This window comes from Fringilla coelebs, assembly GCF_963513975.1.
Source record: "Fringilla coelebs genome assembly, chromosome: Z".
Lineage (NCBI taxonomy): Eukaryota > Metazoa > Chordata > Aves > Passeriformes > Fringillidae > Fringilla > Fringilla coelebs.
In genome coordinates, this window is record NC_140031.1 from 77,177,209 (window position 1) to 77,249,297 (window position 72,089).

General features: G+C 43.9%; 1 protein-coding gene across 2 annotated transcripts; it reads left to right on the forward strand.

The window, feature by feature from the left end:
* Positions 1-16,828: 16,828 nt before the first annotated feature.
* Positions 16,829-39,399, forward strand: RHOBTB3 (Rho related BTB domain containing 3; the record flags this gene model as incomplete). 2 transcript variants are annotated; one of them, XM_084225391.1, is made up of 12 exons in its annotated part: positions 16,829-16,872; positions 17,041-17,257; positions 23,575-23,767; positions 25,567-25,718; positions 26,532-26,643; positions 27,445-27,813; positions 30,036-30,148; positions 31,736-31,847; positions 33,941-34,114; positions 35,292-35,458; positions 36,653-36,749; positions 39,284-39,399. In XM_084225391.1, coding segments are annotated over 12 exons (1,824 nt in total). The 2 variants fall into 2 exon arrangements, with proteins under 2 accessions (XP_084081517.1, XP_084081516.1); XM_084225390.1 differs by lacking the exon at positions 16,829-16,872 and adding an exon at positions 16,875-16,945.
* Between the last annotated feature and the right edge of the window lie 32,690 nt (positions 39,400-72,089).

Genomic DNA, 72,089 nt, shown 5'->3' on the forward strand with positions numbered 1-72,089 from the left:
AAGAACCTCAGATACACCTGCATTAACTCATGTGATTGCTGAGATGGTATTTTTATTGACTTTTCTTGAAGCAGTGCATTACCAGAAATTCACTCTTTAAATTAATAAAGATGCAGTTCAGTTTAAGAAAGCACTGACTCCGAGCAATATGCTGTTATCTGTGTGATGTTTAGAAGAATGATGGAATTAGGAAGTTTTATTTGAAAGCTTCATGGGCATGTTCATACTAGTGGAAGAGTGCTCAGGATTCTGCAGAATTTCATTTACTGGCTAAAATTCAGAAAAGTGTTTAATGATAGGCTTACGCTTAATCATATTGAATAAATGCAACTGCATGTCCATGCATGTATTTCCAGGCATAGGTAAATTCTTTTTCTTAAGGACTTCTCATGCATAAGAGCTATCTGCAAGAGTTCGTGGTTATTTTGCCTCTTTTTTTCCTTAACTGTTCTTTCCCAGGAAGTTTGCCCATTAGATTTCCTTCCCCTCGATTTTCCTGTTGATGATCACAGAAGGAGCAGAAAATTATTAACTTAGGCAGCAGTGAACAGAGCAGGGAAGGTTGGTGGGCTGTCAGTTTTTATTTTATTTTACCCTTTCACCTTTTCGCTTTTCTATTTTTTCTATTTTTTTCTTTTTTCTTTTTTCTTATTTTTTCTTACTTTTCTCTCTCTTGTTTAATTTTTGACAGCAAAGAACAAAGCTTCTCTTTCAACATATTGAAGTCGCTGCCTTTAAAAAAAATGCATGCGCTGTTCTGAGCTTTGAAGTGCTAGGCTGTGCACCTAATTTGAAAATAATTTAAATATTTAATGTCCTAGGGTTGAACATTCTGGGTCTCTTATCTTTCCAGCCCTTTCTAGGTTCCTAGTTGTAGTGCTACGAGTGCATGGAGACAGGGGAAGCAGAGGGAGGGAGATGAGGGGTGGTTAAGCTGAGGCAATGATGCTGAGGTGGCATTTAAGGCACAGTGAAGAGGCAGAAGGAATGAGGAGCTGGGGGCAGGAGGTCAGTGAGTCAGTGGCTGGGTAATTACTGCCTCCTGGAGAGGTGTGTTAGTGACAGCAACCAACCATTCCAGAAGAGTGTTTTGTTTGTTTGCAGGAAGGGAAGTTTAGTTTAATTTGACAAATGAACAAATACCATCTGTTTTTCATCACAGATCAGCCAGGCAGGGAGAAGAGAAATATCTTCTGTGCTTTGGAAGGAAAATTCCTGTGATGATTCGGCAAGGTATTCAGTCTATATAACAGGAAAGCAGCTTGAAGACAATAAATAGGTTATGTAATGCTATCATGGAATCATCTTTTCAAAAAAGACAGGTGAAAACTGTGCAGCAGTTTGAAGTGTAGCGTGAGCCTTGACCTGATGTACCTGCACTGCAAACCCTGATTAGGCAGTGTTGACTGTAAGGCTGGGTGCTGCCCTTTTCCTTCTATTTGTAGTGCCTTGTTTTGCAATGCTCCTCTGGCTGCACATTAAATTGAGGACCCCTCCAATGTAAAACGTGCCATTAAGTTGGGACTGGGAAGTTCATTATGGAGCATTCTTGGGGGAGAATGGTTTGCAGGATGGCAGAACACAGAGAGAGAAAAATGTTCATTTTGTAGGAAAGCAATTTTAAAAACAGTCTTTCACCACTGAAGCCCTTTTCAATAGCTTTGTGCAGCTCCTAATTTTATGCTTAATATTGGAATGAAATCAGTTCTGAATTTGCATCTCTGGTTCCTGAAATGATCAGAAGTATCTCATCTGGTTCCCTTGCAGCTGGTACAGACTGCGAGAGCCGGCGTCCACCGACCCCCATCACTCTGCCCCACTGGCTTGGCAACCTCTTTCCGAGGTTACTGGGGGAAGCAGGGGATGGGGAATGGAAATAATATCAGTGGAGAGGACCTCCAGTCTCTGTGTGAGCGTGGGGAGGCTGCCCTTGGCTGGCAGAGCCCTGTGAGAGCTGCTGCCACTGCAGACCCAGCCAGGGCTGTCCCGAGGCGTCGGGGTCATGGTTTTGGCTGGGCCAGCAAATTCAGCTCCATCAGCAGGTGAGCAGGCACCGTGCTGAGAGAGGCAGGAGTCAGTGAGGCTTCAGGGCACGTGGCAAATCGGGTCAGCTCCTCAAACTCTGTTCTGCAAATGCTGTTTGTGATGTGGCATCTATTCATGCAAAGCCATGGATTTCATTAGGTGGATTTTTTTAGCTGAGTGAAGAGTTGAGCACAGTTTTGAGCCTCTGCCATCCAGAAGTACTGAAGTAGACTAAAAATGAAAGTGACAGTTTGGCCTGTCGGTAAGAAAAACTGGAAAATCAGTGCAAATGTCCTAATTTGCCCCTTTGTGACTCTTCCTCCGTGAGATGAAGAGAGCTCCCTGATAAGCAGCACCTGAACAGTGGCACTGTTCTCCTGAAAGATGTCAGAGAAGTATGGTTTATTGTTGCCAACAGTAGTTACAAATCCAAGACTTATGAAGACAACTCCAGAAATAATTATTCTACCTGAAAGTAAAATATGTGTTATCCTTTTAAAACAAACAAACAAGTCAACCAAGAAACAAACATTGATTATTAATTAATTATTAATTAATTTAACTGTTCAAATTACAATCAATTTTTGCATCAGCTGTGGTTGACTAAGGATCCGGATAATGCAAAGATTACCAGTAAAGGTGATCCCTCTTTATTAAGACAGTCACTACAGTGGAAAAAATGGTGAAGTTTTTGCCTCTACTAAGGTAGGTCAGGTGCCCCTGAAGGTTTTCTGATTTTTTAATTTATATATGACAGTTGCTTAATGAGAGGTTTCACCTCTGCACACATATGTCCTTCCATGATTTCAATTGACATCTAAGATTCACATTCAAGGGAAAACAACTTTTTTTAATTACAGTGTGTGCTGAACATGCCACTCCCACGCCTCCCTGCACACCCCCCCAAAAAAAATTACATGTTTATTTGGCACAGATTGCTCCAGGAAAAACCGAACACTTGTGTAGCTTTGTTTTGGCCCAGGAAAGCACAGAAGAGCAGGGAAGTGATGGCCCATCCTACATTCATTATAAGGCCTTGAGTATTCCCGGCATGGCACTGGCTCAGCACCAGGAGACCAGCATGCCATCAGTTGAAAAGCCAAGGATGCTCAGCATCAGCAGCACTTCCCTGGAGGCCGTGTCACCTTGCAGTGCTCATGGTATTTTTCATGAGACTCAGCACTGGAAGAATACCTGAAGCCAAGATTAGGTTTGGAGGCGCAGGTGTTCACACAAATTCTCATTCCCAGTTTTCTTGTGCTAAGCAGAATGGAGTTTTGGATGTTAACTGCATGGATATTCAAGGTCCCGCACCTGGGTCAGGGCAATGCCAGGCACAAATACACACAGGGCAGAGAACAGAAGCTGTGAGGAGAAGGACTTGGGGTGTTGGGAGATGAGAAGCTCAAGATGAGCTGGCAATGAGCTCAGACAGCCAAAAATGTGCTGGAGCAGGAAAAGCAGTGTGGGCAGCAGGTTGAGGGAGGTGATTTCACACCTGCACTCAGGTGAGACCCTACCTGCAGTGCTGCTCCAGCTCTGGGGTCCCACTGCAGAGGGATGTGGACCTGTTGGAGCAAGTGCAGAGGAGGCCACGGAGATGATCTGAGGCTGGAACCCCTCTGCTCTTGAGACAGGCTGGAGTTGGGGGTGTCCAGCCTGGAGAAGAGAAGGTCCTGGGGAGTCCCTTCCAGTCTGTAAAAGTACTCCAGGAGAGCTGGAGAGGGACTTTGGACCAGGGCCTGGAGTGACAGAACAAGGGGGAATTGCTTCAAACTGACAGGGGGCAGGTTTAGATTTGGCATTGGGAAGAAATTCTTCCCTGTGAGGGGACAAGGACCAGACACAGGTTGCCCAGAGAAGCTGTGTCTGCCTCATCTCTGGAAATGTTCAAGGCCAGCATGGATGGGGCTTTGTATGAGCAGGTCGAGTGGGTGACACCCCTGCCCATGGCAGGGGTGCTGGAACCAGACACTCCTGAAGGGTCCCTTAAAACCCAAACCATTCTGTGATTTTATGACTTTCTGTGATGTGATACTTTCTGTGATGTCTTTTATTTAAAAAGTGCAAATACTCTAACTGAAACAACAAAAATACTAAATGTGGTTTTGGCATTTACCCAAACACTCTCCCCGCACCTCCCTACTGCGAAACTGAAACAAGAAGGAACCCAAAATTTCCCTTGGGCTAAAGAAAATAAATCCTGACTTCTTGTCTTTTGAAGTTCAAATGGGACAAAACCAGAGCTGTTCTGAGTTCCCTTCCTGAGATGACAGATAAACGATGAAGCGCATGGGGGCTGCCCCTTGCCCAGGGCAGCAGCTTTGCTCTCCCACAGCGGTGACAAGCTGTCCTGTTTTGACATATTTACCCTCTCCTTAGCTGTGTAAGGCAGCTTGTCAGAGAGCTCCCGAACCCTCCCTGTCCCTGGCTCTGCAGAACTCACCTCGGAGCAGGCGTGGCTTGGTCCCCTGAGATTTGCTTGACAGCCTGTGTCTAAAGGGTTCTTGTGTCAGCAGGTTCAGCTGGAAGCGCAGGTTTACAGTCTTTGGCCTTGTGGAATGCACAATAACAAAGGAACAAAGCACCTACAGGGACACTTTATGGGGTTTTATCTCTGTTCTGTCCAGCAGTGAGTGTTCCCCAGCCTTTCAGCTAATGTACCCTGCAGGCCTTCCTGGGGGGGTTTGTGTGTGTTCCATTCAGAACCTGCCTGCAGCTTCATGAGTCCAGTTGTCCCAGTCTCCAACAGCAGTTTATGCACTTTCCCAGGCAGATGTGCACCAAAACCAAACATTTCTGCTCCCCCATCTCTGGAATGCCTTAATTTTGAGAGTGCACAGGCAGTCCCTGCTGCAATTCCCTCCTGCTGTTCCAGTCTTAGCACAAAGCACATTGCCCATCAGAGATGGTGGGGGAAAGGAGGAAGGAATATCCTTTGTCACCGTCACACTCCTCCAAATCCCTTTCTACAAGAGTTGCAGGTGGGAAGAATATCAGTTTATTTAGACAGAGTTGTTCCAGCTGAAATTAAAAAAAATAAAAAAAAAAAAGCAACTTCACATTGAGAGACTACTGGTGCTTAGTGTTAAACAGCTGGATGGCATGCCCTGCAATGTCATCTCTGTACCTCAGGAGTGATATCAACATTAATTACGGGTGAATGCTGCTAACAAAAATCGCTCTCAAGATCTTTCACATATCACCCATCTACAAGTTTCCTTGCAACCGGGGAAATGGAACAATGTAGGGCAAGCTGCCCAACAACCAGCAGAATTCAGGCCTTTATTTCAAAGGGGAGGAACTGAGTTGCCAAAACAAGTTTCTTTCAGTCCTTGTAATTTCTTTTCTAGCCCAGCAGTGCTTGACATCTTGCACATCTGAGCTGATTGCAGCTGTGTCCCATCCTGCTGAGTGTGGGGCATGTGTGATGCTTACTGCTGAGAAGGAATCTTGGCATGACACCCTGTGGTACCTGGGAATGCACCACAGTCACAGGTTTATTTCATTTAGTTTTAAGGAGAGCTATGGTACACGGCTATGCATATATATGTAAATTAGGCAAGGTTTCTGAGTAAAGAAAGCTCTGTCTGCCAGGAGGCAGCAAATGGTGAATTGTAAATGAGGTATCCTCAAGATCCTGTCTTCCTTCAGATGTTCATCCTTTTCAAGCTTGATAATCCAGATTCCAACAGAAAAATTAGAAGCCTTAGGATGAGGAGTATTGTAGCACCTGTCAATCAGCGATGCAGCAGAGCTGCTGCCTCTTCCCTGTCTCATGCCACTTTCAAATAGGCCCCATGGACAATTTCTGCCTTGTTGGCCTTGCGTTCCTGCTCCCTCTGGGTGGCTTAGGAGTTGCTTATGGCCAATCTCCTCCTCCTGAAGTGGCTGCTTGCCCTTGTCCAGCACACTGGCCACAAGGCAGCCACCAGCAGGGCGACCTCCAGCAACCCAGCCACCTGTGTGGGACCAAGTCCCAGCCAGCAGGATGAGTCCTCCAGTTGAAAACCATGTGGAGTTGATGGAGAAGATGTCTCAGGACCAACCAGCTGCCATCTTCCTGTCCCACCAGAGTTTGGGTGCTCAGAAGTCCCTGGCAGCCTCCTCTCTCCAACAAGCACTGGTGGGGAAGCAGCTGGAAGAGCTGCTCCACATCCACAGCCTTCTGTGCAGGGGGCTGCTGCACAGCTCTTCAGGCTTTTGGGATGAGAAAGGTTTTGATGTGTGCAGGTAAAGGTGCTGGTGGAGTTTGTGGTTGAAAACTGTGTGGGGAGGTGATGGCTGGCTCGTCCTGTCCATCAGCTGAGGAGACCCCACGGCCAGTGACAGGTACGAGGAGGAACTAGAGTGCTGTCACAGCCTGAGGCTTGGCATTCCAGAAACCTCAAAGTCAGGAAGGAAACAGGGGAAGGGCTCTGGGTGGGTTTTGCTTCTGGTCTTGTTGACTTCCGAGAAGACACTGCTGCACACACTTGTGCTTTGTAGACAAGCATTTGGAAGAGTGAAGCAGAACAGCAGGACAGGTGGGGTTACCAGGCAAGACCTGGATGGATGCATCCCCCTCTCTGCCAGACACAGTCAAAGAAGATGGGAAAGACATGGGTGGAATCCAAAAGGCAGGTGTATGCCAGCTCCACAAATACTGGAATAAGGTGTCTTGGGCAGTACGGTACTTTCTGCTGTGCCTCCCAAAAGCAGCCCATCTCCTGGGATTGTTGGATTCCTCGTGCCACTGCAGCAATATGTTGTAACCCCAATTTGGACCTTTTCTCTCAAATGTATTAGGAATGTGTTCAATCAAATTCTAAAACTTTCTCTGGAAAAACAGAGAAAGTGTAGCTGTCAACTTCAGAGGATTTTTGCTAAGCTTGTTCTTCATCACAGCGCCATCCAGTCTATTTTGGGGTGGGTGGACTGTGCAAGATGTGAATGGTAAAAACCAGCATCTTCTCTGCAGAACTGAGGTCGTGATTTGGCAAAGGGTCACTTACACCTCCAGGCTGCCTTCTGCCAAGCATTAACCCCAAACTGCCTGGTTTAGGCACTTCCAGCTTGGCTTCCTAACGCCCCTGAGAAGGTGGCAGAATCCCTGGTAGATGTGGAATGGCAGAAAAGCCTTTCAGAGGAAAGGAGGTAAATTGAGCTCTCTTTGGTTAGAAACAAGAACTGACTCCAGTGAATACTGGCTTTCTCTGCCTGTGGGGTGGACAGGTTTGCAGCGTCCCTCCAGGAAAATGAAAACCAGAGGCAAACAAAAAGATTGGAGGCCAGGGAAAATGAGATGGAATGTTGGCCAGGAAAGGAGTAGGAGAGAAGAAGAAGGGGACAGAAAAAAATGCAAGAGGATCCAGCAAGTCAAGAAGCCCTGGTGTATGCCAGGCTCTGCTGCCCAGCTCTGCCTTTCCCAATTCTAAGCGCTGCTCTAAGTCAGAATGACATGGAGCTGTGTCAGGGGCTCTTAGGTTGGATATCAGGAAACAGTTTTCCATCCAGGGATTGGCTGGGCACCAGAACAAGCTCCCCTTGGTCATTGCACCAAGCCTGACAGGGTTCAAGAGGTGTTGGGACATGGTGAGATTCATGAAGCTGTGTGGTGCAGGGCCAGCAGCTGACTTCAAGATCCTGCTGCGTCCCTTCCAAGTCAGGACATTTTATGATTCTAATTTGGCCCGAATTGCTGGCAAGGGCCGGTGAAGAACAGCTCTGTGCAGAGTGGGGAAGGAACTCCATGGGCCCTGACCCTCCACCCTGAGTCCTGCTGTGTGGCACGGGGGCCCTGTGCTCCTCTGCACATGCACAGGGCTCCATGCACAGGGGGAAGGTGCCAGAGCCATCCCATCATCAAAGCCAGCACTAATTCTCTTCTGGGCTGTAGTGACCCTGCCCTGGGTGAGCTCCTGACCTTGAAGAACACTGGCCTGGTGAGGAGCCGGGTCAGGACCCTAAACTTCAGCAGAAAGAATTTCCAGATGCCAAAGAATTGGTGGGTGAGATCTGCTAGGATGTCCTTAGGAACAGAGGACCTGATCAGAGCTGGCAAACCTTTAAGGAGACTTTTCTTGGAGCAGAAGACCTTTCCAAGCTGATGTGTAAGGAATCAAATAAGGTGGACAGAAAACCACCACAGATTAGCAGGGATCTTCTGAAACTGAGGAGTAAGAGGAAGACACTGCCAGTGGGAGCAGGAACTGCTGACCTGGGGAGCGTGCAGGGATACTGTTTGGATATGTAAGGATGGGATCAGGAAGGCCAAGGCAAAAATGAAACAGGGCTTGGAAACAGGTGTGAAGAGCTACAAGAAGGGATTCTGTAAGGACATCAGTTGGGAAGAAAGGCCAAGGACAGTGTACCCCCCATAAAGGAGAAAAGAGAACTGGTGGCAGCAGGTGGAGAAGGCCAGGGTGCTCAGTGAGTCCTTTGCCTCAGACTCCAGTGTCCATCAGCCCTCCTGTGTCTCTTGATTCCCTGAGGCTGCAGGGAGGGGTTGGTGAACCGGAATCACCCCCGTGTCAGTCAAGAGCAGGTTCAGGAGCACCTGATGGAACTGAATGGGCACAAGCCACGGGACCTGCTGAGCGGCATCCCACTGCCCTGAGGGATGATATTGCTGCCAGGACGCCCTTGTGATGATTGTAAGGTCACAGCAGCCAGGCAAAGTCCCCAGTGACTGCGAAAATGAAAGCGTCATTCCTATTTTTAAACAGGGGATCCTGAGCAATCTGTGGCCTTCTGTGATGTGGTGACGCAAGGACTGACACAGGAAGACTGGCTAGTGTCATCCACCTGAACTTCTGTAAAACCTTTGGTGCCACGGCATCCCCACGTTCAGATCAGGGAGACATGCCACTCACTCAGGGAGACATGCTGGACGGATAAGGAATTGTATTGGAATAATATTCCAATATTACCGGATAGCACGTGTCTGGGCTCGTCCGGCCCTCGCTGCTCGGCCAAAGGCAGCTGCTGTGGTTTTTCACCACAGAGATCCCTCTGGCTAGCTAGGAGTTGCAGCTAGACACTGAGAACAAGTCCAGGCTGGTAGGAACTCAGCTTTACCTCGGGTGAAAGTCCTTAGGCTAGGTGAAGAAGAAAGGAGAGAATTCTACAGCAGGGTTCAGTCCAGAGCTTTATTCCAGGTCTCTGAATCTTGGTAACAGCCACAGCAGAATCCCGGCCGCATGGTCTCCAGGTCCTTTGAAGCTCAGGGGGAGGGGGAAGGGAGAGGATAGGTGAGCTACCAACCAGGTGGGAGAGGGCGAGACTCAGGGGACAATGACACTTAGACAGGCCAATGACCCCAGGGCTGAGAGGCATCTTTTGAACTTCTGCCAATCACACGACGCCCTTGCTGGAATGTTAAGTTTGATGGACGTCACTTAGGAAGAGAAAGGGGGAGGGGAACAGAGAAGCTATACCTGGGAAAGGTTTGGGGAATCTAGAACAGGAAATTGCGACACACTACAACAGAATTGGCTGGGGGGATGCAGAGAGCGTTGTGGTCCATGGCCCAGTGTCCAGGCTGATGACACGGGGGGCTCCTCTTGTGTCTTTGGGCTGGTGCTCTGTACTGTTTTTGTTGATGGCACAGGCAGAGGGATTTAGTGGACCCTCAGCACTTTTGCAAATGACACCAAGCTGGTCGGTGCAGTTGGCACAACAGAAGGATGGGATCCATCCAGAGGCACCTGGACAAACTTGAGTACTGGGCTCATGACAACCTCATGAGGTTCAACAAGGCCAGGTGCTGGTGCTGCGCCTGGGTCAGGGCAATCCCAGGCATGAGCACAGACCTAGGGAAGAAATCCTTGGAAGCAGCCCTGTTGAGAACAATGAACGCTGGTGTATTCTGGTGGATGAAAAGCTGGAAGTGAATAACCCATTTCCAAAGACAGATTTATTTATGTCCTTTTATGAGAAGCTATTTCTCACACCATATAGAGAATAGGATGCAGCAAAGGCTCTAAGCAGCCAAACACCTCTGGGAGAGGCTGCCCCTCTGGAGTAAATAATAGGAGGGTGCAGGATAATTCAAGAGGCTACAAAGCAAAAATAAAGTTAATTTCTCAGAACAGTAAGGACAACATTCAAATCCATGAAGAACATTCAGTTATCACACACTATTCATCCTTTCTTGCTGCCCTGATAATTGCTTCTGTATTTACAGGTATGCAGACAGAAAAGGAGGGTGAAAACTAGAAAAGAGCAGTGACATCATAACAGGAAGGACAATAAGAAAATAGAAATCAGGAAAGTAAGTTTAAAAGGAAACAGCTGATTGAAAGACTAACTCTGAAATGGATCTGTGAATTTTAGTAAATGGAAGGCTTTTCTTAAATATTTTTTAAAATATGAAGTGGTCATCCAATGGCAGATGTTTAACACCTGTATAATGAAAGTTAATTAACAATGCGCTATGCCTTTTGATTCTGGAAAAATGCAGTTGTATCAAAATTAAGATTTATTTATGATTCATTGAGACCTTACAACTTCAAAAAGTGAATAACTGTTTTTATATGCACAGAGGTAATTGCAGATATTTGTATATCTAGGTATAATCTTTGTTCTTTAATTTTCTCTTCTTAAAATGGATATTAACTCATATGTTCGGCTGACATTATTAGATAATTTTCATTTAACATACCTAATGAACATTATTTGCAATTATGTCGAATGTTTTTAGTAAGAAAAAGTGGAAACGATTTTAGTAACAAAAACTAGAAACTTATGCATTACTGAAAAAAAAAATATTGGCAGTCAAAGGTCTGACCTTCTGCAGAAGCATGTTAAAGCAGTTTGAGGCACTTCTCTCTGTAAAATTCACGTGCTGGGTCACTCAGTTCTAAGTGCTTACCCAGGGGATCATAAGGTGGATTAAAATAGCTCAGAACTTTCAAAACATGCTGAGTGTTTGCCATCCCTTCCCTGGCCCCAAATATCAGCAGCATCTCTGCCCAGGGTGGTACTTTTCTGAGTGCCTTGTGGGGGAGGACACCCAGGCAGCAGAGATTTGTTGAAGGGGTTTGGTCAGTATGTGTGGCCAGGCAGTGCCAGAAGGGATCTCTCCCTGCTCTCTGGTGAGGATCATGTGCCACCTCCCCATTCTTTGTGGTGCTTGCTCCATGCCCACCTCTCCCTGCAGCTCAGCCTCAGCTCAAGTCCAAGTCAAGCCTTAGGGAGGGGGAGCAGGGCAGGCTGGGGTGGGGGTGTTGCCCCTCTGCAGGACACCATGGTCTGTGTCCACCTTGTGGCAATGGCCTCCTTTCCTAAAATAGCAGAAACAACACATGAACTACTTTTTTTCTTGATCTTTGACCTCCATTCTAATGCAATTTGTAACACTTATTAAACTATAAGGCGTGCAGCTCTGCATCTGCAGTTGGGGATTTTTACCAGTCTGAGTGGGGTTTCTTCTTCTGCAGCATGCTGTGCTTTCAGCCCTCCACCTCTGAGGCAGGTTGGGGTATTTAGGCACCAGATGGGTCCCCTCCTAGTGGCACCAGACCTTGCTTCTTTCACTGCCAAAATCAACCGTCTCGTTGGGCAATTCTTGTGTTGCACATCTGCAGCAGCAGACCTGGCTCTTGTTTTCCACATCTCACGCTCACAGGGTTAGCAGCTTTCCACAGCTTGTTAATTGCTTGCATAGCTCTGTTCTGCCACAAAATGGATCTAGTTGTAAATTTAAAAACGACATACATTTTTCTTTCTCCTTCTCCTCTCATCAGATAATTTCCCTTTCATATTTTTGTTTCAATATTGCACTGATGCCTTTTCCTTGGTCCTAAAATTAAGAGCCAGACATGGTTAATGGATAAAGGGTTTTTACTTCGGTATTGAATAAGGATTTTTAGGGTGTGACACTTCTCCAAGGTGGAATACTCAGAAATACACACACACACACAGAGTAGATCTCATGTACAATTTTATAGACCTTGTAAATTAGCATATCTAACAAAGATGCTCTAATGAGAGATTTGAATGAATAGCATGACATCTCCTTGTCCTGAAATATTCCCCCTTAAATGGGTCCAATCCTTGTTTACAGGGTGCATTCCAGAGAGATTTCCCAAGATAGTGTAGGATTTCAGGCCTCCAACTGCAAGGCCTTTAGGATGTTTGGTCTTGTGGCCCAACAGAATACCAGGACCATGCTAAGTTATCAGACTTAAGGAATTGCATGTATGCGTGCTAAGGGCACTGAGAATACATAAATGGTATATAAAAGAAAAGGCAAAAAATTGTCATGGCATCAGCACTGGTACTCCTTGATCTGATTCACTAAGACTAGAAAAAAAAAGTAGTAAAAATAGATGTTAATAAATGGGCAGGATTAGATAAAATTTTTGAGAACAGTCATAAGAAACTATAGCTAGGAAAAAAAATAAATGTGTGTGGGGTCTGTGTACCATAGGAGGCCACCAATATATCCAAAAACTCTTTTAGCAAGGCCTGGATAATGCCAAAACAGTGGGAGCAGCTACCACTCCTGGTGAGATAACACAGTCTGTGAGAAAATGAGATCCAGGGATGAACACAGTCTCTTGGGAAGCTGTTGGAGAGGCTCCAGTGAAGTTCAGCATCACTGGTTTCTGGAGGAAGGGTGGTAAGTATGCCAATAAAAGGGGTCGTGTGGGCATAATAATCCTCTTGCACTTTCAAAAAGCCTTTGAGAAGCTTTTTGCAAAGCTCATTAAACTTTGTAAAGAAAATTAGTTGCCACAAGATTGGATGAGAGGCTGGTTTTGGAGTTGAAAGCTGGTATAAGAAGAGGAAGTGAGGGACAGGGCTTAGTGGTCACTCTCCAGGAAGGAGGAGATTTATGCAGTCAGGGGATAATTCAGGTTGGAAGGGACCTCTGAAGGCCATCTAACCCAGCCTCCTCTCCAAGCATGTGTAAAGGGCTAAGGTTATGCAAGGACTTCTTCAGTGAAACTTGTGTATGTCCAAGGACAGCCATTCCCCAATTTGACACAAAAGCCTTAGAACTTGAGCTGTTTTTTCTTGATGCCTCCATCTGTGACCTCTAGAAAGCAGTTAAACCTGTTGAGCTGGAGAGGCACTCACTGGCTGTGGTTGTGGTCACTTGGTGGTCCTTAAGGTCTTTTTCAACTCAAACCATTCTATGGTTTATGTGTGGAAATTGAAAAAAATTGCTTCCAGGCTTGAACAACACTGCATGATTTTTCTGGCATGGTTATTCTGAGAAGTACTACTGATCCTGAACACTGTCCTTCCATGCATTTCTCTCACACACACACAGATGGCTTTTGTTGGTGGGGATGTGGCAGATGGCTACAACAACACAAAACCTCCTTTTTGTTTGCTGGTGCATTGTCTGAGCAGGGGGTCTTGGCTGGCAGATCCTGCAGCAGCTGTGTCTACTCTGGACAAGCACCAGTAACGCCAAGACTATCACAGGATATTTTTTGCAGTATTATCAGGAAACAGGTCTATACAGCAAAGTGTATTAGTGTTGTTTGGAATTATATTCTATCTTTGAAAAAAAAAAATAAACCTCCTGGAAATTTACCTGTCCTAGAGCAACACATTTTCTCTTGCACCTGAAGCTGACTACACTAGCATCAGCAGCAGCAGCAGCTTTGTGCAGTGTGCAGATTCAGCTAATAAGCAGGTTTGGCAACGACTTTGACTTCAAGTACATTAAATCTCCTCACTGTCCTGAAAATACAAGCTGGATAATTCTACATGGATCAATGGACATAAGGCTACAGCTTCCTCTAGGGAAAAATCCTCCTCCTTGACTTGCCTGCACTTATCTCCTTTCACTAGCAAACATCACTCCCCTTTGTCATTAACGACTGTGTGTTTGTTTTCAGTGCTTTATCTGAGGTACTCACCGGAAAGCTACAACGGAAATGGCTTGGAAAAAAAAAAAAAAAGAAAAGTTCCAGCACAAACGACACAAAACCAAATATGCGATTGTTTCCTGGACCTTGTCAAAGACTCCCTTCTCTGCAGTTTAGTCTTTCTTTGTCAGCAGCAATGGCAAATGCTTGGTGGATGAAAGGTTTGCTGATCACAGGAGGGTATTCAGCTTTCCAATTGCCAAACAGAAAACAGTCAAGCAATCCTCTGTAATCTTCTCAGTTAAACAATCTTTAGAGGCTTTCCCTTGCAGTGCCCGTGTAACTTGTAGAATGCATCTAGGGTAGGGGTGCCAAGCAACTTCCCTGTTCATGGCATTTATTATCCGGCCAAAGCGAACTCGTTTCCTTTCCTGTTTTGTTTGTTTGTTTATTTGAAATGCATTGCACAACCCCTGAGCAATGCAAGCAAAAACGGGGTTATGGGCCTACTTTGACAGGAGAACAGACAGCATTCTCCAATTTTAATGCTTGCTTCTTAAACACTGTTTTCAGTCATCTGATTGCTGGAAAACCATTATTAAGACAGTGTATCTCAGTGTATTTTCGTGTGTAAGCTTTAAGTGCTGTTCATCAGCTGAGATGAATCTCACATCCACCATCTGCACACTTTGCCAAAGCTGATACTTCTGTCAGTCCCAAGTTTCCCAGGTGGTTGAAGGAAGAAGTGAGAGGAAAACAAAAATGTTTTCTGTGACCCTCCATCTCAGTTGGTACTCCTACCCTTGTCACCCCTGGCCAGGACTAGGTCTGCAGCAATGAATAAGCTATGTTAATTGGAGGTTGGGTTAATTGGGTCACTCCTCATTAGTACTGCCTTATTTACCAGCCTGTATTATAACTACCTATATGAGTGTCCAGATCTGCATGTATGGGTGTGTTGTATTTATAACATGCATGCATGCATTTTAAACATATGCTTATATAAATCTGTGTATGCGTGTTTGTGTCTATATATGCATGTGCATATTTATTTATGTATATAGCTATTTATGCATTTAGCTATACCAGGTCAGCCTCATTAGCGATGTGAAGAACTTTTCTCCCAAAGGTTTCCTCATTTTCAATGGGTAGATTGCTGCAAGCACAAATTTAAGAATTCCAAGCGATCTTCAGTGACCTTTAAAAAGTACACAAATAGTCATAGGCTGCAAAATGTTGATTGCTCTGTTGACTCACAACATCATGTACCCAGAGTTTGGATACCACTGAAGCTTTGGATGTGGACAGTGATACATCACAGTCAGAGGATCATCTGGGAAAAAAAATAGTGGTTTCTTGTGATACTTTTTAAAACTTACTTATGAAATATGGATTCTAACTTTTTTCTCAGGATGGAAAAACCCCACAACCTCCACTTGTCATTTGTCTTTTAGTTTTCTAGAGTAAAGCTAGATTGAAAAGCAGAAGCTAGGATGGGATAAAATGTGTGGAAACAAACAGGCTGGGAAATTATCTGTTGTTTTGTTCTTTGTGTTTTTTCTTTTTCAGTAGTATGTGTACAATTTATATTAAAAAAATAAATTAGCATTCATTAGCAGATAATAATACTTATGTTTTATTAGAATGGTCTCCCTGTTCAGTACTATATCTGTATAAAACTTTGTTGGTGACATCAAATGGAATCTCCTAAATTTGCAAATAGTGTAATAGTACTTTTCTCAAAGTATGGATTGTTGCAAGCAAAGCTCTATTCATTATTCTGTTGATAATCGTATCAAGTCCTGTTTTGAATGAGTTCTTGCCCATGGGATTAACAGCAGCATGTGTTCACATAACACAGAGTATTGTGTACCATCTAGTATGCCTAAAACGTTTTTACTCTATTTTATTATTTTAGTGTACACAGTGGTATGTGACAGCTAATGGTATTTTTATAATGGATGTGCTATATTTCCTGTGTAACCTCTGCAGGTGACCCTGCACCAGGGGGTTGGGCTCGGTGATCTTCAGAAGTTCCTTGCAACCTAAACCCTTCTGTGATTTCTGTTTGTTTTACTATAATGCGAGAGCATCCTTTTGGAAAATTGTGCATTAAACATCACATGCATCGCATGAACGCTAAAAAGTCCACGTGGCATTCAAGAAATTGTATTACTAATCAGCCTACTATCAAAAAGATAGATATTATTTAAATAGCAAAAAAAAAAAAAAAAAAAGTTCAATTACTTTAAAAGAGGAAGTTTACACTGGTCTCTCCTTTGGCTGTGACAAGTCCCAGGTCCCTCCCCTGGTGAGACAAGCGGTGGCGTGGGGATGTTGGTCCTGTTCCTGCGGGGTAGGACACGGCTCTGCCCCAGCGCCTTTCCCTGCCCCTGCTCACCTGGTACACCTGCCCTCGGGACGTCATCTCGCTCTGCCCATCGCCTCTCGGGGCTGGCTGACGTCAGGATGCGGGGCCCGGGACCGCCCGGCCGGACGCGGCTTCGCCTTCCCCGACAGCGCCGGGGCACCGCGGCCGCCGCAGCCCGGGCTGCTGCTCATCCTGCTGCGGCTGATCCCGATCCTGCTGCAGATCCCCATCCTGCTGCAGATCCCCATTCTGCTGCAGATCCCGATCCTGCTGCTGATCCCGATCCTACTGCAGATCCCGATCCTACTGCTGATCCCGATCCTGCTGCTGATCCCCATCCTACTGCAGATCCCCATCCTGCTGCAGGTCCCCATCCTGCTGCAGGTCCCCATCCTGCTGCTGCCGCTGCTGCTGTTGTTGCGACTGCTGCCGATCCTGCTGCCGCTGCTGCGGCTGCAGCTCCATCGCCCGGAGCAGCCAGCGCCGAGTCACCCAGCCCGGCTCCAGCCGGGGCAATGCGGCAGGAGTCCCCGAGGTCACCGCAGCGAGACTGAGCCTGGACACCGAGGAATAACAAGCCAAACCCGCTGGGGATTTGCAATGCAAGCAGCCTTTCCAGGTTTCTTTTCCGCTTTGCTCCCACCCTGCTGTTGGATTTGAGATCATGTATGTGTTTTGCTGTTGATTACAGGAGGGTGTTAAAATCTAGGGAGGGAAGAGGATTCGGAAGGATTAATATGTTAGTTTTGATTTAAGGGGATTTTATTTTCTTTCCCCTTATCCCTGCCCTTCATCTTTGTTAACACAACTTCGTCTTTATTATTTTTATTTTAGGTCGGTTAATATTGTAGCTTTTGGGAATGAAAGAGATGGTTTTTCTGAGGACAATCAGCAGCCCAGCTTGATCTGGAGCTATCTCGGGAGAAGTGCTCTCATTTCCCAGATAGACAGCAGCTTGTCTGCCAGTCATGTTGGAAACCCAGTTTTTACTGAGTATCAAGCCTGCGTATTTGGAAATGTCAGACTGGTGGTACACGACTGTCCTGTCTGGGTAAGAGGTCCATCTCATTGTTTTTAACTACACTTAACAGTGTGAGCTCTTTTAGTAAAATGAAATAATATCTTAATTTTAAATGGTTTTCATTGTTGTGGGATTTTATTTGTAGTTTTATCACTGTATTTAGTAAAAAACCTTTAAAAATTTAACCAGGCAAATGCTGGGAAATCTCAAAGGTGCTATAAAAAGGTTCTTATCAAAAAGCCTCTTCTCAGCCTTCCCTGTAAGAAGGTGTGTTTTTCAGCTGTGTTGCTTAGTAGAAATTTTGTGAAAGACAACCCAGAGGTAAACAAGAATGCCTTCTTTGTGACACTGCACCGTAAGTTCTCTCTCCAAATATTTGTCAACAATAAAATGAAATTTTATTTTTCTGTAAAAAAAGGCAGTAAGTTTTCCAGCTGTGAAAAATGACAGATTAAAAGATCTGATGGCTTATATATTATATATTATATGAATTATATATTATTCATATAACAATAAAGGGAATCATTTTATTCCTAGTACAAAGAATAATCATGTCTTAACATTATTACCTTAATCTGACAGTAAATAAAAAAGATTTTGACACTGTTGCAAGTTGTCAGCACTTTTGTTAGTAAGTGAGAAAACTTAGTTTGGAGTGTGAGCAGATCAATGATTATCTAAGAAATGATACTGATAATCTAAATTAAAACATATTTAATGACTACTTAGCAGCCTTAAAAAAAACCCCTCAGCTTTCCAGCTTTTAGAAATTAAAACAATAATCAGTTTCAGCTCCATAATTCTATCCTTTGGGTGATTTTTCTACTCCTGTAAGGAAAACCTTTTGTAGAATCTGCAGGAGCTCCATGAAATGATCAGAAGAAAACAGCCTTAAAATGAAACAATCCAGTTTAGCTGTCCTTCTGCTCTTTATTTCTTTTTGCCAGCTGCTTACAGACACCAGTTCAGATGGACTGGGGGATCCTGTTTCTAATCTGTGAAGCTGCATGTGACCTGCATGTGCAGTTTGCTGGAGTCACCGGAGCGCAGCAAAGAGTAAAATCTCCTGAATATAAATGAAGTCTGTAGGCCTTCAAAGGCTGTTTCAGAGGGATGGAGGGAGGTGGGTAAGGGAGGTGGGAAGGCAAGTGGGGGTAGCTGGAGAAGGGGAAGCAAGGACATAGATTGGAGACAGAGTTGATGTGTTTTTACATTGCTTTAATTGCATTTGACCTTCTGCAGAAAAAGGTTGTTCAGTTCTGGACACCTTTTAATTTCTGCCCTTCAAAATTTCTGGACACCGTTTAATTTCTGCCCTTCAAAAGTTAGCTTGTTATTGTCTGAGTCACTGCAATTCTGCAGGAAAAAAAACCTCCATTTTTTTTTTCCCTCTATCAGCTTAAGGAGGCAGGAGATATATTACTGAGAATGTTGAGGACAAATTAGCATTTTTCTCTTCATGGAAGACATGTCAGATAGCAGGACTGGGCTCTGCAGGAGGTTATGTGTCATGCATAAAGCAGTGTCCTTGCAAGGGTAAGGCAGAGCAGGACCATTTCCCACAGCCTGGGCACCTGAGGTTTACTGTATCACAGAGGGTCCTTCAGAGCTGCTCCTCTGCTAGCCTGGGAAACACCACAGAACAATTCAAAGTGTTGACAGATGTTGCCTCAAGCCATGTTCTGCATGGAAAAGGATCCCTGCTTCTTCTTACCAAAACACAGAGGTGGTGGTAGGGTGGTCCTTGAGGTATTTCAGCCTCTACCATCTGAGCCCAAGAGAGATTTACATTTCACCTGGGATTTGTACTTCATCTAGATTAACCCATATGATTAAGGCAAGAGAGTCCTAGACATGAACTTGGCAACTGAGTACACTGATAGCTGTGAGTCTCAAAACTCAAGGGTGCCCAGCTGTTCTTTGTCTTCCACAGCCATGAGTCTGGAAAAGCAATGTTGATGTGGTTTTACTGAGCAGAGTTCCACAGTGAGTGGAGGGATCCTTTTGCATGCCGCATTGGGGTGCAGTTTAATTTTCTTGAGTTCCAGTCTGATGCTGCACCTGTCTGTCAGCCCAGGATACTGCTCAGCCTTTTGAGTCTGCAGGAGGGTCAGCAGAATTTATCTTTGTCATTTCCCAAAAACACCTGAAGTAAAATTTTAGTTAATATATTAAAGTTGCAGTTAATATATTTGTGTACTAGTGAGCCCCATGGAGGTCACTAGTACACAAATATTAACCACAATTTTGAGAAGGTGCTCTGTTAATTTTTTTTCTAATTCTCCCTTACGACAGTCTCTTTCCCTGAACCTTTTTGTATTTTTTCCTTGTTATTTACTGTACCAACAGGAGTAGTCCCCCAAACACTGTGAGTTTTCTTACATCAGTGATATCATCCATAGTGGAGTTCTCTGGCTCTTTCCTCTTTATCACAATTCTTGTGTTCCTTATGCTGCCTTGTGCTCCTTATGCTGGCCAGCCTTTACCATGTCTAAAGGTACAGGTATCTGAGCCTGTTCAGATTTTATTTACTATTTTTAGAATCTAGACATATTACTGCTTCACTAAAAAATGACAGCTAGTAACTTTTCATTTTTCAGTATGTCATCCCTTCTCATTTTTAAGCTTGAATGTCTGAGGTGACAATTTACAACAGTTTATCATATCCTGGTAAAAAATACTATTAAATTCATTTATGAGAGGATGACAGAGGCCAATGTGAGCTTCCTTTGTTCTGTGAGGGAGATGTTTAGAGGGATTTCTGGAGGAGATACTTCCATCTGTGCTGCAGATTACTTATCTGAGTCAGTCCAGGGTACTAGTAAGTTATGGAGAGTACACCCATAAAATTTGTCCTGCTGCAGACCTGATAAGAAATTGCAGAGGAATCTCAAAAAAAAACCAAAACGGGGAAGACTCTGGTATGTGGTGTGGAGAACATCAGTGTGAGGAGGTTTTCGTAATGGAGACTGGGTCTGTAAATGGATCATAGAGAGGGATAACTCTCCAATGTTCCCAATGCAATTCTCTTGGATCCTGGGGAAATCCCAGGGGAACATTCCTATGGGGTGCCCAGGCACCCTTTTCCCCACAAAGAGTGGTTGGCATTGCTGCTGCCTCAGACCCAGGGCTGGGATGGTTGGACATGGGGACGCTCATGAGCAGCTTTCAGAAAGAGCGTGGGCATTGCTAGGGCGCTTGTGTGCGGAATTTCACTGCCATTCAGAAAGGCATTCATGAATAATTTTTAACAAAGCAAGTATTGTTGTCTTCAGGGATCATGTGAATTTGTAGGAAAATCATATCTTCAGTGCCTCTGAAAGCCCTATTTTCAACACTGAATCTTGAGAAGTATAATTTACTAATGGCAAGAATATCTTGTGAGACACAGAATGAAGGCATGAGAGGAAAAAAATAAAGATTTTTTTCCTAATATGTTCTGAGTGGAACAGCAACACAAGTATAATTAAAATTATAATTAATAAGGTCATAAGAAAATAACCTTAGCTGTACAGATACTTCTTCCTTTTGCCAACATGTGACTTGTGAAATGGGGCAGGAAGTATGATGAGGAGTAGCTGTTACAAAAATTTCATAGATGGAACCTGAAATTAAGGTTATTCCTGAATCTGAATGGCTGTTCATCATCTGATGACATTTCCCCTGTCATTTTTGCATGAAAGGTTCTCTAAAAGCAATAATGAAGGAGGCTCTAGAGTCTCTGTCTTATGGATGTCTTGTGCAAATAGCCTATTGTCAGAAATATTTTTGGAGGATTTTTGTGGCACATGAGGTTTATCTCCATTGTACACTGGAGTGAGTGCAAAAGAATATACCACAAAACAAATATACAAACAATATAAAAATACACATATTAAATTCCACAGGAAGTTTCCATAAGCACTTATTACTACTCATGCTTAAAGCTGTGCAGTTACAGTGTATTTGTGCACCTGTGCTTTACTCTTTGTTTATGATACCACCCATTGTCTCCAGTCTTGTAGAGACGGGCAAGTGCAAATCTGGGCTGGCCTTGAAAATGGTCAGCTGGAAGGAAATTGCAAAGGAACAGATGTGCTTTCTGTCTGCCAACAGAACAAAACAGATAAATATGCCATGTTATTTTTGAGGTTGTGTTGTATTTCTCCTTTAAACCTTTGATGTGTTAAATGTACGCCACACTGTTAAAAATTCTCCATTGAGATCTTCATCAATTAAAGTGTACTAAAGTTGTCCCTTGAAGATTCTCAATTTTTGCCTGCTTGTGTGATCAAGTTCTCCAAATGTCAATCTAGATAGCTGTCTCGAAGCACTGTAGCTGGTAGTCCTTCTAGAGGTGCTAAATGTGCATTTATGTGTAAATGTTATACCATTAACTGGGCCTAAATGATTGTATTAAGTGCTAATTGACACTGTCCTTACTCTGGGATTATAATAATCTCTAACTGAGTTTTCTCAAAAAAACAAATATAAAGAGCAGCGCACTTGACCTCTTCTATTGTCAACATGGTTAATCATGTGAGAGCTATTCCTGATAAATTGTTAATTCTGGTTTACTTATTCCAGAACAAAAGCTTCTATTACAGAGATCAATGGGAATGTGTACTGTAATTTATTTCCTGACTTATTTCTTTGTAAGGTCAAGGCCTGAATTGGGAATGATGTGAACTGACACTTCAGGCAAATACTCGCTGACTTTGACTTCCATCAAGGTCATGCTACTTCTTGTAGTTAAGAGCATTGCAGCTACCTCACCAGATTTCAAACAATAACCCTTTTGAAGTGATCAAAAATAGCTATGTTGACAATGCAAGCCATGCCACTGGTTGATATTACTAATCTTTTATGTACTTCACTCCCATTTGTAATTCTCTTATTTCTGTACTTGCTTTACAAAACTCAAATTGCTCCCCACTACCCAAACTTTGAGTTCTGCCCTTTTGTCACTTTTTCTCTGCTTATTTATTCCTATTTTCATATTGTCTTTATTTCATTACTGCTAATTTCCATTTTTTTTCCTGACTGTCCCAAGTTCTTCTAGTTTTGCCTTACATGCTGTGCAGGGCTGCCATGGAATTACAGAATCCCTGAATAATTTGGGTTGGAAGGAGCCTTAAAGATAATCTCCTTCCAGCCCCCTTGCCATGCTGGGGAGAGGTTGCAAAAACATATGCTTTAGAATTGTTAGTTCCTTCCTGCCACGTGCAGGAACACCTTCCACTAGACCAGATTTCTCAGAGCCTTATCCAACTTGGTCCTGAGCACTACCAGGGATGGGGCACCCACAGCTTCTTGGGGCAAACTGTGCCAGGGCCTCACCATCCTCTGTATAAGAAATGTCTGCCTTATGTCCAACCTAAATCTACCCTCTTTTAGTTTGAAACCATTGTCCCTTGTCCTATCACAAAAGACCCGGCCAAAAAGTTTGTCTCCATCTTTCTTGTAAGCCCCCTTTAAGTACGAAAAGGGCAAAAAAAGTCTCTCTGTTCTAAGAGGTGATAGTATTTCAGGTCATTGGAGGCTTTCTTCAGTTCTCTGGATCACTTCCAAACTTCTCTCAAGAGTTTTCAGTTCAGCTGAATGTTTTCAACATTCAAAGCCAAGGCTTCCCCTGGTATTTATGAGCTACCTCCAGCTGAAGCAGAAATTGTGGAATCACAGTTCCATGACAGACACACAAGTAATAACTGTATATTGCATGTGGATACAGCACAGCTGTAAATGAACAGAATATCAAACAGTTTTAGAGGTTAAGTCCTCAGCACAGAGCAATGAAAATTTGAATATGAAGTTGAAAAAGAAAGTTTAGGTATGTGATTGAAGTCCTTATCCTGAAAACATTAACACCTGGTGAAGCTGTGTAGAAACTCTAGCAATAAAAGTCACACTGAATTATTAAGTTTGTATTTAAAAGTTCATAGCTGCATAAAATAATTCTGTGGTACCCTTTCTCTAAAATGGTGTGATTAATAATGTTTTTGCATGAATTGCTGAAAACATCTACCACTGAAGGTGCTTTTATTTCCTAAAGGAAACAATTTTAAAGTTAAGTAATTAAAGCAGCAAAGATTCTTCCTGGAAAGAATATTCCCTGATAAACCCTATTTTTAATTCTTCTGGCAGAATTCCTGAAAATTAATGGAAAATATTTTTGATTTATTATAACAAACAACTTGCTCTCCAAACAAGGAAATTACAAAGCAGGAAGTCTGCTTATTGTTGCATGTCTTCAAATAAGATCTAATCAGACAAAAACAATTAGGTAGAGTTTTGCATTAAGAATATGGAACATTTCTTCTTTTTCTTTGTAGGCAGTAATTTCTTGATTGGTGTTTTTTTCTTTTTAGGATATATTTGACAGTGACTGGTACACTTCCTGCAGGCTCATTGGAGGAGCTGATATTATTGTGATTAAATACTCTGTCAATGACAAGACTTCATTTCAAGAACTAAAGGACAGCTATGTGCCAATGGTAAAAAAAGCCCTAAATCACTGCTCAGTTCCAGTAATAATTTCTGCTATTGGTGCAAGAAAAAACGGTATGTATCCAGCCTCCTGTAACAACACATAAAATCTCATTTGGAAGTTGGGTATAATGTAATTTCAGTAGAAGCTTGTTGTTTTTCCAAGCTGCTAACAGAAACAATAAGTCTGTCAGGATGACAGTAATATGCACATGTATTTTGTCTCTCTAGACTGATATGCTGGCAAGAACACTGTGCTTAATTAACCTCAGTGATGATAAGCAACCTATCCTTCTTTGACCTCTGCAATGACTCTTCTTGTGGAGCCATCAAACATGAGGATTAAATCTAGTAATTTGGATTAAGCAACATACATTTGGGTATAAAGTATCTCTGGTGTATGAGATTAAAATTATATCCAGCATTCTGAAAACATTGGAGAATGGTTGGGAAAAGCCTTGAAATTCTCTGGGATTTTCTTCCTAAAGCAATGAATGAAAACCACAACCCTGGCTTGTCTTTTACTTCATGATACTTTACTATAACAAGTGTTTCTGAGCATCCCTCCTTTTAATGAGTAAGAGACATGATGACTGTAGATGTAGATACTTATTTTGTACTGTACACAGAAATATTAGTCCATATGAAGTATATCCTCTGTTGATGGAATGCTCAGTGTTGCTAAGGTCTACTTATAAACCTTTTAGCTCAGTGACAGATATAGGACAGTTAAAGAGCTGCATAACAGTTAAATATTTATTTTCTTCCATTTAGTAATTCAATGATCATGACCAAGAGCTTTCATGCTCTGATTTATACAGGAGTCATAAATCAGACAGTCTCTGAAGGCAAGGTCTTGGTAAATTCCTCAAGCATTTCCTTAAACTTTTTGTTTAAGAACAGGATATCACCAAACTAGTGACTCCTCTAGTAGTTATTTTTTCTATTCCACTTAGTTTTTTCTGTCTTCCTCCCTAAGTAATGTGGCCATGAGAGACACCAGGCTGGACCTCTGGGTTTACCCTGGGACCTGTCAGAGCAAACTGCTGTGCACACACAGAACCCCTTTGTTTCTAGGAGGTATTTGTGAACACAGCAGTTTGCTCATACACATTACTAAGATCTTAATCCTCTGTAGTGGAAAATGTTGCTGCCAAAACAAATGATTAAAAAACCCAGAAAAAGCTGTTTTATTACGTTATCCATAGGTCTAGGCAGAGGACATTAGCAGGGAGCATGCACAGCACATTTGAAAGCACATCCATGGCTGGCACATTCTTACTGTCATTAAGCAAAGCTGACCCAATGTGGCTAGAAGATTTTTAACATTTGAATGGCATAATCTTAAAAGTACCTATTTTGCATTTTTAAAAAATGTATGTGTGGTACATGTAGATGAATCAGATCCTGCAGTACATACAAACCCATCAAAGGTTGGTCTGGAGTGGAAATTTTCTTCTTTCACTACTGTGTGTACTTCCTGCATGGACAGGCCACAACAATTCAACAGGTTTAAGGGTGACATTCATGACTGATAACACCTACAGGCTAGTACATGATCTGGGCATGCAAAGGTATTGAGCCAAAGCCAAATCTGGCATCCATAATTCTGGCTGAACTCTTCCACCTTAACAAAATCAATAAAGTAATGCTAATGTAATGTATACAGAGGTTTGTAGAGTGACTAGTGTTTTGAATTGATTAATATGAAGTTGGGGGTTTTTCTGTCATTACAGATTTCTTACTATAAAATTCCTGTTTTTCATTTCCCTCTTTGTTCTCCTGTAAGTAAGATATCTTTACAGTTATGTAGAAATCTAAGAATTCTGCATTATTTGGCCAAAATGGTTATTTTTCATCACTTTTTACCCCAGGAGTGCCTTGCACCTGTCCCCTGTGCACTTCAGACAGGAGGAGCTGTGTCACAACCTCTGAAGGAGTCCAGCTTGCAAAGGAACTTGGAGCCACTTACCTTGAACTGCACACTCTTAATGACTTCTACATCCAGAAATACTTTGGAGGAGTGGTGAGTGAGAATCTGCAGGTTTGGAAGCAGGGTGGAACATGCATGAGGTGCAGAACTCACATGAGGGCTTCAGAGAGCCAGGGGAGGCACACCATGGGCCCTTCCACCAAGTGTCAAGTTCCCACCAATGCAAAATTCAAGTTAGATATTAGAAAGAAATTCTTCACAGTGAGGGTGGTCAGACAGTGGAACAGAATGGTCCAGGGGGCTGTGAGTGCCCCGTCCTTGGCAGCGTTCTTGGCTGGGTTGGAAGGGGCTTGGGGCAACCTGATCTGTGGAAAGTGTCCCTGCCCATGGCAGGGGCATTGAAGAACTCAATGGTCTTCAAGGTACTTTCCAAGCCAAACCATTCCAGGATTCTACGACTCTATGATGCTATCTGAATTAGCAGTACCAAGGTTGCTCTGGTTTTAAGTAGGAAGATTTAGGAAAGCTATTTGATGCATTGCAGTAAGTTTTCCACTTGTATTCTTATCCGTTTATCTTGCTGGCTAACACCCAGCTGAATGAGGCCACTGCCCAAGATAGAATTAGCACCAAAAGAGGTCAGTAAATTTAATATCTTTGTGTCCGTCAGTTCTAGGAAGATTAAATACACAAGAATTAACCACAATCATTTGAATAAATAGTCTTTTAAATTGTGCTAGTCCTATCTAAATATATTAGCTTCTCGGAAATGAGTTTTGGGACTCTCCTGGATGACTGGTAATAGTGTCAGCAGCTTTAGCCCTGCACACAGAACCCTTAATTTGATGTATAGGTTGCTATTAAATAACAAAAGCTTTTTTTAAAAAAATATATTTCTTGTCTCAGCTTGAATATTTTATGATCCAAAGTTTAAATCAGAAGTCATCTGAAAAAATGAAGAAAAGGAAAAAGACACAGAAGTGCCGTCGAGTCCAACCACCTCAGCTTGAACAGCCAGGTGCTCATTGATATCTGGTCTCTAGTATAATTCCTTATGTGTGTCACTTTCTTTGCACAATCAATATTTTTTACTACATTTTTTAGTAACAATTGTTACTATGAGCTGTGCTAGCTATTGTCAGCTGTTTTGGTTATGTTGCATCACCTTTTACTGATACTTGGGGAGAATTGTATGGCAATATATAACATAACAATGGATTTCTAGTTTATTTTAGATATAACTAATAAGAATGGTTTTCTGGTGGATTTACAAAAACATGAATTGATAAAAGCTTTACGTAAGTCTTAACACACAGATTACAAAAGAAGCTTGTTAGAGCATGAATTATTACTCTACAGTATAATCAAAGAGTGATTGTGTTTGCTGCAGATAAAGCAAGGGAGAGAAGTACACACCTTTATGTGATTTCTGAGCATCTGATGCATTTGCTCAGTGAAAAAAATTGCTGACAAGTAGTCACCTATAAATCTGTAATTGTCTCTTCTTCCATGTTCTAAAAATTTGTTCAGACCTCTTAGATTTGGAATACACAGTCAAAATTTCTTTATAATGTACCTTTCTATAGAGGTTTCATGAAAGGACAGACACTTACTATTAAACTTAGTGCTTCTTAACTTACTGTACTAAATATTTCCATTTTTCGAGTATTTTACTCAAGATATTCAAACAGCATATAAGAAATATTCTTATTGAATATCTCTTTTAAAAATTAAACTGACCTGATAAGGTCAGTTGTCCTGTGGTTAGCACTTGCTAAGGTTGTAAAACTTGGGTTTTACAGCCCTATTTCTTTTGCAGAAAAAATGCCGATCCTAAAGGGCGAAGCTTCCCACTACAACGCAGACCTGCACAACCTGCTCTGCTGCTGCCAGTGTGCAGATGTGGCCTTCTACCCTGAGGACCTCAGCACGGCGGTGGAGGCTCACAAGATCATCCTCTGCTCTGTCAGCCACCTCTTCATGCTGCTCTTCGGGGTGAAGAGCCCGTGCGGCGCCCAGGACGCCTCCGCCGTGCAGCTGGCGCAGAGCCTCTTCGCGGTGCAGGCGGGGGATCCCTTCCCCTCCTCCCCCCGTGGTGTCCCACCCTGTGTCCCACCAGTCAGGGTGGTGGTGAAGGATTCTGTCTTCTGCTCTTGTCTCCCAGATATCCTCCACTTCATTTATTCAGGTACCTGCTGGGAACAGGTCTGGCAACTTATTTCCTACTGTCTCATGAAGGAATATGTGCATCACCCTAAGGAGCGTGGCTTTGCTGTTGCTAGATGATGTCTCACCTGGTTTCCACACCTATTTTATCCCTTGTGAATACTATGCACAATAAGAACACCATCACCTATAACAAACATTAAGTTAGTTGTCATTCCAGATTTAATGGGCCTGAATTAAGTTAGTCCATAGGCTAACATCAATAACATTCAAAATTTTGCCAAAAAAAATTGGAGTTTGAGTCAGTTTCAGATCCTAGGCTTTTAAAATATTGTAAATGGTTGCATGTTCTAAACACAAGGGCAAGAGCGCAGAGTTGCTTAAGAAAACTCAAGTAATTTTTATTCTGAGTAGGGTGCAGCTGAAGAGAAAACAGTGATAAGTGCTGCAGTGTGGAGACCTCTAATGTGTTGCATGAGTTCTGCTGCCAGTTGGTACAGGCTGTGACCTCACCTACCTAATGCCAGCTATCAAAATGGCACTGATATTTTTTTAACTTTTCCGATTTTGCTTAGAATTCCTCAGCAGAAAGATTTGGGGTTTTTTTCTGGAAGTAGCTAATGCCTGTTTATTCTTTATAAAATATTTTTTAAGCTGTCAGAGAATCTTTCAGCTTTCAGTTGGAGTTTTTACATCAAAGGCAGTTCTTGCCAAAATAGTAACAAACATAAAGAATAGATGAAGAAGTTTTTCACTGAAAAAAAATCAATCATAGATTTAATTTTTTGTGCTTATTTATTTGAGCCAAGGATAGGGGATAAAAACTGGATTATCAGCAGGTGATGGATAAATACAGTATTTTTAATTCATAGAATAATTTAATAATTTGGGTTGGAAAAGACCTTTAAGATTATCAAGTCCAACCACTAACCCACCACTGCCAAGCCCATCACTTAAACCGTGTCCCCAGGTGCCATATCTTTGAGGTGCCTCCAGGAATGGTGACCCTACCACTGCCTTGGGCATCTTGTTCCAGTGCTTGACAACCCTTTAGGTGAAGAAATTTTTTCTGATATTGAATCTAAACCTCCCCTGGTGGAACTTGAGGCTGTTTCCCCTTGTTCTGTCACTTATTATCCGGGAGAAGAGACTGTCCCCAGCCTGGCTACAACCTCCTTCCAGGGAGTTGAAGAGAGCAAGAAGTTCACCCCTGAGCCTCCTTTCCTCCATTCTAAATATCTTTGTAAGCATCTTCATCTGTTACCATCTACAGCTTGGGTCTAGTGCCTTGTGTGCACTAATTTTCCTATTTTTCTTTCCTTTATGTCAGCCAAGGAGCTGTGAAATTTTGCAGTTGCAGGCAGAACTCTGCTTTATGCTTTGGTGCCTCTGAGAGGTGAAAGCACTTGAGGTACAGGCTGAGAAGAGAACAAATCATGAGTTTTCTGATTTTCAGGACCGTGACATGATCCCCATGAGGTTATAAATCCTTAACCAGTGTGGTATAGATGGGAGATAATTGAGATGAGGATGCTGTGTGCTGTAGATGCTGATTGAGCTTCTTGACACAGAGCATCTTCAGGACTCTGCTGAGTTGGGCTTGTTACTGAGCTTGATCAGTTTCTGCCTCCTTCTTGTCCTGGGTTAGAACTGAAAGTTACCACAAAACCCCACTTTGCCTCTGAGACTTACTCCAGCAAAGTGCATGAAGATAAACTATATTTGTTTTTACTCTCTTCATTTTTCCAAGAAAGCTATTGAGACACCTCAGTGAATGCCATGCAAAAACAAGAATAACAGAAATTCTACTGCAAACGTTGTTCTGATTTAACTGTGAGGACTAAGAATGTAACTATGCATTAAATTTTTCTAGTTCCAACGCCTACAGAACAACGCAGCCAGCAGCATGGGCACGACATAAAAAATTTCCACAAATATTGAAACATTAAGGATTTTTTTCTGAATCTCTACTTGCAATATGTAGTGACTGAAATGGGAGGAATGAATAGATTGAGTGTGAAAGCAAGCGAGATGCTCTAGCCTGTTGGTACTTGGTTGCACTATAAAAAGTATCATGAAAATTAATGTGCAAAAATTGCATTCTGCCCTTCCTAAAAGGCTGAATTATTTGCAACCCCCCTACCATTTCTGCAGGATGTGTTTGGCATTGATGTCATCTTTCCTCTGCCTGCTGAGGCCTGTGCCTTGCTGATTTATAATCTGTTTCCCCCTGGTGTTTGATAGGTGCTTTCCAGTGGGAACGATTAGAAGAGGACATAAGAAACAAGCTGAAGGATTCAGAAAAAACAGAGCATGTGCTTGAGAAAGTTAAATGCATCCTGAAAACTCCAGGAAAGGTACATATAACTCCCTTGGGTCACCATTAGTTACTTAAGTTTTTGAGAAATTGTTTTGCAGACAAGGTTTTCTTGTCAGTCTGTTTTAAAGTCACTTTGGATTAAACAGCCTGTACTTTTTCATGCTTTCAGTGGGTAGTTTGCAGGCACATACGCAGAGATCCTGATGAAACATGAAGAATTAATGTAATTGGTAAAACCCACACAAGCAAGCATTCTAAAAGGATTACTCGTATTCACAGCTTTAAACATTGTCTGGCAATATGATTATGGGTTGCTAATTCCCATGTAATAGAGGCTGCCCAGGAAAGATTTGCTCCTGAACCTAAGCCAAAAGTTGGGCTTCTGCAGTAGATCCAGAAGGGTGGTTTCTCATATAAATGCTGTGATGTGGAAAGCTGTCTGTAACAATATATTTAATTAAATAGAAGACCACACAAAAAATGTAATATGTTATAAAGCTAATAAAAAGTCACAATATAGAATTAGTTTTAATATAGAATTAGTTTTTACAGACATTTTTTCTTGGAGCATGTAGATTCCACTAGAATATAGAATTTGCTCAAATGATTTCTGTTGATTTAGAAAGGAAAACCTCTCAGATTCTCTAGGGACAATACAATATAGACATCAAAAAGTCACTGAACTGTTTTCAGTTTATGACTGCTCTGTCTTGGGCTTACCAGCCTTAGTGCCCACAACTAAAACATTTATAGGTTTGGCCTTGGAGAGCCTGAAAACTTTTAAGATAGTGAGCCTGAGCTGTTGCAGTTTCTTTTATTCTTTTTTTATGCTTTCGGGGTACTCATATTTCCCATTTAAGCATTTTTTTTAATGAAGCCAAAAAGAAGGAATTGTGATTTTTCTGAGTAAAACTAAAAATTTTATAAATTTAACATTTTAACCATAAATTCAACCTCATCTGAATTTCACTTGTCAGAATCTAGCGACACGATTTTAGCATAGTTCCTTTAGTCATTAGTCAGTTTTTTACTGACTAATTACTTCAGTCCTTTAGATTACACTTTTAAGGTAAGAAAACCAAAACTGAAAACTAACTGGGAGTACTGGGTTTTGGAGGGTCTTGACACTTCCAGGTTATTACTGTAAGAGGAGTCTGTGCTCCAGCCTGTGAGCTCCCCCTGCCTCTGCGGAGGTAGTTCCAGGGCAATATAAACACCAAACTTGCAGCTGCCTTGCCTTTGTACAGGCATCGCACCGCGGGGTGGATGTGTGTCCCATCCCTGCTCCCCCCAGAGCCCTCAAACCTTGTTCTGCTGCAGCACTGAGCCTGCACAGGGAATGTCTGCAAAGGTTTGGACTCCAGAAAACTGATCAAGCCCAACCTGCCTGTAGGGGCTGCATGGGGGAGGTCAAGAATTCCAGGGACGTGTGACTGTGAGGGACAGGAGGCCCCTCAGAGCTGCTGCACTGCAGGGAATAGGAAATTAGAAGATAAAAGGCGATTGCAGAGGAATGCACATGCCAGAAGCTGTTGTTTATTCTCCCATACAAATGATGTCCCATAATATTTAGTTCTGTGGGCAGCCGCACATGACAGCACTTCATTACCAATTTATTTTTCAGCTAAACACTGTAAAGGACTGCAAGTCTCACCAGATAAAACGGCTCTATAATACTTCTCTCAGGCTATTCTTTAACACACCTGTACTGGCTGATGTAATCTTCAAAATACAAGGTACAGTACCACTGTTCCCTTGGCCTCCATCCTTTACCCTTTTTCCCCTCTTCAAGAATGTGGGACATGGAGGCACCAAAACAAAGGAAATGAGTGCTTTGCTGTCCTTGTTGAAAGCAGGGAAAGCTTGTCCCTGTGGATGCCCTGCAGCAGTGTCCTCTCTCACCATGGTTCATCTGGGCTGAGCCTGTAGGAATTCCCTCTCCCTGTCACAGCACACTGTGCCTCCCTGATTGACATTATTTTTTTATTCTATTTTATTCTATTTTGGTTTACTCCAAATGTGCTGCAGTGTCAGGATTCAATGTTTTGTCTGTAATTGAATGTGTTCATTGTTACAGTGAAAGATGCAGTGTGAGAAATGTGCTGCATGCTTTTGTAAGAATAAGAATGAGATTGTTTTTAAAAGCTAACACTATTTCTCAGTCTGTCCGTACTCAACCTTCAGGCAGAAACGGCCTTCAAGAATTAGATAATTATTTTCAGATGTATATCTGAGGGACAAATACGAAGCATTAGCTCTTTAAATATAAGCACAGGACAAGGAGACTCTTGTAGATGTTCTGTTTGACACACAGAAAAGACTCCACAAAAATATCATTGTAAAGGAGAGGAAAATACTGATTTTGAGCTCAATGACATGAACAATTCACCTCAGTGTCTCACACCTGAGATAGTCTTTGTGGGAAGCTGATGAAACCAGAACACTATGTATTTCACAGAAATAAACCCCAAATCTCTAGGTGGACAAGTATTTTTAAATAGCATGCTTATCCACTAATAAAATGTAAACTGTTTTCCCTAATAATTGATACATCTTCCAAATTTTTTTCTAAATTCACCAATCAGAGTAATTGTATCAAAACTAAATAACTACTAAGAGAAATTGAAGGCCCTAATCTTAACCAGACAAACAAATTAGTAAGTTTTTGAGAAATTCCTTGGATACTTAGCATTGTTTTGAGTTTTCTAGCTTACAGAAATATGGAAGCCAGGAAAAATTGGAGCCCATTGTGTCTGTGTAAAGACACAGACCATGACTGAACATCTTAATTAGTAGATAAGTGTCCATTCACAAACACATACAGGACACAAAGCATGCAGCTTAGATATTTTGAAAGTAGAAGTACAGGGGGTAGAAAGACAATAAAACTGCCAGAAAGTTTCAAAGAATTACTCAGGTACTATGGTTGTGATTAAAGACATAATTAAAACACTAACTTCTCTGCAAGTATATACAGCATATTGCATGTGAGTTGATCTGTTTATTATAATTTTGATTAAAACATTTACATCCAACTCTAAATGCTCATTTTGGGTTTGGTTGCTGTCCTGACTGGCACTTGCTTGGCACTTCCTTGCATACTGAGCTGGACTGCTCAGTCCAGCTGGACTCTGCAGCCTGAAAGGCCTCTACCACCCTGGGCTTTTGGCCTCTCCACGTCTTCCAAAGGCTGTAGTAAAGCAAAGGGTTCCCTTGCAAATAATAGAAAATTAATAAATTTCTGGGAAAAAATCATCAGTGTTTTTCTCATAAGAAAAGCATTCAGGCAATTCACTTTGGCACAGTATCTATTTAAAATTACACTTACTTACTGGACTTAATGGAATTTCATCTGGAAAAATTTGCTTTTCTCTGCTTTGTATGGTCATGCTGTACAAATATTACTGACCAGCAGGGTTACTGATGAACATAAATGACTCTTCATAGAATCACCCAGGCTGGAAAAGACCCCTAAAATCATCAAGTCCAACCACTAACCATTTGCATAACAATTCATAACACTGCATATTTATGAAATGGGCTGGAGGTTATTGTGAAGAGATTTATTCTATTTGTCTATTCTCAGTTGGTTTAGTCTATTGCATTTTGGCTTAAATAATTTTTTGTTTGTTGCTTTTGTTTTCTTTTACTCTTCATTATTCATCCTAACTATTATGAAGTGAGTGTGTTGTTAGTCATTGTCAATTTTCAGCACTTTAATCATGTTCAGTGGGGTGAAGACCTCCTAAGAAGACATGAACTTTAAAATGAAGATCTTTCTGTGTTGTATAAAATCATTGTATATTTATTTTTGTCTTGCATCCTGCAGGTGCAACTGTACCAGCCCACAGGGCAGTTCTGGTGGCTCGCTGTGAGGTTATGGCAGCTATGTTTAATGGTAATTATCTAGAAGCAAATAGCATTCAAGTTCCAGTGTATGGGGTTTCCAAAGACACTTTCCTGTCCTTCCTAGAGTACCTTTACACTGACTCCTGCTGCCCAGGTAAGGAAACTGTGAAATACAGTTCTATATCTGTAACTCATTTTTCCAGAGCAGGCATTGATAGAGACTAATGTAGCAGCACCTATTTGATTGAAAAATGCCAATATTTGAATGTGCAATGTCTCAAGAAAGATAACTTTTTTGTATTGTGCAATAAAAAATCTGTCCTATATAAGTAAAATAGAAGAAATATTTCTAATAAAATTATTTATTTGCTTTGTGGTCACAGAACAAGACTCAAAGAAGTTTCAATTTCATTTCTGATCCATTTTAATATTTGTAATTTTTTTTTTACAATACAGTAATACTGCTTTCTAATCTGGATTCTGTGTTAAATTTAAAAGTTGTCATTTCTTGAACACACAGATAGCTGAGTGTATTTAACCTTGTATAAACAAGGTTAAATTGCAGGAATATCTTACCTTATGTGTATGCTATCTTATGTGTATGTAAACCCAGAAAAATATGCCAACAGGAGTGTTTGGCAAGAAAAATTGAGCTAAAATATTATTTACATCTTGATCTTTATCTTTCTTATGAGAAGAAAATCCAAATGCTAAATCTAAAACATTATTTAAATGTAAATAATTTTTCCTTGATATAATGAGTAAACGTTATTGTGATATGTATTTTTGCTTTTGTTTTCTTTTGAAATAATTATTCTACCTTATTTTTAGATATTCCATGCTCCTCTTTTCACTTCACCTAAAATTTCCTTGTTTATCAGTTTAAAAATGCAACTACTGTGCTATATTAAAAAAAAAAGTCACTCTTTTTTTTGTCTTTGGGCTTTTGGCTATATTTTCTTGTATCATAAAAGTGCTTTTCTTATGGAGAACTTAGCTAAATCCAGTTATTAATTCTCAGTTACTCTGAATAGATCAGCAACACTTGACTTATCATCTTCAAGATCCATGATATTGACAGCAATTCTTTACACCCATCTGCCAAAAAGTTCTAAACCCATTTTTTCTTCTTAATTGAATAGCTTATCTGGAAGAATAAGGTGATACAGAAAACAAAAATTTATAATAAGGAAAAAATAAAACAAGGTGATCACAGGAGTCTGATTTTGTGTTTGTTCTTAGGTATTTAAAATTCAGCTTAGTGAAAAATAGCTTTGATCATCTTGTCAAAAAGGTAAAATACATATAACTTCTGTCTTCTTGTTTTTTAGCCAGTATTCTCCAAGCGATGTCTCTGCTGATCTGTGCAGAGATGTACCAAGTAATGAGACTCCAGCATATTTGTGAACTTTACATCATCACGCAGCTTCAGAGCATGCCTAGCAGGGAACTGGCTTCCACAAGCCTCAGTATTGTTAGCTTGCTCAAAAAAGCTAAGGTACTTACTGTATATATCAAATGAGAATATATATGTTGACTTGTATAAGTTGTTTTAAAAATTTTAAAAATATTAAGAGCAATTTCTGTTCCCAAGGAAACATGTTGGTATAAAATCTGTTTATTAGGGATAACTGGTGACACAAGGGTGGCTAGAAGAAATCCTTCAGCCTTTAACTGCTGATTGTGCGGTTACAGAATCACAGAATTGCCTCTACCACTGTACCCAAGCCTGCTCCAGAGCCTGACAATCTTTACTATGAAGAAATTTTTCCTACTATTCAACCTAAACCTCCCTAGCACAACCTGAGGCTTTTTCCTCTTGTCCTGTCACTTTTTATCTGGGAGCAGTGACTGACCCCCACCCATCCACAAATTCCTTTTAGGGAGTTGTAGAGAGTGATAAGGGCACCCAGAGCCTCTTTTTTTTTGTTTTTTGTCTAGGATAAAACCCCCACCTCCTTCAGCTGCCCCCCATAAGATTTGAGCTCCAGACCCTCTAGTCACACCCTCATCCATAGAATTTCTTTTATCATGGACACACTGCAGTAATTCAACTTAACTACAGCTTCTTCCAGGAAAGATGGGTTTTAGGCAAGTAAAGATGCACTAATTCCTCTTTTAGTCAAAAAAGAAAATTTCTCTCAAAATTCTATGCAGTCGGAACTCCTTTGTCACTTTCAGTAAGAAGGTGACAAAGGAGTTCCAACTGCATAGAATATTGAGAGAAATTCATAAAAGCAGGAAAAGAAAAGATTAGAGGCTAAAAAAAGAGAGAGAACAAAGATAGGGTTGGAAAACAGAAGATGAAAATAAAAACTAGATTGTAGGATATTGCCTTAATCAAATAGGATTTTCTGCAGAAAGAGGAGACCACAAAACCAACATGCCACATTCCTTCCCTCCATTCCTGTGAAGGTCTGCCTCTGTGCAGATTTCAAAATTTCCAAGTTTCATGATACTTCAGGGTTTTTTTCTACCTCTGGGAGAGGGACTTTGTTAATTTGTTCTTGGGTGTTCACCTGTTTACATATTTCCATTAAATTACTTTTCCTTCATTATCTTCCGTAGTTAAAACTTTATTTAGTAAATTGCTTCACAATGGAAACCAGAAATATTTTGACATGTGAGATGTGGTTATGTTTTAGACATGATAGCATTAAGTGGTTTTTTTGTCTTTTCTTTCTTCCCACAGTTTCACAATTCTGATTGCCTTTCAACTTGGCTTCTTCATTTTATTGCCACTAACTACCTCATCTTCAGTCAAAAGCCTGAATTTCAAGAACTTTCAGGTATTCTTCTGTTCATTTTGAAAAGACAAATATTTTTATCTTTTGCTGAAATGAAAAGTGATGTTCTGGATAACACCATTTTTGCATGAGAAAATAATTAGGGTTTCTTTAGGATATTCCAGCAGGATATTTCACCACCCTGGTGTGGGATCAGCACACAACATGACACAGCCAGCACTGCATCACCATTTTTATGGGTCCTGTTGGGATGGCCAGGTTCCCACCCATAATTGAATTTGCTGGACCAGTTTGGTCATTGTATGTCAACCCCTTCATATTATTGTGCTAATTTAAATCAAGGTAATGGGTCATTTTTGATATTTCTTCAAGTGCTAGGGTTTTCCTTTAAGAAAATAGGATTCTTATAGTATGCTCCAGCAGATCTTATAAAATGAAAAAATTATGGCCCATTCAAGTAAATAAATCCAGCTTCTTCCAGGGACCTGATATTTTTTTTTTCCAAGCATTTGCATTTGCTTCCGGTGGTGTAACTAGAAAGTTTTGCTCATTGCCGGTGTGAATTTCATTCACCCTGATGAGGGGTGCATCTCTTTGACCTGTGACACCTCATTACCCCGAGGTTCGGGACAGCAACACAGCAGCAGGCAGTGGCTCTCCGAGGGCTTTCCAAGACCTGAGACCTTCATAGAAATGCAGAATTAGCTGAGTTGGAAGAACACACAAGGATCACTGAGTGCAACTCGTGGGTCTGCACAACACCATCCCCAAGAGTCACACCACGGAGCATTGTCCAAAAGCTTCATGAACTCTGTCAGGCTGGTGCTGTCACCACTGCTCTGGGGAGCCTGTTCCAATGCCCAAATACACACTGAGGGAAGAACCTTTTCCTAATCCAGCCTAAACCTCCCCGAGGAGGTCTGAACACAACTTCAGGCCATATCCTTCGAGTGTCTGCCCCTCCTTTTCCCCTCTGCCCATCTTCTTCCCCTCACAAGGGAGTTGCAGACCGCACTGAGGCCTCCCCTCAGTCTCCTCCAGGCCGAACAGACCGAGCGCCCTCAGAGGCCCCTCACACAGCTTCCGCTCAAGGCCCTTTACTGCCCTCCTCTGGACACTCTCCAATAGTTTTAATGTCATTCCCTCACTGCCGTGCCCCAGTCTGCCCCGACTTGAGGCGGTGCCGTCCCGGTGGGCAGCAGAGCAGGACAACCTCCTCCCTTGCCGGGCTGGCCCTGCTGGGGCTGGTGCCCCCAGGGCAGGAATGTCCCTCCTGGCTGCCGGGACACTGCTGACTCAACTTGTCATCCACCAGGACCCCCAGGTTCCTTTCCAGGGCACTGCTTTGCAACATCTCATTCCTCAGTCTGTCCATGCATCCAGGCTTGCCGTGTCCCAGGTGCAGAGTCCAGCTCTGTCCCTTTTTGAACTTCATATGCTTGGTGATCACCCAGTCTTCTAATTCATTGAGGCCTCTCCGCAGGGCCTCCCTGCCTGTGAGGAACTCAGCAGCTCCTCCCAGATTTGTAGCATCTGCATATTTGCTCACTGTCCTTTCCAGTGTTCCATCGGGGACATTTATGAAGCTGTTGAAGAGCAGAGGGCCAAGGATGGAGGCTTTGGAACCCCACTAGTGACAGGTCCCCAGTCTGAAGTCACCCCAGTCACTGTAACCCTTTGTGCCTGGCCTGTGAGCCAGCTGCTCACCCTTCACATGATGTGTTTTTCCAGCTGTGGGCCGGACATTTTGTCAAGAAAGATCCTGTTTTAGTGAGAAACAGTACCAAAAGCTTTACTGACGTGCAAAAACATTACATCAACTGGCTTCATTTCACCAGTTAGGTGATCATAGGGAAATCATAGAAGAAATCAGATTTGATTAGCAGGATATTCCCCTGAGGACTGAAGCCCTGCCTTTTGCCCAGGTGAGTGCAGTTTGCCTGCCCTCAGTGTGGGCCTCCTTGCTGTGCCTTCCTCTGAGACCCTCAAGGAGCAGTGGATGCAAGATGACTCTGGAATATCTGGGGTCAAGGGGATGAAAATGCATCCTCCTGCAAATGCAGAGGAGAGTAATCTACATAATATGGGTAAAAGACTCTTATATGACTATGTCAGTGATTAAAAACCACACGCAATAAGAGATTAATGTCTTGTTGAATTCTTAGCTGCACTCCTCATCTTGATTTCTGTACTGATCTTGAGACAAACTACTGGCACAGGAATTGAAATAACCTTCTTTATAGTTCTGCAGCATAGAAAAATCCTTGCATATCACATATGACTGTTCTCTAGGGATAAAGTATGCTGATCTTTAGGAATATCTCTCTGTTCTCGTTAATGAGTATTGTATTCATTTTTTCAAAGAAACATTTTTATTACTAACTTAATAATAAGGAAACGTTGTGTGGTAACTCTTACCTCTGTGCCATAGCAAAACAGGCAACACTCACATTAGCTTTTGTAGTGGTATTTATATCTTTAATGGGTTTTTATCTATTTTAAAATACTTTTTGCAGCCTGTGCGCATGTGCTCTATGTCTATATATTACATTTAATTCCTTTATTTCTTTTTCTAGTGGAAGAGCGCAATTTTGTAGAGATGCATCGTTGGCCTTCTAACTTGTACCTGAAGCAGCTTGCTGATTACAGGAACTATATCCACTCTCAGAAATGCCACTGCACAGTAATGTAAAGAGACTGAGTACATACAAAATACATTTCAACTGCAAAATTTTGAATTGGGGATTATACAGAATATAAAAACCATGACAAGAGTGAAACCTGATGCTCACCTCCTCTGGAAATTGTATTCTTTGTTTTGCTAACAAATCACTCTAATTTTTACCTTGAAGCATTGAGAAATGTATGTTGAAGATTTATTTTAAGCACAAGGACTTCATATTCATGGGGATTAAAGTATTACAGGACAGTGCCATGACTGGCATCTGCTCCCCTTTCTAATTTCCTTTTTGTTTATTTTATTGTTTTTCATGGTTATTTGTGGCTGCTAAACTGAATCTGTTGAAAATAGACTGGATTTGTAAATGTGTGTGTAATTGAAACATAAGATACAGTAGCAGTGCAGGGAAGCTGAGAAGCCAGGTCATAAGTTCTTCATATACTTCAGGATGCAAAAATTTTCTGCAGGATTTGTTAGTTCCCAATATAATGGGTAGGCTTAAGAAGCATTGCAGTTACTATTAATTTATTACTCCAGAGAAAGCATGTAGTTCTGCTACAACCCTATGAGAAGATATTTTAATTCCAGAGGCATTCCTATGCATCATGGTATTCTCTAGTGCCTCCAAATAGCTAAAGAATGACATAATTTCTCCTGCCAGTATGTAGAAGAAAGCCTGTTTTCACAATCTGCAGAACACTTTTTTCAGTATAGTCATATTGTATTTTTCCCCATGAGGAATAAAGAGAGGGAAAACTATGTATGCCCAGAGCATATCTGTATGGTACTGACAGACAGGGTAGAACGGCAGAGTGGTCAACAGCCTTTCTTGGAGTTTGAGTAAAAAAACTCACTAGTAGAAGTGGCTTTTTTGGGAAAAGTGTGCTAGTAATCGTACTCACCACAATACACGTTAGATGTGCTGGCCGTGAGGGAGACGACCCTCACAGATTTGCCAGTGCTGCCAGGGATGTTGGCTTTTGTGGTGGGACTTCCAGCTCAATCCTCCCCAGCAGGGACTCAGTTCAAGTTTAGTTATCATTGTGTGCTCGTGAGCTACACTGTGTGGGACAAACCTAGCTGTGGATCCTTTCTGAGATATGAGAGAAAAACCCAGAATATTATGACTGGCATGATCCTTGTAGATGCTATTTAGCATTTTCTTGACCAAAATAACTTGTCATGCTGCTGACTTGTATATACATGTGCTAATGCCAAAATGAACCCAGCCTTTTCCTGAGCATAGGTGCTTTTCTAGAAGCAAAATCTAATGAAGGAACTAAACGCCTCATTATCATTCTTGTACTTTCAATTCTGGTTTTTCATCTGCCTTTGTAATTTGGTATGTAGCCTGAGACTGTGGCATTTCTACCACATCAAATGTACCTGGAAAATGCATCTATGAGAAGGTGGAAAAACAAATTGCTGGAGCTGAATCTTTTTTTTTTAAGATTTAAGAATTGTTATATTTTTCAAAACCGTTTTATAGATAAATTGGTCTTTTCAAATTCCATTTGAGAGTCGTGGAGATTATTTTTTTGGTGATACTTTGCAGAACTTAAGAGGGTGTTTCCTTCCCTAATTTCGTCTACACACAAATAAAAAAAAGAGTTTATGACTCAGCTGGCTGCTGCAGACTCAAAATTCCATGGTTCATTTTAGGCAAGAATGATTTTTTTTTTTTAAACTCTGCATCTGCAGATCCTAAAGTTATTTAAAATATGAATACATTTATCTACATCTTGTATATAGGGAGCCTAAAATATAGAGAATGATAATGCTTTTTCAAAATCATGAAAGAAAGCTGAAATTATTAAACAAAAAATTAGTAGGAAAGTAATATGTATGGAACTTACACATGAAAAAAGGAGTTTTTATAGTTATATAGTTAGCAAAAAATTAAGCAAAAATTAAATTACTGGATAGATATGAATAAAACCCTAAGGTTTTTTAAGCTTAAAGTCATGGAAAAATTTGTGCATACAGTTAAACTACATCTTGTCTAGACATCTGATAGCATCCTTGGGTGCTTCTACCAGAAGTCAGCTCAATTATCAAAAGTGGGGATTAAATGCTTCATACTGACAACCTGTGTAAAAGTAAAACAAAAGCTCTGTGAATGTTAGTCTAAGCTTCACGTAGTCCTGCATTTTTAATATTTTGAAAGCTTTCCCCTTTTTTTCACTAGGAATTAGTCTGTTGCCAATAATTTGTGTATAGATAACACATAAGGAAGTACTGGTTTTAATTTTCTGTAAATGTTTTATAGGTATTTAAAAATAGGCTTAATGAAAATACAAACACTTTATATCCAAACCAGAGAAATATTTTGCTAATATGCATTTTAGACAGTGATGACGATAGGTTTTATACAGACAAGTCAGGCAGTATAAAATATTTAGTATTTATTCAGAGATTAATGCTTACTACTGTTCAGACAATAAACCAAGTTTCCATTTTACTGTGTATCCTCATAATGCTGCCTGTATCAGGTGCAGATGTGTTGTACTTACAGACATACACCATCTGATAAATTTCAAGTCTTAGAAGATATCTTACTAGACATTCTTATTTTCATTGTAAGATGATTTTCTGTAGAAACGTATATACCTTAGAGCTATTTTTAAACCTTTTTTAGCATTTGGAAACATGACTAAAAGTAGATAATGATGCTTTGTGAGTTGCTATTCTTTGCTGGTTTTAGTGGAGGGTTTAGGGCTGTATCCATCACAGATAGGCAGGAATTAGGGAAGTACTGAATTTGGTATTTATTTATAACTGTGTTTGTCATAAAGTAAAAACTGCTTTGATATAACCCCCCCACCTTATACTATAGTAGAAAGTAAAAATCAGGAACCAATTGGAAAAAAAATGGAAAAAATAATTTAAGGAAGTGGTTTTTAAAAAATAAAATTTTCCTGGAATGCTTCCACTGGTTCCAACACCTCCCAAACTCCCCTGGCACTGGCAGCATTCGGATGAAAGAAAGAGGTCAGTGGTGAATTTGGATGTCCCTAGGCAGTACCTACCGCATTTGAAATTATATATTTAGGCTTAAGTAGAGATGCAACTCCTGAATGCTTCATTAGAACTATCTCTCAAAATTAACTTAATTTTTGCTATCCTGTATATCTGTGTTCTTGTCACAAACTAGCACTAAGCTTCATAGAGACTAATAAAATTTTTTTCTGCATTAGTAAGGTTTTCCACATGATAGTCAGAAAACCTTTGCTATGGTCCTATTGTCCTTCAGCCATGGTGTGGTTGATTTGAAAAAAAATACAAAAACCAAAAAAAATCCCCAACAACCTGTTAGGAAAAAAAATTATTTTATTAGACATGTCCTGAAACACTTGTATGTTTTTCGTTTAGTGTACCCTGAATAAATTACCCATTTTTAGATTGACTGTGTAAAATTTTTGATACAAAATTAAAAAAAAAAAAGGTTCTTAATCAGTCTTATGTGATTACTTATGGATATATATTAACATACTTGAGTGTTGAACTGGTGATATTTTTTGTAGCTTATTGGAATCATAGAACCATACTGGCTAGGGAAGAGCCATTGGCTTGAGTTGTAAGGGAATTAAAGATCATCTTGTCTTAACACCCCTATCACGGGTAAGGACACTTTCCACTAGACCAGGCTGGTTAGAGCCCCAGCCTCACCTTGGACACCCACATCCTCAAGTGAGCACCCACTGAGCCACAACAGCAGCACTGAGCACTGATGGAAGCTGCAGGCAGTGTCCCAAAAGCCAGACTGTGTTCAGGCAGCAGTGGGAGAATTTGAGAGGAAGGGAGGAAGGGTTTGGTTTATGAGGCATTGAAGAAAGAGGGAAAAAAAAGGAAGGGGAGATCAAATAGGAGATGATCACCAGTCTTGGGTCCAGCATTGATCCAGCTAGTTCCCCCCCCAGGCTCTGTGGGGGTACCTTTTTATAGGTAAGTGTATGTAGGCTCCCTGCATTGTTTTGCTACCTGTCAGACTTTTCCAGTGGTTCTGGAAACAGGAGGCAACAAGGACACTATGAAGACTCATCCCACCTTCTCTGACACTGCTGTAAATCTGTGGGAACCTGCTCATCTTTTTCCTAAAAGCTTATCTGGTGAGATTTTTGCTGTCTTGTGGCAAGTACAGAACTGCCAGAAATTTACTGTGGAAAGGAAAGGATGGGTGGATAATTAGAAATCATGCAGAGGATTGGCACTAACTTTGCTGTAGATGGCGTCCTCTTTCCAGAGCTGTGACATGGTATTCAGCTGTCATGGGTTAGCTGGGATCGTTTGTGCCCACTTCACTGCAGTGGTATTAGAGGAAGCTCTGGTGGTGGAGAGCAAGTAACACAGTATTTACTGTCATTGTAAGTCCACAGTACCTCTTAAGAAAACACTACAAAAACTGGTGTCAGTACAAAGACAGACATATCAGCCAGTCCAGGTCTGCTCCAGAAGCCTCAGGTTGAAGACAGAGAAGAAAAACACCTAAGGCAGCAACACTTCACCCAAGTACAGACGATAGTTTGGGGGGGAAGGTAGAATTCTGGTCAAAGCTTTATTTTTAAAAGGTTTGCAGTTACTCTTCCTCTCCAGTCAGTACTTCTGACTTCTCAGTGAAGTGATGTCCTCACAGAATGTTTTTCTGCAAGTATTTTGCAATCAATGTTATTATTATGAAAATGACTATTTTGAAAACATTTATCTTACTAGGTCTTGAAGTCATTCTTAGCCTGTATATGTGGTTGTCACATTTGGAAAGGAGGAGAAGATTCAGGTCAAGTGGTGGGGAAAAACACCCAATCCTCCCTTTTCTCAGTTCTGCTGCACTCCTAGCCTCTTGTTCAAGGACAGCTGAAAGCAATGGCTGAGGCCAACAAGAATACCACTCTATACATCTTCATCACGTGCAGGCTGCTGGTCAAGTCCTTTGTGTGTCAGGGAGGCAGATTTCATCAGAGGAAAGCCAGCCGTGATTCTGACTTTTGTGGCTGTCAGAGTGAAGACTGTTTTAGGGTTTTTAATCTAAAAGATTTTCCATGTAACCTGGAGATTCACCTGGGAACTTCAAGCTGAAGACATGAAATTCTTACTATTCTCTGGTCAAAAGGGTAAAGACTGGGGGACTGGCTATAGGCTGTAAATGCAAATCAACTACCTACTTTCAGTCATGCTCAAGAGAAATCAGCTGGACAAGCCTAGGCCATGACACACCCATCCTTTTAATGACCAAGGATACTCCAGTTCATACACAAAGACTTTCTAAATACGGGGACATCTTTTTATTCGTTAACCTGATGAGTTCTGCTTTTTGCTACACCAAAATCTTCTCGCCTGCAGCAGCATGTGGGGACCACCCCAAGCACGGGTGCAGCCTCACTAGCAGCACTGCAACCTGGGATGCTCAGATCTGTTTTGCACCATAGGTTATCCAAGCTGTGAGCAGGCATGGGACAGAGGAGTGGTGACAGCCTTCTGCTGAAGCCAGCAGGTGCCAGGTCCCATCATATTCCTCTGCCAAGGACACTGTGCCCTACCCCACTCCCAGGGTTCTCAAGCATCCTTTTGGTCCTCAGGGATGCTCCTGCTTTTTCCCCAGATATGAACCTGAAGAGTTAGATCCAAGCTACAAAGAGCCTTATGAGCAAATATAATAATTTTTAACAGGCATTGAAAGCAGCTTTCCAGCACCTATAATTTATTGGATTCATGGCTTTTTTGTTGTAAAATTCAAGTTTTTTCTGCTTAAAGGTGTTGTGTTTTTTGATTTTTTCCTGTTTGGAGAAGAGTGATTTTTATTTTTCATTTGGTTTTTAAAGGAATCTGGACAAAAATGACAGGCAAAAATACACAGGCCTATTAAGTATGTGGACACTACACATCCTAAAGGCAGTTTACAGGAAGAGTGAAATGTGACCCAGAATAAGAATGTGCTTGTAAAAACGTCTGTTGCAGCCCACACTCCCACCAGCAGCACTCTTGCACACTCTGTCAACCAGCAGCAGCCACCAGGCCAAGGGGAGGCTCCCCAGCACAATTCACCCCGTGCCCCCCACGGCAGCGTTCCTGGGGCTGCTGCACTGCAGAGCTGTAGGAGCAACCCCTGACCCAGGCTAAAAAGGACCCAAGTCTCAGCGTTTAAGAGGTGACATTTTGAACTTTACTTAAAAGAGAACAGAAGTGCAAAAATGGCTCAGGTGTTCAATCACAAAATGCCCCAAGAATTCTCAGGAATGGGGACTCAACATCGTTGGCACAGAGATAATTCAGGAATTTGTAGAATACTGTTGAAGGAGAAGGAAGAAGGCTCTACTTGAGTGTTCCCAAAGATTATCCTCCCTCAGTCATTTTCATATCTCTCCCAAAAGAAGGTTCCAGCATTGCTGGCCACACCTCTACTCTGTCAGCTGAATATATTCCTGAAAAGAAACTTAGGAAAGAGTCCTAAGTTGAAACTCCCCATAAATCTGAGCAGGAATTAATATTCGTGTGTCTCTAGAAAGATGGGTTGTGACAGATTAGTTTGGAGAAAACTACAAAGCTCATAGAGATTCTTTGGGGACACTTGAACCCAATTTCTCTTTAAAACCCATTGAAGTACCTTGCCTCCAACACTTCTCCATGTGTTTTACAAAACTCTTGCAAACATCCGAATATTCCTTGACTCACTGACAAGGTGAGGCCATGGTCTCCAAACTGCTTCAGCTGACAGCTTAGAGCAGCCCATGTGCAGTCCTCTGTAACCCTCCAAAACAAGGTGATTTGGGGATGGGGTTGTCCAAACTTCTAAGCCTTTGACCACTTAGGCAAAGAGTTTGCATTAACAAGAAAGGTCAAAAAACACTGCTACACTTATCCTAAAGAATTTCCATCTGCCACAATCTTTTCATTAAATGAGCACAATTTCAAAGTAGAGGTGATGGGCTTCCACCCTCTACTGAGAAATTTATTTCAGTGGACAAACTTAAGACTTGAAGAACAGAACTGACCAGAAGAAAGCTATCTTAGACTTTCAACTTCTTAAACTAACTATACTTCTTTGAACTAATTCTACACTTATAAGATTAGTCTACTGCTCAGTGCTAAAAGAGCCTACTCTTAATACTAACTTAAATGATCCTAAAAAACCTAATCTTCTAGTCGAAATAAAAAATCCAGAGTTCACAGATTTCACCAGGCTGAAACAGGACTGGTGCCAGGACTCGACTCACTGCTGGTCAAATTCAGAAATGCGGCTCTGAATATGGGCCAGCTTTTCGTGGAGGTACTGGCACCTGCTCTTCATTTCAGTGTAGCTGGGGCTACCCTGTGGAGGAGAAAGCAAAAGACAATTAGGGCATGCAAACACTTCTGCAGTGTCTACAGTCTGACATCCTTTGCTTCAAAAAAGCCTTGAGCCAGGCTCAGCAGTTACCACGGCCCCGCAGCTCTGGTGTCACACGTACCTGTTGTAACTGCTGATAATCTGCTAGGATTCGATGAAGCAGCGCCTTCAAGGAAAAAAAACATGAATATTTCACTGGCACTATAAAATGCAAACTTTGATAATACATGAAATGTACACTCAGCCTGACTCTAGAGATTTTTTTCTGTCAGTCACCCCTCTTCTGGGAGGTTTGCAAAAACAAATCTCCCTCTCCCAGCATCAACCAAGATCTGTAATTAAGCCTCTCAAAAAGCAACAGAAGGAGCCCTATGCTCCAAGACTCGCCTGGCACACCTCTGACCTTCCTGTTTCTTCATATACAGCTCAAACAGGGGTTTTGGGCAGGATCTGGCAAAAATCAGACCCAGCCCAAGCAGTGTCTGAGCATACATGCCAATTCCACAGGTTCCCTTTGTCTCACTGAGCGGCTCCAGGCAATCCAAAACACTGCTGTGATGAAGCACAATCTTCATGGTTTTATCCTTCTTTACCTGATAGGCTTCAGAGCCTGGAGTCAGAGACTTCCATTGCTCCTGAAACTGTCTGAATTTCTTTACAGTCTTGTCAATCTGAGAATGTAAATTCAGATATTCCTCATACTCTGCATTGAGGTCGTCCTTGTAGCGCTGGCGTTGCTCCAAGGAAACAATGGCTACGTATTTTCTAATGGAAAAAATGAGACCATTTTTCTATGAGTGAACTCTGAGAGAACATTCCAGTATGTTTCTAGTCCACAAAAACACGTGTAATTTTACACCAAGCACAGGGTAGTGTCAAACACAGACACCCAAGATTTGAGTCAGTTGCTCTAGGATTGACAGTTTCAACTTTCAAGCTCTTGTGCTTCGAGAGAATGTAGTCAGGTAACTCTAGGAATCTGCCACATTTCTGCGGCACTTAGTGACTAATTACTTACATTGTAAAGGTTTTGTTCATTAGCAAGTGGAGCACATTTAGAAAAGCTCTGCCGTTATTTCAAATGTCAAATGACAAACACAGGAGTGTCAGGAAGAGAAGAAACTGCTAAATTATAATCTTTTCCTATGAAGGAAAAGCTTAATTTAGTTACATTTACTTGTGAAAATACATCTGTAAAACACTTTTGTAAGGGAACGGAGCTGAGCGCACAGGGTTGGACTTTTGAGCTACATTCTTGTATGTCTAACAGCAAAGCAGAGTAAATGATAATATTTGATTTTTCTAGCAGGCAGCAGTTACATCACTGACCATGGAACTGAGGCATTTGTAATATAGCCACAAAAATTAACTCCATATCAGCCTGAAACAACACCTACTACCCAAACAGCATCTGCTCATAAGGAGGGCAAAACTCATTAATGCTTAAAGCCACTGATTGGAGTCAAATCGTCTTCATTCCTTTCTCCCTCAGATCAACAGGTGGGAGGTTTATCAAGCTCATGATACAAATCCAAGATGAAGTGGCAATCAGAATAATAGGTGCCTCTTCCCAACACTCTCACACCAATGCTTCTGCTCCTCTGGGCCTGAAGGTCTGGTTCTTTTTGGATGACAAAAACTCCCTCGACATCAGAATAAATCCTTCAAACCCTCCTGAGATTAATATTTACAAGCAGTAAATTTTTAACAAGTTAAATTCAGTACAAGGACTGAAAACAACTTGTGCCAAGGATGCATCACAGGCCAGATACATTTGACTAGTCTGCAGGTTAATTTTGAAAAGAAAACTACAGATGCCTTGAAACATTTTGTGAGCCAGGGCCCTCCGCGCCTGCTCCAAAGGCCGCAGCTGCCCCGGAGCCCCAGAGCTGCAGGAGGCCTGGCTGCCCGTGCCAACAGCACTGCTCTGACACAGGCTGGGAGCAATTCCCAGTGCTTCACCACACACACACACACTTCTCCCTCCTGCACTGCAAATACGCTGGGGGGATGCAGCCCCACTGCTGCAGCTGAGCCTGCGCAGCTGCACTGCAGGAAGGGAGGGCCCGGCCGGCCTGACCCCCTCGGTGCTCATCTCTGCTCTGAGCCTGGGAGGCCCAACCAAACCTGCTCAAACTCATCCTTTCAGCGCAGGAAAGAGCTCGACACTGCACCCCACGGAGAGTGGCAAGGGTTAATTGCTGTTTTACTCACCTCAGGTAGTCTGGTTGGTTGCTTGTTGCAGAGCATGTGGAGGCAATGGAAGTATCTTTTCTTGTTCCTGCAGAGAAGCAGAATTTTGACATTCTTCATCAGGAGATCTTTAAAAAGCCAAAAGATCCCCATTGGACAGACATGAAAAAGTCCTTCAGAGTGCTCTTCTCACAGCAAATTACTCAGATGAAGCAACAATATTTAATAATAGGGCATAAGCAAAGCAACATTGCCCAGAAGGTTTTGAAGTTTTTTTCTTTTTGTCACATGGACTTGCAGCTTGAGACCTCTGGATGAAGTTGATAAAAAAACTTAACAGGGAGTATTTCCTAACTTGCTCATTAGTATCTAATTTAAACAGTGCAGGAGCAAGTGACAATTAGCAACAAGAGAATGGTGTGGTGGAAAAATTGCTGACACCAACTCCACAATCTCACCTGCTGAAGGATCTTTCCAAGGGTGCCCCTGTCCTTTTGCATGACTCCATCTCTCTGCAAGCGAGCAAGTAACTCTGGTTTCTTGTAAGTCCTCAGAGCAAGTAAATGAATCACCCTGTCCCTGTAGGGTTGTCGATAAACAGCACTGCAAGGATTCTGTTCACTCTCTGCAGGCTTCATGGGCTTTGTTCTCTTGTCCTCAGGGGCAGGACATGAAATATTTGGCTTGACTCTTCTCACATCTGCTTGTTTTCCCAAGGGAAAGGAAAAGAGAAGTGTCAAATGGGAAGCTGGGAGAATGTAGAAGAGTTGATTTTAAATGGTGATGAATATTCTTGGGGACAGAGCTGCACTTGCATATCCTTGTGGATCCCCTTGAAATCACATATTTTCTGATTCTGTGACCAAGCCCAGTCCCTAACTGGTACTGTATGGATCATATTGCAAAGGCACCCTGTACCCTACCTGCAACCAGACCTGTCCCACCTGAGTTTCTCTGTGCCAACCCAAAGCAAAAATTGCCACCAAGTTCCACAACTATGTCACTACTGCCAGTCCTCAGACCCCAGGTATTCAATGTTAAATATTCCCTTAGGATCTATGTAGACCATCACCAAGAATCACACAAATCATCATTCCCATGTGAAACAGAACAGCCCCAATGAGAAATCCAGAAACTGAGTTTTGTCTCTCCAAAAAGCCACCATGATGCTGCCTTAAAATGCTCTGCACTAGGCTCAGGCAGAGCAAGAGCTGCACTTGCAGGGGCAGGGATGTCCCTGCAGGCAGGTGACTGCAGCCACAGACAGGTGACAGCCTGTTTTTCTCAGGGCAGCTGGCTGTGCCTGGCTCAGCTCCCTGCTGCAGGCAGCACCACTGAGTGCCTGCAAGGGGAATGTGCACCTCGTGTCTGCCTGGAGCCAGGCTCCTTGGGGAAACAGCACTCAGAAAAGATTAATACAAATGGCACCACCTAAGCACATTGTCTTTTGAGGGAAATGATGGAATCTGTGGGCAAGGTGACCTCAATATCTTCCTTTCACTTTCCATGAAAAGAACCCAACTGGCAACACTCATTAATGACCAAGGCAAAAAGAATCAAGCATGGTTTTCCATATTGACCTTATGAAATTCTCTATGCGACTTCCTCAAGGTCATTTCCCTTCAATTTCCCAATTCAATTTAATGGAAAATGACAGTGCCTAGGTGTTCCAAAACCAAAACCTAAGCTACCAAGACTGTGAATTTAGGTGCATAAGGTGGTCCAAACCTTGACCTCCATGCTCCAAATTCCAACCCATCAAGCAGTACAAGAACAAGGAAGGACTGGCAGGCTTTCTCAGGGGAAAACAAACCAGAGGCTGAATGCAGTGACAAGAGACTGCAAGGCTGACCTGAGGGCAAACCACCTCCAGCTCAGAGCTCTGAACACAAGAGATCCCCTGTCCCAAGAATATGCTGCAAAAATGAATTAGCAAGTTGAAAATCTTACAGACATTGAGCAAAATATGAAAGGCAACCATACCTCCAAGTGGGTTATACAATTTGACATCCTGCACACTTCCACTGTGCAACGCCTCGCTGCCATTTGGCTAAAAAGCAAAATAAATTTTCTGTAAAATCTTCAGCCTACTCTCCATCACTGCTGATTAGCTACACCCCTTCATTTGAAACAAGAGCTGCATTTGCAAAGGTTTGCTGTCACACCACCAAAAAGGGCTGCTTTGACACACTTCTCCCTCTGAAAGCAGCCGGCTACAAAAGTGCGCTGCGAGAGCGACCCTCACTCAGCCTCTAACGCAGCCAAGCCTTCAAGCAGCAAGTCATCCTCTCCCAATGGCTGGAATTTATAGGCACAGGGAAATTTTTATATTCCCTTGAAATCAAGAGCGCGTACAATGGACATGGCCAGCTAACAAACCAGAGAGGCTGCCAGAATAATCTGAAAGCTGGGGCAGCACCTGACACCGGGATTTATTTGGCACCATGGAAGAATATCACGGAGTCAGCTCCAAGAAGAATTTCACCTGCACTATCTGAATTTCAACTCTCTACACGCATGAAAACCTTTTCTCTCTTCCTCAGCTCTAGATGCAATTTTTTGCATAGATGTGAAATGGAATTAGTTTATCATAAGTTAGTCAGATGTAACAAAATTTGGTTGCTTGGCTGATCTCATAATTTAGTACAGAATGTGTCATGTTCCAGCAGAGGTTAAAAATCACTAAAATGGTTATCAGCCTAGGTACTTTTTTTAGCAAAAACAAATACTGCCATCCAATTGTTTCATTCTAAAGGCAAAATTGGCTGAGATAAAATCTAAAAAGCTATGATAAATAGACTGAAAATTGTGGACTAATTACCATGAAAAGGGAGACATCACTACCCAGTAGAAGATAGATTACTTAATGGAAGGAATTCTGTAAGTTAGAACCAATGAAGATTTCTTTGTATACTAATAGTGTATCAATAAATAGAAAGGCTTTGAAATGGTGTGCATGTGGCTGGAGTTCTCATCTATGCATCACAGCCAGGAATAAAGTAATGGCTACTCCTAATACTAAAAAAAACTTCCAGGGAGTTTCCTTTATCCTGATATGTTTGGTGAGTGTAGTACAAGCATGGAACCATGAGAAATCCATGCATTTTGGCCACAAGCCAAGTCCAGAGCATGAATTTCCTGAGTGTCAAAGCACAGAGAATATGTGACTTTCACTGGCACATCCTCCCCGTCATCCTTGAACGCCACTTCCGACTGTGAGAGTGACCTCCCACTTCCACTGACATCTCCTCAGTGTCATCCCTGAGAGCCACTTCCTTCAGAGACCCCCACTTCCACGGACACCTCCTCCGTGCCATCCCAGGGTGAGTCGCTGTCCCCCGGGCAGTGCCTCAAAGGGGCCCCTGGAGCACCAGTGGGGCCCCAGCCCTGCCCAGCAGGTCCCGCGGGGTCAGCAGCACCTGACACCAGCACCATGGCCAAGCCCCACCCGCTGCCAACCCGCAGAGCCCCACACCTGCCCCTCACCTGTTGGCCCTGGCACCTCTGGGTCACCCTGACGGGCATGGCAGTGGCGCTGGGGGCCCTGCGGGACGCAGTGCGGATCGGGGCCCTGCGGAACTCACTGGATCCTGCCCAGGCCCGCAGCTCCGCCATCCCGCTCTGCCTCGGGTGCTTCCGCTCCCACACAGCCACTGATCCTGCTGAAAAACCTGCAGAATGAAAACATTTCTTAGGAAAATGTGTTCCTGGATGTGTTTGGCCATTGTGGCTTATAAGGCTCATCAACAAGAAGGGAGGTTATGTCCATCAAAGGAGAATTAGCCAACAAGCTGGAAGCGATGGCCAGGCCTTGGAAAGGCAGGATACTTCTTGGCTGAATTGCCTTGTTGAGGTGCAGGGCTTGCCAGGCTTCAGTGAGCTCAGACACAGGGCAGCTTAGCAAGGCTTGGGAAGAAGGATGCACCACTGATGGTGGACACAAATAATACAGAATTTATGGGCACAGGGACATTTGGACAAACCCTCAAGAAAAGGAACAAACTGATAAAGCCAACACAGCACCTGTGCTGAATCAGCTCTGGCACAGTAAAAGGCCATGCCAGCAGGGGCAGACATGGCCACCCACTCAAGAAACCTCTCACTAAGAAGAAGAGAGAGACTGAGCATGCAGAGTATTGAGCATGAGAAGTGAGAGGATCATTGCCCAACAGCAGACAGAATACTCGTTATGAAGAGACCTAGGGAACTTGCACTCAGTAAACACTAATTCCTTTCTTTGCTCAAATGTAGAAATACTCAAACACTCTGGGTTCTTGTGCTGCTGCCTTTGTGAATTTGTCCTTGAGCCCCCCTTTCTGCACAGAACTGTAAATAATTACCTCCACTCAGTGGTGGATCGGCCTCTTCAACAACGGGTGCTGGAACCAACCAGGTTGGAACAACGCTCGCTGTGGCTCTGACACCTCCGCTCTCGCTGCAGCCGCCGAAGGGTCTGAGCTGTCCTGCCCTGTGCCGGTGACAATGGCCACGTGTCCTTGGGAACGGGGAGTTCCATGTGCCAGGTGGCCGGGATGTCACTGAGGAGTGGGACGTGACACAGTCGGAGCAGAGGGATTTCACAATGGGCACAGGTAGGGAATGCCCTGCCCTGTCCCATGACTGACTCTGCTCATTTCCAAGTGCAGAAAGGGACATTCCACCAACCCCAGCTGCTGCAGCTGTGGAAACCAGGGCTAGTGATGTGTTTCTGCACAAAAGTGCTGCTCTTGGCTCTCTCTGAGGCAAAGGAGCAGCTTAACACCTCTAACCAGGGCAGCAAGGCGCAGCCCTATCAGCACTGGGCCATCCTGTCGTGGGCCCGTCAGTCTGTGAGGCTTCCAGCACATACACGGTCACTCAAATATCATCTCTTCCTCACAACCCTCCGACCTTTCCTCATCCCAGGCTCCTCAAAGGAAATAAGCCAGCAGCATACCCAGGCCCCCAGGTGCTCTGCAGGAGGAGCTGTCATGGAAAGGCCAGGGAGGACCATGAACACAAGTACAGGCTGATAGTTGTGCTGACTGCAGGTGGCCATTGAAGTTACTGACACATGTAGAAAAACATTTTATACTCAGTTTAGGATGGTGTCATTTTCCCCATACCAAACTTACTCCTGATTTCAGTCAGCTGGCACCAAAAATAAGTGTTGTCCAGTCATTACACGGAGAGGTAATAAAGCATGTTGTTGAAAATGTGTTGAATATGACCATCCAAAGCTCATTTTCAATGATGTATTTGTTTTCAAGACCATGTCCATATCTGTCCATTTCTGATCTCCTGGCTGCCACACTCACAAGGACAGTGTAGTTTGGGGACACAAAGGGAGGAAGCAAATTGTCAAACACCAGAGCCCAGATCTGTAAAAGAACTGTGTCCCTTTTTGGGAATGACTGGATTGTGTTGATTACAATCCAGTGGATTCCCCCTTATGGACTACTGGAAAAGCCTTTATATGAACCATGAAAGGGATCCAAGGAGGTGTTACACTGGACTCTGGAATGTCCAACAGCCTTTCCATATCTTTTAAAGGTTATTGATGACAACCCCTGCTCTGGAGTTTCCAGATTTGATGGAACCCTTTACACTGTTCAGACATGAGTGCCTTTGCCTTGTACAGTAACTCCATGTTTAGCTCAAAGAATGGGAATGAAGGAAGGATCCCTGTGGTATTTTGAGCGTATGTCTCAAAAAACAACTAAACTATGTACTCGAGGGATGGCCAATGCACCTCAGAGCCAGAGCCACCATGGTCCTGATTGATAGAATATACTTGAAAATAAATGGGAAAGAAGTGACAGTTTATGTGCTGCACATGGTTATGCCTGGTGTAGAGCAAAAAGGAGGTCACTGGAGTTATCCCTGAGCAGAATCTGAAAGCAACAGGTGGTACTCCTGGAACAAAAGACATGGTGCTAAAGACAGCTACTGCCTTGAACCCTGTGTAAAAGTTACAAATTGCTGGATTTGTTACAGGAATGCTGACTGATTTGATATCCAGCAATTTAGAATATCATCAATCAAAAAAAGGAATATAAGAATGGGAGAAAACTAAATGTCCCCACTCTTGGTGGGACTGGCTTCCCTCATGGCTACCAGACCTTTAAAGGCTTTAAGAATTATTTATAACCTGTGTTGGAATTTTTGCTGTTTGCATTTTTTTTCTGTGTGATAATTCATTGTATTTCAGCTTCCATGAGATGTCTTGCAAATATTTGTAATAACAAATATTATTATTACAGAAAAGAAAATTGGTTTTAGAAGGGGAACTTCCAAGACAAATCTTGAAAGTATCGATGTGGGAGATTGTTGCAAATAGCTTAGGAGGAAGTGGTGGGTAGTGGAACACTGAAAGCTTGGAAACCATCTATGTCCCAAGCCAAGCCAGAGCAATGCAGTTTGTTCAAGGACATGTTCTGCAGCTCAGATAACCAAGATGAAAATGACTACTGTACGGAAGACCACAATGAACGGTCAACCGAAGTCCAAAAGCTCTGTGAACACCCAGGGTCTCTAAAGATCCCCAACTAGACCCTCAGAAACTACCTGTGCAGACTCGAGCAATTTATGCATATTTAATGATTTCTGAGAAATAGAATGCAAATGTACTGCATACTCCATTGTGACCTCATGGCTGGTGTTGGCTCTGTCACCATGTGCTCCGCACCGGCACCTCTATAAAAAAGCAGGGCAGACACACACGCAGCACACGTCCAAAACCATCATGCCCTGCCACGGTCGGAGAGGACATCGGAGCCGGAGCCGGAGCCGCAGGCGCTCCCGGCGCCGGGGCGTGCAGAGGAGGCGCCGGGCTGTGTCCCGCCGCCGTGGATATCGCCAGCTCAGCAGCCGAAGACGCCGCCGCCGCTACCGCTGAGCCGAGCCCGGGGCTCGACCCCATTCAGCCAGAGCCCGGAGAGCGCCAGCCACGACAGGCCTGGCTCTGCCAGTAAAGCATAGCAAGCTCACACCGAAGTGTGCGTGTGCCCGCGGTGTCTGTGCGCCAGCAGCCGGTGTCACTTGGTGTCTGCCCGGTGTCTGCGTCTCTCTGCTCCCCCAGGGCTTCCCTGGCTCAGGAGATCCCCCTGTTCTCCACGCTTGACTGCTCCACTCTTGGCTGTGCCTCGCAAACAGGGCTCATATTGCATGAGTGAATGCCTTGAGACCCAGCCCCTCAAAATCTTTGTTTGTCCTTGGTGCACACGTGCCTAGAGCCACGTGTGGGTCACCTTCCTGCCAGCTCAGTATGCGCAGAACTGTACTTAAGTGCTACTTCTGGTCAAAGTTCTCTAGAGGCAAAAAGGGAGCTGGGGCGGGGGCAGAGGGGGTAGTGTCAATAAGTGAGAGGATGTGCTGAAGTCCCTTTTGCCAGGGCAGATGCCATGGGGGTCTCTCACCCAGAGCAAGAGCCAGGACCTGTGGGGCAAATTCTGTATCCTGGATCTGACCAGGAGGGAAATCTTTGCAGCAGCCAGGAGGAGCATGGCCAGGGCCTTGGGGTAATTGGATACCTCCTGCCACGTGTCAGGGGGAAATGGAAGGGGTTTGTTCTTCCACCGGTGTGCTGTAAGCCGTGGGGTTTGCCAGGTTCTGTGTGGTGAATGATCATGCGTGACTCGTTCACCTCTTGTGCATTCTCCTTTTAGTGTTGTTATTACCGTTTGTGTTCTTTCTTCACTGCTGTTTCCAGTAAATTGTTCTTATCTCAACCTGTGATCTTTACCCATTTGTGCTTTTCTCTCCATCCTGCCACAGGGAGAGTGGTGGGGAAGTCAGTGAGTGGCACATGGTCTGAGGTGTATCAGTGTGAGCACTAAACAGGGAATACCATTCCTACAGAGCAGCAATGTGGAAAACTCAATTTCCAAAGTTCGTTTCCTTGTCTAGTCCTACAGGAAAATCAGCCTGCTGAAAAGCAACTGCTGTAATTGAACTGAAAGCCTGCTAGGTAACACTTGTTTTAAAGTACAAATTTAATAAAGTTACTCAGAAAGCAAAAATTAAATCTTGTCAAATAGTCTTTATAATAGCATTTTAAAATATTTTGAAATCTGTGATGGGAGAAATTCCCGTGATCTTTTTCCAGTCCCACAGTGACAAAGAATTCTATAAAGCAAATTGCAACTGAATATTTTCAGCCCCTAAAAAAAAGTTAAGTAAAATAGCAGAAAGAATTACATCTGAGCTCCATTTCCAAAGCAGATGGTCGACTTTAATGCTTAAGGCTAAAGAAGAGGAAATGAGAGAATCTGTGTGTTGAAAAAAAAAAAAAGATAATGGAAGTGTGCAAATGCATTCTGTTCCTCCCTGAAATGAAAATTCTCATATTCAAAATATCATTGAAAGTTGAGGCCAAAATTTCAAGTGGTTTGATGTCAATCAGTTGTGTTAAATCATTAAAGAGAGCATTATTGGTCTGGCTTCACAGGCCTCTGAATGAACGATGAACAGAAAATCTGTACATTCCAAATTATAATTTCTTGGATAAGTCAGATTTTCTGAGGATTCAGAAAACAGGTTTGGGTTTGGTTTTTTTCCTCCCTCTAAAAAAAGCTAAAAGAGTTCCTGCATTTGCTTTGTCAGTTCCAGGTTCTGAAGGGTCACTCGGCTGGTATTGAGGTCACAGACAGCGGATTCCAAAAAGATGTCCTTGATTTTCAGACTTTTCACAGAAAAAATACCATGTAAGAAAGAACTGAAATCAATTTAATTGAGACGCCGCTTTGCTCTCCATTAAACCACAAATGCTCTCCATTAAACCACATTAAACCACACTCTACCCTTCTTATTAATACAAACACAGAAACACCAATAGCCTTGGTTGCCAGAAGATGGAAAACCGTCCTTTCCAGACAACTCATTGAGAGTAGCCAATGTTAAAGCCCCTGCCCTGGGTTTCACAGCCACTCTCCACCTGTGCCCATCCCTGCAGGGCAGGATCAGCACCAGGATGACCTGTGGAACGAGCTGGTGACTGTGGCAGGACCCTCTGCCCAGGGCAGAAGGCAGAGCACCTCTGCTCCTGGCTGGAACAGGGGCCACTTGCCCAGGTGGACCTGGTGTCCCAAAACAAGGAGGGGCCCCAGTAAGAGGCCAATCTACCAGCAGCTCTAGAAGGGCTCTTGCAACTCCTTAATCAAGGAAAAGCAAATAAATTGGTATTTTCCTCACACAGTCCCCAGACGCTGCTTTCTCTCCCTTCTAATGCCCTTTCCCATCCCCTTGTGGCCCACCGCGGGTGACAGCCCTGTGCCGGGGGCACAGCCATGGGCCCCTGGGGTCCGAGGGCCATGCCAGCAGTGGTACCTGGTCCCACAGGAAATCCTGCTGCAGCTGCCACACCTGCAGCATAGCAAATGCCAAAGGCAGAGCAGGCAGCAGGAGCAGCTGGTCTGTAACAGGACCATCCCTTGACCTTCCTATCCAAACACCTGGATGCACGGTGACTCCACAACCCGAGGTAATCCAGTCGGGGGCACTCCCCTCTGATGTTTCAGCCCAGAAAGCAGAACTCATTTCAGTCAATCGAGCTTTGGAATTGAGTAGAGGAAAATGAGTTAACCTTTGAACTGATTCATAATAGCGCGCATTTCTGGGATTTCTGGAAAGAAAGGGACCTTCTGACATCTCAAGACACGTGGATCAAAAATGGACAACAAATCTTGGGTATACTTGAAAGTATCCAGCAACCAGAGGAAGTTGCCATCAGGCATTGCAGAGCACACTGAGTGGATAAGACCAAACTGGAATTGGGGAAACATTTAGCCAACGAGGCTGCAAAAAAGACATGTTAGAAAACAAAGTTTTAACTTTAATACCCTTGCCAGAGATACCTCTCCCAGTAGGAAAACCAGAGTATAATGCTAGGGATTGTCAATTCATTGAAAAGATAGAAGCAAGATTTGATCCACAAGGCCAAGCAGTTCTCCCAGATGGGCAAAGAGTAGTCCCAGAATCACTCTTGCATGAAAAAGTGGATTGCAAACACAAAGCCATTCATTGGAGAACTGACAAACTTTTGAAACATTTGCAAAAATCTATAATTGGGTCTGAAATGGCTCAGATTGTACAATCAAGACTCCAAAAATGTATAGTTTGTAAAAGAGACAACCCTAACACTGCTCACAATGTAGTGCTAAGAGCCATAAAATCTGGAGGTGTTCCAAGGGAATAGTGGCAGATGGATTTACTGAATTTCCCAGAAAATGGGGGTATAAATCCCTCCTAGTTCTGATGGAAACCTTTTCTGGGTGGCCAGAAGAGTTCCCTTGTCATACCAACCAGTCTAGGGAAGGGGCTAAAATGCTGAAACAAATAATCATACCAACCAGTCTAGGGAAGTGGCTAAAATGCTGTTGAATTAAATAATACCTAGATTTGGGGTACCTTTGGGAATGCCATCAGACAGAGGTTCCCACTTTATTGCAGAAGGGGTACAAGAGGTTAGGAAAGCCTTGGGAATAGCTGGGGATCTTCATTCTCCTTATAGGCCCCAAGCTAGTGGCAAACTAGAGAGAATGAAATATGCAATCAAATTGAACTTGGGTAAAATCTGTTAGGAAACCTCCTTGACACGGATCCAAGCCTTACCTGTTGCTCTGCTCTGAATTAGATTTCAGCCATGGGACACCAGTAAATCTGGCCCTATAAGCTGCTGTATGGTTGACCCTACCAAGAACCACACATTTCAGGAAACACACACATATAAGGAGAGGATTTGAATAATTACTTCATTTCTCTCAGCAAAACTTTACGGGATTTACAGCAAGCAGTGGCCATCTCCAGACCAACAGGATTGGACATGCCAGTGAACAAGCTCCAACCAAGAGCTTGGGTGTACTTGAAAGACTGGGGAAACTGCTCTGCTACAGCCAGAGTAGGACCTTTGCAAGTTCTGTTGACAATTTTACTGCATTGAAACAGACAGAATAAAATCTTGGATACATTATTCCAGAATCAAAAGAGCCAACTCCCCTTAGCTCAAGACAACATCTCCTTGGGATTTGAAGAAATCTGGACCAAACTTACATCATGGTTACCCAGCTGGACTGGTTAAAACATCAGTCTATAGCTGCTGTAATGCCTTATGCTGTAAAATAAAATTATAGGTATTAAGAAACTAGCTCCCATAAGGAACTTTGTCTCAAGAAAAGGAGGCACTTGGTAACAACCACAGAACAGAGCAGCACAGCCTTGAAGAAGGGGATGAAGGATGTAACTTAGGCAGACAGAAGTCATGCAAAACCCAAGCAGGATACCAGGCTGATAAAGCTCTGCAAGGCTGGCAAAGCAGAAGTTCTCCAAGGCTGACAAAGTAGAAGTTATTGTGCTTACTCCAGAGTGGGGGTAAGGAACAGCCACATAAAAAGGACACCAGACATTGAAGACAAACCCCAAAGAATCATATGAGGACTCCCAATAAGGGGTGAAAACTTGTAAAATATAGTAATAGATATACATCAAGTAAGCAGGGATAGCTAATGAATGGGTAATCAGTGTGTGTGATAAAAGCTCTGTTCACCTGACACTCAGGGAACTCTTTAGAGGAGGGATCCTCTGAGTGACCAGCATGGTGTAATAAAAAATGCCTGCTTTCTAATACTCAGAAGTGTGTTAGAAAGTTTCTATTTGGCCAATTTCAATAACAACCTCACCTGGCACAGCTTTGAATTATCCCCTTGTGCCCCATCACTGTATGCCAGAAAGAATTTTAAAAGCATGATGAGACAACTTTAAAAGCATGATGGCTACAGACACATGATGCAGGTGACCAAGAGAGAGCAACGTGGGAATGCAGAAGTTGGAAACAAGAAATTGTATTTCTTTTTTTTCTCCAACACCATGTATGTACAGGGATGGAGGGCCTGAGGTGACAACACCGGGTGGAGGAGGCTGATGTTGCCAGCCTGTGGACTGTGACATCCCTTAGCAATGGGTTGTGACCTTACTTCCCTCACTGCTTCTCTTGGGTTGACCAGAAGGTGAAATGCCTGATTTGCTGTCACTGTTGAGTGAAGGCTGATGTCACTGAGCAGTGGACTGTGACATGACAGAAGGAAGGGATGATGACATTGTGTCCCTCACTGCCTGGGCCAGTCTGGCTCCAGCCTGAACTCCATCCAAGCACCATTGTGGAGTGGAGGATCAAGGCAGGCTGCTCTAGTGCTGGCTGGTGGCTGTTACTGCCAGATCTCGGTGCCAGTCTCAGAGCCAGCACTCCTGTTTCACTGCCCTGCCTGCTTCAGGCAGCCAAGCACTGCAGATGCAGCACTGAGGGTGAGCTGTGAAGGAAAATGTCCCTCTGGGGTGGCTGTGGGCTCAGGGAGCTGGGAGGGTGGCCTTCTCCAGGGGCCTGGCCACTTCTTCCTGCCTGCCCCAGGACAGCCAGGGACCGTGGCCTCTCCCTCCTGCGGGAGGTGACAGCAGTGAGGGCAAACAGCCCCTGATCCTTTTCTCTCCATGACCGTGCTGCAGAGCACAAAAATGTCCACAGAGAGCAACAGCAACTGCGCCATCTGCCAGGACGCTTGTGAGGATGTGGCTTCTACTCTGCCCTGTCACCACCAGTTTTGCCTGGGCTGTATCCTGCGGTGGACACAGAGAAATCCAGTGTGCCCGCTCTGCAGAAGAACAATAGTGACTGTCCGATTTTCTGATCATGGAGAAGACGACTACCTGGAGACATCCATCACGGTCCCTGAGGAGCTGCTAGATGGCAGCAGCCAGGGAGGGAGAGCCCTCAGCAGCCTGGATGAGAACAGCTCCCATCCCCCTGTGGTGTCTCCTTCCCCTCCTCCACAGGGGATAGTGTCTCCAGCAGAGCAGGAAGGATCAAGGCTGGAGTTTGTGGGCAGTGTCCTGCCTGAGGTCTGGGCAGAAATTTTCCGTCAACAACAGCATCTCCTGGACTCCATGCGGCCCTGGCTGCATGAGAGGCTGGAGGGAATATACCAGGGCTGGTGGTGGGTGGTAGATGCCGTAGAGAGCAGCATCGTGCATGGCCTTTGCATCTACGGGCCAAACGCTGAGATGCTGGTCCAGGTGCTGCAGCCTCTCCTCGAGGAACACACAGCACCACTGGTCCACGATGTCATCAGCATCGTTATGGGCCAGTGCCGTGAGGAGGCCCAGAGGCTTCTGCCCTCTGCTGCTGTCAGGGATGAGAACAACGGCCCTGTGGCCAGCTCCAGCTCCAGCTCCACTTCCTCCAGCTCCAGCTCCAGTTCCACTTCCACCAGCTCCAGCTCCACTTCCACCAGCTCCAGCAATTCCAGGATCTCCAGCTGCAGCACATCCAGCTCCAGCAACCTTCGGAGCTCCAGCTGCAGCAGCAACAGCTGCAGTTGTAGTTGCAGCTGCAGCTCCAACAGCAGCTGCAGCTCCAACAGCTGCAGCTCCAGCAGTTCCCAGCAAGGGACTCCCGACAGCAGCCCCACAGGCTCTGATGAGGAGGAGGAAGCTGGTACATCAGCGGCTTCCCCCTGCCCAGGGCAGCAGTCGCAGCCCCTCTGCTCCCCCTCCCAGGGCAGGGACTGATTGTCCCCTGGGCCCCAGCATATCTGACAAAAGAGGGGACCCAGACCCGAGAGCTCTCCCCAGGCCTGCCAGAGGCTGCCCCACTGCCAGCTCTAGCAGGGCTCTTTCAACCCTTTATTCAAGAAAAAGGAAATAAATTGTAATTCCCTCACAAAATCTCTGTGTGCTGCTTTCCCTCCCTTCTAAGGCCCTTTTCCTCAAGCCCCACCGTGGGTGGCACTCAGGTGCTGGGGGGCACAGCCATGGGGTCCCAGAGCCATTGGGCCATGGCAGCAGCACCTCTTCCCCAGCATCCTGCTGCAGCTGCACACCCACCGAGCAGCAGATGCCGTAGGCAGGGCGGGCATCAGGGACAGCTGGTCCTGTCACAGGACCATGCCCTCAGCCTGCCTCCACATTTTCTCTTACCTGCCCCCTTGGGAGAGGGGAATGTTACAGTGCCTTTGGCCAGGGTCCCTCCAGGGTCAATCCACTAGATCTTTAACATCTTGTCCTCTCCTGACTGCCCCAAGGCCTACTGCATAAACAGTTAATTTGTTCAGGACTTAAAATTATTCCTCCATGTCACATCTGACTGTACTCTGGAATACATACTCTTCAAAAACCCACAGGGGCTAGGAAAGTTTGTGTTCCTTCCTGCTGGTTGATGGGGACAGATTTGCTATTTTGTTGACCGAATTGGAATCAGAGAATATCCATCTTGACATCTTCCTCCTCAAATGTTAATTTCCTGTGAAGTTCCCTTGACCTTACTTCATTTTGTGATAAAACCAGCTTTCAGGAGGATCTGGATTATCTTCTCTCCTTTCCAAACACTTCCTCTGCTGTGCTGTCTTATACAATGGTATGATGGATGTACTGCAGCTGTTCTGGAGCCTCACCCTTTTCCGGTGCCATAGTAAATAGTGGGGGGCTGTGTTTCCAGCCCTGGGGCTACGCTGGATTCCTCTGCAGGTGAAAGCAAACTGTGCCTGCACTGTCCTGGTCAAGGAACGGAGGAAAATGCACGAGTTCTGTCTATGGTGGTACCACTTTGCTGCCATGGACTCCAGTGCACACTGAAGTTGAGCACGTCCAGCAGGGCAGCACTCACGGATGTGACTTCATTCAGGCCATGATACTGCACTGTAAGTCTCCACTCTCCCTTAGACCTGTGCACAGGCCATATGGCACTACTAAAGGCTGAGTCTTGCTGAGCACTCCTGGGCTCTCCAGTTGATGAACCATCTCATGGACGGGGGTCAGGCCATCCCCTGGGGCAGTGTTTTTGACAATGCACTGGTGATGGTGCCTGTTGTTCTTTGACCCTCAGCAGTCCCACAGCAGAAGCATCCCCTGAGGCACCAGGGACCAGCTCTCTAATTTCCTGTTGCCACAGCAGCCATCCCAAAAGCCCAATGATGCCCTTTTGGGCCCTTGAAATACCCTCTGCTGAGGGAATCTATGCCAAGGATTGTAGCAGCAAGCTGGGGAAAAGCTTAGAGTGGAGGCTCACCCCTCCTCGTCGCCCGGTTAGCGTCCAGCTCCGCTTTAGTGGGGGGGCACTTTCCCGGGTAAGGTCACCCTGGTCAGCGCCTAAGGAGTCTGCCCCACGCTACGGTGGGCACAGCTCCTTGTGGCGGACGAGGCCTGCGGCTACAATCAACAGAGAAATAGAGAGCGGACTCCAGCAGCAGGTGCAGTCGGTTTATTTAGTTCCAAGGTGACTCATTACTGGAGACCCACAACTGGTGACCCCACCCTAAGGGTACAGCAGCTTTTAAAGAGTGAGGTACACAGAGGAGGAGACAAGGATGGACATTTGGGGTAGACCAATGGTAGGACACTGAGGGAGGGGCCCCGGCCTCTGGGCCAATCACCCGACGCTTCAGCCAGAAGTTTCTACAGGGAAGGGAGGGAGCGCCGGGTGACAGACAGGGCATCGGGGAGGGATTTTTAAAGGGATACATTCATTGTCATAGGGATATGGGAGGAGTTGGGATTACAGACAGTGGAAGGAGGGTGGAGTGAATCAAGCCTGAACCACTGTTAACAGAGAGGGGAAACAGAACAATCCAACACGGGGGGGGGGGGGGGTGGGAACAGAACAACCAAACACAACAAAGGATACACAGGGCCTCTGGGCCACGGCTGTTTTGCCATTTGTGGCCAGTTCAGCTGAAGGCTCAGTTCAGCTTCCAGGACAGTCAGCTGCTGGGATTCCCCCTGTCACCCCAGGAACAGAGATGGATCCTGCCCCTACACAGCTCACTGGCATCAGGGTACATGTTGCACTGGTGTCAACGAAAGCCACCTGCTCTTGTGGGTCTGATGGGCCAGGCCATCAATCCACACAGTCCTGGAGAGTTGACTTTCTCTTTCCTCTCCTCAGCTGGGGACAGAGCCCCTCTAGTCCTGGCCATATCGCTCATTGTCCACTTGTAATAAATATGAACTGGAGGTCCCTACAAGAGGATCAAAGTAACATCAGCCCTTCTGTTCTGTTTGAGAACTTGCCCACCTGAAACCAGAGCAGATTTATCCTTGCAGAATTTCCTGTGGTGGTGTCAGAGAGTGGAAAGATCAGTGTTTTGAGAGCTCTTGGGACACCTGTGTGTGGAGGAGGAAAGGTCAGGCCTTCCCCAGGCAAGGCAGTGAACTGCCTCACAGCCCAAAGGGCCTGTACCCCCGCCTTGCTGAGCTGCCTGTCACTGGCACACTGCAGGAAACGCCCCACGCTCCAGCCCTGGAGCCCCTGACCCAGCTTCTGAGTGGCCAAATGACCAGAAGGGGCACCCGGGGGGTTGGGCCCATGAAAGCTGGGGGGTATGTAAGGCTCAGCACGAGGCCACATGTCCTGATGCTCCCTTCATCTTGAAGCATCTATTTGAACACTGCTGGAACTCAGGAGCTTGTATCTATGTGTGTGCTTTTCTGTATATCTTCTCTCTTCCTCTTCTTCTTCTAATTGCCTCTTCTTGGAACATTTTGAGAAACTTAACATTAAGTGGGTTTAAAGTTTGCTGAGTGGAATGGGTCAAGTTAATGCTCTGAGAAATGTTTTACGTTGATTGAGTCTTGTCCCAAACCTTTCACCAAAGCTCGCTGATTTTCTAAAGCTTGCCAGTAAAGTTTTTTGTACCCTTGAGAATATCTTTTTGGTTTTTCTCCCATGCATTTAACTCAGAATACAAGAAACACTATAACTCCTTTAAAAACCCTTTCAGCAAGTTGCCTGTGGCCTTGGTTGTTCTTCCTCTCAATTCTCTCAAAACACCTTTCTTTGATTTTTTGTGGAATTCCAGCATTCAGTCCTCATTTGGTTACCCTTTTGCTAAGGACAGATTTCAGCATTAAATACCAGCCTTGCTGGGAAGATGAGTATATACCTTCAAATCAGCTCCCACCAAGATCCACAAGTCAAATGGCCAGTTAGATTTCCCCAAAAACAATATCTGAAAAAGCAAGGGGCTGTCCACTTTTCTTCATCTAGATTAGCATATACAACAGATGTAAATGTTAATTTCTTAAGATGAATTCAGTTATCAGATATGAATTTAATCAACATAGCCACCACCAATAAAAAAACCTGTATTCAGAAGGGAAAATGTAGCTGGTTTAGAAGCACATACTGTAAAGGCAAACAACATCACACATTAACATTTCTGTGTATTTCACACTCAGTATTAGGGTGTTGGCTTGTTGAGTTTAACCTGTAATCCCATGAATGATTATGTACCCTAGAGGGCCAGAAACAGGATGTTCAGGTATAGATGAACTTGTGGAGACAGATGGGCATGCCAGCCCTCTCCCTTGGAGAGGTATCCCTGGAATGGGCTATGATAAGATCTTCTCAAACACTCATGGATTGAGAAATCCTTCCTGGTCATGGTGAGTTCCCAGCATGTAGGAACCCCATGTAGATTTGTTGGGACCGATTGTTTTTTCCCTTTGTACCACCCCTGCTTTTCCCCCAGTTTCTGCCCCATTCAGGAGGGAGCTGCCGTCACTGGTGTCCTTCGCAGGGCGCTGGAATAAAGGCACCTCTGCGGAACAGCCACACGGGGCTCTTGTCTCTTTGTCCCTCTGTTGGCCAGGGTACCCCTCGCAAGGCAGAGCTGAAATCACTGCTGAGAGCTGCACTGCCTCCCCCTTGCTGAGGTCACCCTGCGGCTGAAGGACTGCCTAAGGCTCCTCAAAGTTGTCTCTTGCGGGGCCTCTCTCTGCAAAGGCTGCGGCGTCCAGGTCGAGCCATCAGACCCCCGACCGGCCGCCTCCACATGAACTAAGAAGTGTAGTGGTTTTCTTCTTGTTGCTGACTTGACTGACATTAGGGCAGAATAGTCAGGGTTCACAGTGACAGTCCAGCTCCTACTGCATAAGGGGCAGTGACATGGAAAACTAATTGTTTGCAGCCAGACTGGTTAGAGACTCTTTCTTAAAAAGTTGTTTCAAATGCCACAGAACAAAGTTCTAACTTACAACAGAACGTGAAACAATGCAAAGATTTTGGCAAAACCCCCATCTCCCATACCTTATCCTCAATGTAGAACCTTGTCCATGGGGATATTTTAATGTGACACAGGGAAAAGTGCTACAAAATGCCAACAATTAAATGAGCATTGCATCTGAGGCAGATGTAGATCCAGCAAGGTCATGCCGCACTAATGGTCTGTAAAGGACGCCTGTGATTCACCACCAGAACACCATTTACCCAGTTCCCAAAAAACTCTACAGATCTTGTCAAAGTATGGACTACAACTCTCTTGTTTAGGAGCACCGCTTGAAAGACATCTCCAATTTCTTTTTCACAGGATTCACCTGTAAGCCAGCACTATATTATACCGGGATTGTTAGGAGATGGCACTTGCACAGACTCACATCAACTATTAAAGTATGGGACTTAGAACAGCAAACAGTGCAGCTCTTTGTGTCAGAGACTGCCCTTAAGCATTTTCACACCACCCTTCACAAGCACAATTCAATCCTGGTGCAGTGACTCGGATCTGCTACCGCCTAAAACATAAAGACAAGATCACTGCAGAGAGATTTTACTCAAATGTTGAAATTAAAAAAAAAGAAACCAAAAAAAATCAATGAAAAAGCAACCCCAAATTGGAAATAGTACAAATTAGAAGCAAGCAATAAATAGAGATCCTTGATGCACCAACTTCCAGACAGTGAAAATCTTGTTAATAATAGATTGCCTATACACCTAGAATATTTCTTAATGTTATATTAATTGAATATTTATATGCAGAACTGACTGACTACATCACTAAATACATTTTTTCACTATTACAACAAAAACTCCAGCTTCCATTATTTAATGGAATCCTTCCTATTTTAAAATACCACAATGGGCAGACTACTATTCAAAACTCTATGCTAACTATTCGTAAACCATTTTAAAGAAAAGGCCCAAAACAAAACAAAATTAAACCCCAAAGCATAGAATTAATTAACCCTAACATTTTTGAAAGCCACTAATATTTGTGAACAAGAGATGCTCAGCCTCTCAGTTGAGTATTTTCTTCTAGCACGTTACTCAAACTGATTCATATCCAGCAACTACTCTGAATCACTCCAACAGTGAGCCAAGAGTCACCTCAGAGGCTGAATCAGTGAGGTGGGTATTTGCTTTATTCAGCGCCGGGTACGGGGGGATGGCTCCTCCTAACACACACATTCAGCGCTTTACACAGCTCAATGTATGGTTAGAGTTCATGCATATTCATTACATTCCTTGGGATAGGTGTGGTTATACAAATTATTTCTCCAAAGTCATTAATACCATTAGCATAGTTGATGAGCAAGCACACTGAACTCTGGTGGTCACACTGAGGAAGGCTGCAAGTCTTCCTCAGAGGTCACTGCAATGAAGGCCAGGAGTCTTCCTCACTTTGCACTTTTCACCTTTCTTTCTGAAGCACAGGCAGTCCTTTGTCAGCAGTTTCTGCATCAGAACAGGTTCTGTTCATCTCATCTTAACAAGGTGCATTCTGTTTCTCTTGAGAAGGCTGAGGCACATCCTCTTTCTTAGGCTTGTCCTTGATACTTGCTGACTCCTAATTGTTAACTAACTCACGCTTACATAAGGTAACTATTGATCAACTCCTTTCTACTCCAGCAGCAAATAAACCCACAAGTCCATCAGAGACAAATCAAAATACAATAGAACCTCCACTGAAAATGTAGCTTTGTTTTCTAGGAACTGCATAGAAAAATGTCTCCAAGTTTTCTCCACTTAAAAGCCTGGGCAAATCCAGGCTCATAATCATGACACCCAAGAATTTACTGCCAGGGTGAACACATGAAGCTCCTGTTATAGATGGATAATGAGATGATTTGCTCTCACAATTAAAAGATAATTATTGTGTGAATATTAAGAAAAGCTTTAATGACACATAGTTATGTTATTGGAGTTTAGATGTCTTCTGTTTTCCCCATAGTACCCTTTTCCCCTTGTACTGTTGCCATCAGACAGCCGGGGTTGTCTAGAATAAGTAAAAAGAAGGTGTGCACATGTGCTCCCTACCTGGGGCAGTTGGGAATGGAAAAGCTTGATGCTTAGGGGTGTGGCGTGGCAACACCCGACCTCCAATCAAGTTAAAAGAAAGCAGTTTCCACCGATAAATGGCAAAGGAGAGCTGACTGACAGACTTTGGGAGGGGTCAGGGCTGGCTGATGCAATCCCCAGGGGTATAAAAGGCTCAGCACCCATCTTGAAGATTAACTGGCCACGTGGTATGCATGAGGGGCAGTTCCCAGCCCTGCAGCTTTTTCCTTATGAAGTCCTTTGTTGTATTTTTGTTAAGATTTAATAAACCTTTTTAAATTTTCAAAGTGAGCAGTTGTTTTTCACATCCCCAACAAAACTTCATAACTAAGGGACAAAGCTTCCCCCTTCAGTTCTCCACAGCAGCTCTAGGCAGTCTCTCTCCATTGCAAGATCTCCTTTGTCAGTCTACAGTGACAAGAGTTGACTGCAGGAGGCATTTGCATGGAACTGTCCCCAAATGGGGGGAGGAAAAAGAAGAGGTGATTCCTGAGGAAAGAAAAAGTGTTTGGGAAGACACCAGCGTGAGTTTGCTACAACTCTAGGCCAGAAATCCCTTGAATAAAGCACATCCATCCATGGGGCAGCACTTTAGCTTTGATATCAATGCTGACAAAATTGCTGCCCCTTCCTGCTGCTGTAGCTGACTCCAAATCACAAGAAATGTGTCAACTCTGCCAAAGACAGGCAGACATGGTGAGATAAAACCAGCTAGTCTGCTGAAAAGGAGACCAAATGAATGTTTTCTAATCCCCCCTTTTCATCCTTTCCCCAGCCAAGACACAGAAATGTCATTCCTCTCTGTCACTGATGGTGACCCAGGATGGGATGCAGCATGGGGACAGAGCCTGTCACTGCTTCCAGTGCCCTTGCCAAGGGTTTCCATGGCCCTGCCGTGCAATACCGGGCCCTGCCCTTCCCTTCCCTGCTGTGCAGAGCCCGGCCAGCCCCAGAGCCACCCCGCCTGTGCTGTGCCGCGCTCGTCCCCATCTCATCCAGCCCGCACCAGGACCCCGGCACAGCGCGGCGCAGCCACGGCCATTGCGCTGCGGGCGTTGTGGTGACAGTCGGCAATCGGAGCCATGGTGGAGCTGCCACTGCCCACCAGGCTCAGTGCCAGCACCTTCCTCACTAAGCTGTGGTGCCTGGTGAACAGCCCCCATGTGCACTCCAAGCACTGGGACAGCCAGGCCCAGGGGCTGCCCATCGTCTGCTCCCTCTTCCAGCAGGAGCTGCTCAGCCTGAGCAACGCCTGCCAGGCGGTCCTGTACTCCTTCCAAGCCATGCAGTTCTGTAGCTTTGTGCTCCATCTCCACCACTACAGCTTCTAAGGGTGCTGGGCTGGGTTGGCTCTGCTGAACCGGGCGATGCTGGGGCCTGGCTCCACTACAGCATCACCCCATCTCCTTGTCCGCATCAAGCACAGGAGTGTGGCAAACAGGCAGCAGCTGGCGGCGGGGCTGGAAGGCAACAGCCACTTCCAGCAGCTCCACAGTGAGCGGGTGGTGGCCTCCTTCCCCACCGGGCAGCTGAGACAGGGTGGGGTGAGCAGAGCCAGTGAGATGGGGTGGGAGCTGTAGCTGGCGTGGGCTGTGGCCGTGGGCACTGCCCAGCGGGGCAGGAGCGGCCCTGCCCGTGCTGGGGCTGCTCAGCGCAGCTGCCCCGGCCGGCACAGGGGCTGTCCTTGGGCAAGGCAGCTGTGCCGGCAGGGCCGGGAGCTGTGCCGGCTGCGCCGGGCTGCCGGGGCTGTGCGACAGTCCTGCCGCGGCTGCGCTCACCACAGCCTGGCCCGCTCGGCTGCTTTCTCTTTCTGACCCTCCTGGGGAGGCTCTGGGATTTCCTCTTCTATTGGAATAATATTCCAGTATTACCGGATGGAACGTGTCTGGGCTCGTCCGGCCCTCGCTGCTCGGCCAAAGGCAGCTGCTGTGGTTTTTCACCACAGAGATCCCTCTGGCTAGCTAGGAGTTGCAGCTAGACACTGAGAACAAGTCCAGGCTGGTAGGAACTCAGGGTTACCTCTGGAGAAAGTCCTTAGGCTAGGTAAAGAAGAAAGGAGAGGATTCTACCGCAGGGTTCGGTCAAGAGCTTTATTCCAGGTCTCTGAATCTTGGTAACAGCTACAGTAGAAACCCGGCCGCATGGTCCCAGGTCCTTTCAAGCCCAGGAGGAGGGGGAAGGGAGAGGATAGGTGAGCTACCAGCCAGGTAGGGAGAGGGCGAGACTCAGGGGACAATGACACTTAGACAGGCCAATGACCCCAGGGCTGAGAGGCATCTTTTGAACTTCTGCCAATCACACGACGCCCTTGCTGGAATGTTAAGCTTGATGGGCACCACTTAGGAAGAGGTAGGGGGAGGGGAACAGAGAAGCTCTTGCTACCTGGGAAAGGACTGGGGAGTCTGAAACAGGAAATTGCAACACACTACAACACTCTTCCCTGATGGAAGTGTAGCTGCTGCCCAGGGAAACGTCCCCATACTCACTCAGTGTTCCCTTTGCCTGATGTCCCATCTGCTGTCCCTGTCCAGGAGAGCTGCTCTGCACGGGAGGAGGAGAGCAAGGGAGAGGCTTTGAAGATGGGGCAGCTGGGATCCCTCTGCTTGGAGCTCTGTTTAAAGATACATGGACTTGCTTGTGACGGGGATTATGAGATGGATATGTACATATGTAGCCTGCTATTTGTACAGGCATATTTCTGTACATACGGTATTATATTTATGAATGTGCTATGTATATATGTATGTTTAGATACCTGCATGCATACAGGTTTGCAGTTACATATTTGTGTGTATATGTATCTGGTTCTTTATGTATTTTGTAATATCTCTGTTTAGATTTCCATATGTATACAGTTGTGCAGGTGTCTATTTTTATTGGTGAAGTTTTCGGTATATGTCTTTTCAAATAAGTATATTGGTCTTTGTTTTGGTATATATGTTATGATCAAAAAAAGGGTTATCCATTTTTTTAAATTGCAGCTCACAACTGAAACCAATAACTGCCAAGTGGGAGTCCTAACTATTTATGGTTTATAATTTCCTGTTGTAATGTCCTGTTAACAGTTTCCTTTTAATTACCTGTTCTCCAAAGCTGCTGGGCTGCCCTGGGAGC